The following is a 72,089-nucleotide window of genomic DNA, read 5'->3' on the forward strand; positions in this document are numbered from 1 at the left end:
TGAGCAAAATCTACAAACCCTAGAGGGAGGTGTTGTTGGGTCTAAATGGTCATTAACTCATTGGAATGATAAAGAAACTGGAAGTTCTAAGGGAGCAGAAGCTGTAAGATGGAGTACAAATGAGGATAAGCAGAGGTCATTAATTCATTTATACTAAACAAAGAAAAAGATGATTTGCAAAATATTTAGAGACTATAGCTCTGCTAAATCATTCAGAAAAAGTAAACACTACTATACCAATGGAAAAATTGCACAAAATAGGCAATTCCCAAAAGAAGATATGTAGTTAGCTAATAAACATGTGAAAGTGCACGCGACTTGCTGGTAACTGAAGAAATGTCAAACCACTGAGATTTACTTTTACAAAATTTTGTAAATAAAGATAAAAATATTGACCATGCTCCAAGTGTAATAGTACTCAAGAATGTGGGAAAATTGGGACTCCAACACACTTTTTGTGAGGCAATAAATTTTCAAGGAGTATGTGGTGGTACGAATATCAGCATACACACAAGTAAATAACACATGGAGCACATGTCAGGAAATTTTCATCTTCCTTGAAGCTGTGACTGACTCAGGCACTTGAATCAAATCCTTTTGTTTAAAAGCTTCAGTTACTTATTTTAAATGTACACACCGTAAGATAAAGAGAGAGAGGAGAGAGGAGAGAGAGAGAGAGAGAGAGAGAGAGAGAGAGAGAAATCTTCCATTCAATAATTTACTTCTCAAGCGCCAGTAACAACCTGCGCTGGACGGGGCTAAAGCCAGAAGCCTGGAACGCAATGTGGTTCTCCCACATGGGTGTCAGGGACCCCATGTTCTTGATTTGCTGTATTCTGCCTCTTAGAGTATTCCATAGCACGAGGCTTAATCAGAAGCAGAGCAGAGACTTGAACCCAGGCACTTTGATATGGGTGGTGGGATCCCTAGTGATATCTTCACCACTGCACCACAATGTGAGCCTTGAGACAACTTCTTTCATAGGATATATCTTCAGCAGTCATCAAAGAGATGAAACTAGTATATATTTATATGTATCCCCACAAGGAATATTTATACAGAAAATGAATTTCTTTCTGTATGTCTCAATTTTAACTTTTTTGAATTTTTAATGTTTATTTCTAGACTATTCTTTCCCCCACCCCTGATGTTCATGCATAGAAATGTCAGTGACATTCTCTTTCACGTGGGATAAAGATCAAAGACTGACTGGAGATTCCTCAGAAACCTGAATATAACCCTACCATTCAACCCAGCCATACCACTCCTTGGAATTTACCCAAAGGAAATCAAATTGGCAAACAAAAAAGCGGTCTGCACATTAATGTTTATTGCAGCTCAATTCACAATAGCTAAGACCTGGAATCAACCTAAATGCCCATCAACAGTAGACTGGATAAAGAAATTATGGGATATGTACTCTATAGAATACTATACAGCAGTAAAAAAAAATGAAATCCGGTCATTTGCAACAAAATGGAGGAATCTGGAACACATCATGCTGAGTGAAATATGCCAGTCCCAAAGGGACAAATATCCTATGTTCTCCCTGATCGGTGACAACTAACTGAGCACCAAAAAGGAAACATGTTGAAGTGAAATGGACACTATGAGAAACGGTGACGTGATCAGCCATTGCCCTGACTGTTGATGAACAACTTAATACATTATCCCTCTTAGTATTTTTTTGGCTGCTCTACTTAATACTATTGGTTTAATTCTGTAATCAATACACAGTTATTTTTAAGTGTTGAAACTTAAAAAAAGAAAAGATCAAAGACTGAAATCGTTCACACGGCTTATTGACTACCATGTCAGCCTTTTATACCATGTTGTCTTCGCTGTGCCTCTGCAACCAGAACTCCCCAAGTTCCTGCAATTCATGATTCTGTCTTCTCGACAGTGCTTGCTGTGTTCTCCATTGGATTGGCTATTACTCATCGATGGCTTCCTTGCTCTGCCCTGGCTTACTCAGGAAACTCTGAACTCGGTGACTAGGTAAAATCTCCAATTATGTGAACATTTGTAGCCTTGTGGTATGTTTCTCCTTCCCGGCACTAACCACGTTGGAACATTACGTCCTACTGTGTGGTTATTTGATTCATGTCTCCTTCACCCACCAGAGACTAAGATGCATAAGTGTAAGAATCATGTCTGGTTTCTCCTCCATTGTGGCAACGTATGAGTATCTCAGAAAATCTTGCTGAATGAGTGAATAAAACATTGATCTGTTTTCTACACATGGTGATTGGCTGAACAAGCCACAAATGTGGGCATCTCAAGTTTCTGAAAGAGGGTTGCATCTCCGTCCCACATGATCAGTGACTAAAGAGAGGAGACTCCAAGTGACTGGCTAATATCACTCTTACTAGCCCTAATCTGCCACTGTTTTAATGATCACAGAGATTTCTTAGCCACTGTCACCTTGCTTTCTCAGAATGCTTAAAGCTGCCCCTTTTCAGGTGACTGAGTTGCACCTAATGAAGGAAAAAGTAAAGTAGATTATGTGGTGCCCAGTTTAAATGAATGTGGCGAAGACTGTAGTTGTTCAGTCCAGATAACTCTAGGCTGACAGGGTTTGCAGAAAAAGCACAAACTGGCAACACCAACCAAGCATGGATTTTAGTTGAACCATGAACTGCTACAACAAAAAATCTAGTATTTGATGAAAAAAAAGGAAATAAATTTTTAAAGAAAAAAATGTTTTTGTGACTGCAGTTATCCATCAGTGTTTTTGAATATTAAAAAAATTGTGCTTATTGTATATTTCTCTCACTAGCTCCCCAGTAAGGTTGAGTCAACTAGAATTTTTGGTTTAAGATCCTCATTATTTTATTCCAAAGATAATTTTAAAATAGCAAAATATGTCTAGGAAAGTATCCAGTGACATAGTTTGCTGAGTATAATAAATATTGCATTTGACCAAAAGTCAGGAACTTGCATGATTTAGTTAACATACCACATATAGTATGCTGTGTGGTATCTATGGCCAGAGTATTGCTCTGAATCTAGCTAATCCGTTCTCCTAGAATGACACCCTGTGGCTGGTTATGCCAATAGCAGATTGTTCACTTGTCAGTCTCCTTGTCTTTTCTAAGGAATCAGTATCAAATACAAGTTATGTCCAAAAATACAGACAAAATCACTTCAATGTTGGGAATACGTGAAATAAGGCTAATATCAATAAAGAATTTTTTCGATATTTATAGCTCAGTCTATGAGTGAGCTATGAGTTACATCAATGTATGTAATAACACAATGCAACACTACAGTATGAAAGTGAGCAGGAATTTTTCTCTTATAATTCTTGACATCTCCTTGTGTTTGCAATGCAAGGCACACGTTAATCTCTATTGTCTTCATTGGTGCCTCAGGGCGAAACTTAAAATATTTAGTAGTCCCACTAGTACTTCTATTTTACAGTTATAGAAAACAAAGGTCAGTGAGAGTTGAAAGAATGCTTTGGGTCCTACGACTAGTAAAATGCTTGTGATGAGTTCCACATTTAAAAATCCATTGCTTTTCTCAAGGCAGGCTATTATAATGAGTCAACTGGTTATTATGAATCTAGACCTTGATCTAGATTTGACAATTTGAAATACCTTCATTGCTATACTGTTTTTTTGTTTGTTTGTTTGTTTGTTTGTTTTCTGGCTGCCAAAGAGATGGGATGTTGTCTTACTGGCATTTTCTCCTGTCTTATCTACCCACATAAATTCTTTGCATCTTCAAGACTTCATTTTGATCTTCATCACCTACCTCCCGTGCACCTTTATTCACTGTGAATGCCTGAGTCTCTGACCCTGTGCCCTGTGGATATTTGCTGCTTTATAACTTATGGGGCTTCACTGGCAGTGAGTGAGTGTGCACTCCAGCAATATCATATTGTTCTTGAACTCAAATAATTCTTGTCATTTACTTTTCAACCTTTTTATCTTTTCAGATGAACACTGAGAATGAGAACCCAACTGTTGTGTCTAGTCAACAGATGGCTCAACATAAGTCAGTGAATAGTAAATGCTTTGTTAACTTAATTCAAAATTATCCACAACAATGACTGAGATAATTATATTCCATCTATTTACACATGGGCTCACATTTAGTGTTGGTAAGTTCAACATAAAAATTGCTTTTGATTTTGAGTAACTTCTTTATAGATTAACTATATAATTACATCTCAGTATTATAACACAATAAAGTAAAATAAATGCTTATAATTCATTTCCCATGTTTAATGCATGTTATAGAAATTATATAATTGATTGTTACAGGATGTATTTATGTAATTAAATGTTTTTAATATATTAAACTGAAAAGAAGAAAATATCTTAAAAATCATCCTTTATTGGGTCTGGCGCTGTGGTTCAGGGAGTTAAAGCCCTGGCCTGAAGTGCAGGCATCCCATATGGGTGCTGGTTCTAGTCCCGGCTGTTTCTCTTCCGATCCAGCTCTCTGCTATGGCCCAGGAAAGCAGTAGAAGATGGCCCAAGTCTTTGGGCCCCTGCACCCATATGGGAGACCTAGAAGAGACTCCAGGGGCTCCTGGCTTTGGATTGGCACAGCTCCGTTCGTTGCGGGCAGTTGGGGAGTGAACCAGAGGATGGAAGACCTCTCTCTCTCTCTCTCTCTCTCTCTCTCTCTCTCTTTCTCTCTCTGTCTCTACCTCTCTTTCTGTGTCTTTCAAATAAATAAAATAAATCTTTTAAAAAATCATCCTTTATTGTCCCGTGCTTTATCACTGTAGTGTTTTAATTTTCATATAAGAAAGTCACATTTATTTACATTATTCTTGGGATTTGAGTGTTTGCCATGGGTCAGGGTGAACCAGCATTCTGCATAAGTTAGTCTACTTAGCTTCTGTCTGCTGTGCCTGACTTTGCAACTGGAAGACAAGGAGAATAGAGTGATAGAGTTGGCAGAAACAGAGATCAGATGGGTGAGGGTGTTGTATTCCTTTAAAACATTAACCAAAGGCAGGATCTGTCTTCCTATATCCTGAGATGCTATGAAAGCAAAGCCAGAACATCGTCCTTTCTGCTAAAAAGCGATCATTTGTAACCGAGTCCACGGCTGTATTATGCAGGTGTTAGAGATCATGAACATTTATTTCCTTCTTTGCTTTACAATTAAACATATTTCTTTCTAATAATATTTTGAATGCAAATCCAGCAACAGTATAAAGGATTTCCACATTGAACCAACTTCAGAGTTGGTCAAGTGTTTACTTTTCACAACTAATAAAACTTGTCCACAGCTCTGATAAGGCTATTGGGGAAAAAATGATCAGTATCACAACACACTGATAACAACATTGTCAAGAAAGGGACAAGATAGTAAGATAACAACTCTGTATGAGACTACCCCATCAGCTCTCAGATTTCACTAGGCTTTTGCTCTTTGTACTTTGTTCACAAATGTGAAACTAATACCAGAGCAATCCCTACTGAAACTGTAAAAAATAATTTCATTCACATTTGGTGATTCAAAGAATTCATGCTTAGAATCTGTACATCAGGGTCTTCAGTACTGGCTAAACTTCACACACATAATCCAGCATCAAATGTGGTCTCACAATCAATTTAGAAAAGTTTTCCAGGTAAAAAGCCTAGCAATGGAAATCATGATTTCCTGTGGTCTAAAGTTTAAAACTAGTAAACAAAGATTTGAGACCAGGACTAGATTCATGGCTAATCCTTATGGGACAGAAGAGCCAGATAACCCATCAGGCAGAGGAGGTATTTTCTTTAAATACTTGATTATGTAAGCTGTTGACAACCCTTGGAGCCCAATTAGGTTTGGAATTTCACCTTGGAGTGACTAGAGTTTAAGTTACCAACCATGCCCAACTACACTCACACTAATTTTATGAATCTCAGTTGCAGCCCAGTTATTGTGACGGTGAAAGCCACGCACCTGCTAGTAAAATAGGTATGAAATATGTTTTTTGACCATGGGGAAAATAATCTCATCGACCACAAGATTCAATTCACTGTAGCCTCATCATTTATAATATATGATGACATCCCTGCTCAGCTGCCAACCACTGATATTAATTATTGAGACTTGATTGGGGTTAACTGCTTTCGCTTAAGGTACTAGAATTCGCTAATTTCAGCTGTCTCTGTGATTCAGTGCTCCAAATACTTATTAGAAATGACAGGGAGTGCTGAATATGACTCTATGAGATCCAAGACATTTTATTAGATAGCCTCATCATGTCTAGTTTATCTACATACGGGATTTTATTAAATTTAAATTTGAGAAACTTCCTCCAATAATATGTCTGTGCTTATGTAAACACAATAAGCTTCCATTTTTGAAACCATAATTTTATCTATTACAGGATAAAGCATATGGCTTTTCTGCATGTTAGTATTTAGTTCAAAGACGATGACATGATTATTTTAAAAGTCACTATCATAATGATATTTTAATATGCTTCTTAAATGTCTTAATGACTTAAATATTCAAATAGTATAAAGCACTATATCATCCTTTTTTTTTTTACCATTTCCACATACCATATTTACATCCAGGAAGAAATACATATTTATATTTTGTAATCAATCAGATTGAATCAAATTCAGAAAGTAAAAATAAAAAGGTAAAATTTAAGCTACTTAAAAATTTTAAAAATTACCCAGTTACATAAGGAAGACAATATAGAATTATTAAATAGATTTATTTATTCATTTGAAGGGCAGAATTAGTGAGAGAGAGGAAAAGACAGAGAGAAAGAGGTATTTTATCCACTGGTTCACTACCCAGATGACTGCAGCAATAAGGGCTGGACTAGGTTTGGCTCATGGGTGCATAGACCCAAGCACTAGAGCCATCATTTGCGCCTTTCCCAGGTGCATTGGCAGTGAGCTTGGTAGGAAGTAGAGAAGCAGAGACTTAAACTGGTGACCATATGGGATACCGTTGTTGCAGGTAGCAGCTAAAACTCCAGTGCCACAATGATGGCACCAACTATATTTTTCTTATTTTTTCTTCTTCTTCTTATTTTTTTTTGACAGGCAGAGTGGACAGTGAGAGAGAGAGAGACAGAGAAAGGTCTTCCTTCCATTGGTTCACCCTCCAATGGCCGCTGTGGCCGGCATGCTGCAGACGGCACACCGTGCTGATCCGAAGGCTTCTGGTCTTCCTTGGGGTGCAGGGCCCAAGCACTTGGGCCATCCTCCACTGCACTCCCAGGCCACAGTAGAGAGCTGGCCTGGAAGAGGGGCAACCGGGACAGATCCGGCGCCCCAACCGGGACTAGAACCCGGTGTGCCAGTGCCGCAAGGCGGGGGATTAGCCTATTGAGCCGCAGCGCCAGCCCTATACAATTTTTTTACTCATTTTTTTTATTTAGTAAATATAAATTTCCAAAGTACAGTTTATGGGTTACATTGGCTTCCCCACCCCCATAATTTCCCTCCCACTCGCACCTCTCCCATCTCCACTCCCTCTCCCATTCCATTCACATCAAGATTCATTTTCAATTATCTTTATATACAGAAGATAGATTCAGTATATCTTAAATAAAGATTTCAACAGTTTGCACCCACACAGAAACACAAAGTGTAAAATACTGTTTCAGTACTAGTTATAGCATTACTTCACATTGGACAACACATTAAGGACAGATCCCACATGAGAAGTAAGTACACAGTGACTCTTGTTGTTGACTTAACAATTTGACACTCTTGTTTATGGCGTCAGTAATCTCCCTAGGCTCTAGTCATGAGTTGCCAAGGCTATGGAAGCCTTTTGGGTTCACCGACTTTGATCTTATTCTGACAGGGTCATAGTCACAGTGGAAGTTTTCTCCTCCCTTCAGAGAAAGGTACCTCCTTCTTTGAAGACCTGTTCTTTCCACTGGGATCTCACTCGCAGAGATCTTTCATTTAGGTCTTCTTCAATTTTTTTTTCCCCAGAGTGTCTTGGCTTTCGATGCGTAAAATACTCTCATGGGCTCTTCAACCATATCCAAATGCCTTAAGGGCTGATTCTGAGGCCAGAGAGCTATTTAGGACATCTGTCATTCTATGAGTCTGCTATGCATCCCACTTCCCATGTTGGATCATTCTCTCCCTTTTTGATTCTATCAGTTAGTATTAGCAGACACTAATCTTGTTTGTGTGATCCCTTTGACTCTTAGACCTGTAAGTGTGATCAATTGTGAACTGAAATTGATCACTTGGACTAGTGAGATGGCATTGGTACATGCCACCTTGATGGGATTGTATTGGAATCCCCTGGCACGTTTCTAACTCCACCATTTGGGGCAAGTCTGAGCATGTTCCCCTTTGGTGCTCAGTTAATTGTCGCGGATCAGGGAGAACATATGATATTTGTTCCTTCGGGACTGGTTTAATTCACTCAGCATAATGTTTTCCAGATTCCTCCATCTTGTTGCAAATGACCAGGTTTCATTGTTTTTGACTGCTGTATAGTATTCTATAGAGTACATGTTTCTTTATCCAATCTACTGTTGATGGGCATTTGGGTTGGTTCCAGGTCTTAGCTATTGTGAATTAACCTGCAATAAACATTAATGTGCAGACAGCTTTTCTGTTTGCCAATTTGATTTCCTTTGGGTAAATTCCAAGGAGTGGGATGGTAGGGTTATATTCAGGTTTCTGAGGAATCTCCAGACTGACTTCCATAGTGGCTTAACCATTTTGCATTCCCACCAACAGTGGGTTAGTGTCCCTTTTTCCCCACATCCTCACCAGCATCTGTTGTTGGTAGATTTCTGAATGTGAGCCATTCTAACCAGGGTGAGGTGAAACCTCATTGTGGTTTTGATTTGCATTTCCCTGATTGCTAGTGATCTTGAACATTTTTTCATGTGTCTGTTAGCCATTTGGATTTCCTCTTTTGAAAAATGTCTATTGAGGTCCTTGGCCCATCTCTTAAATTGTTTGTTTTGATGTTGTGGAGTTTCTTGATTTGTTTATAGATTCTGGTTATCAACCCATTATCTGTTGCATAGTTTGCAAAGATTTTTTCCCATTCTGTCGGCTGTCTCTTCACTTTCCTGACTGTATCTTTTGAAGTACAGAAACTTCTCAATTTGATGCAATCCCAAATGTTAATTTTGGTTTTGACTGCCTGTGCTTCTGGGGTCTTTTCCAAGAAGTCTTTGCCAGTACCTATATCTTGCAGGGTTTCTCCAATGCTCTCTAATAATTTGATGGTGTTGGGTCATAGATTTAAGTCTTTAATCCATGTTGAGTGAATTTTTGTGTAAGGTGAAAGGTAGGGGTCTTGCTTCATGCTTTTGCAAGTGGAAATCCAATTTTCCCAGCACCATTTATTGAATAGACTGTCCTTACTCCAGGGATTGGTTTTGGATCCTTGATCAAATATGAGTTGGCTGTAGATGTTTGGATTGATTTCTGGTGTTTCTATTGTGTTCCATTGGTCTATCCATCTGTTTCTGTACCAGTACCATGCTGTTTTGATAACAACTGCCCTGTAGTATGTCCTGAAATCTGGTATTGTGATGCCTCCGGCTTTGTTTTTATTGTACAAGATTGCCCTATACATTTTTAAATGTAAAGATTTGCTCTTTAAATACAAATTTTTAATTAAATCACATATTAAAAGCTTAGAGATGTCTAATCATATTTGGAAATATACAGTCTTGTTAGACATTATAGACTGAATTAATTCAAGTAAGTTTGTTTCAAATAAAACAAAAATTTTCAAAATGAATCATATGTGGCTAAAAAGCCTATGAGAGCATTTCAGGCATGGAAAGCAAAGACTCTGTGGCAAAAAATATCCTACATGAAGGATCTCTATGAGTGAGACCCTAGTGGATAGAAGGGGCCATCAAAGAAGGATGTTCTTTTCTCTGGAGGAAGGAGAGAACTTCCACGTTTCTTATGACCTTGTTCAAATGCTGACAGAGTTTGTGGTTATAAAAGGCTTCCATAGCCTTGGCAGCTCATGGTAAGAGCCTTGGGTGATCATGGACGTCTTATAAATAAAAGTGTTAATTGTCAAATTAACAACAGAAGTCACTGTGCACTTACTCCCCATGTAGGACCTCTATCCTCAATGAGTTGTACTATGAGAATTAACTGCAAAACTTGGCCTCAAGCAGTACTTTGTACATTGTGTCTGTGTGAGTACAAATTGTTGAAATCTTTACTTAGTGTAGAGTTTGTCTTCTGTATATAAAGTTAAATTAAAAATGAATCTTAATGAAGAAAATGATGGGAGAGGGAGTAGGAGGTGGGATAGGAGTAGGGTTTGGAGGGTGGGTATGGAGGGAAGAACCACTATATTCCTAAAGTTGTACCTATGAAATTTGCATTCATTAAACAAAAGCTTTAAAAAAGGAATTTAAGGTATATTTATACTATGGAATACTACTCAGCTGTAAAAAAAGAATGGAATCCTGTCTTTTGCAACAAAATGGATGCAACTGGAAACCATTATACTTAGCGAAAAAGCCAGTCCCAAAAAGACAAATGCCCTATGTTTTCCCTGATCTGTGGTAATTAATAGAGTACCTAAAATGTAATGTAGAGGAGGAAATTGACATTTTGAGATTCCATGGGTGTTCACAGCCCTTGCCTCTACTGTTGAGGAATGGTGCTTTTTGTCCTCATACTATTTGTTGAACTCTTAGTGTAGGGTTAATCTTACGAGTATAAAGTAAACTGAAAATAGATCTTTGTAAAAGTTAAGAGTGGGAATAGGAGAGATAAGAGAAAGAAAGTTGGGAGCAAGGGCAGGAGGGAGGGTAGGGTGGAAATTATCACTATGTTCCTAAATCTGTATATATGTAATGGATGTAATTTGTATACCTGAAATAAAATAAAAAAAAAGAATCCCACAAATTTGTTTTCTCAATGTTTTGTAAAAACCAAAACTTGTAATGTATATAAAAATTTGACTTCAATGTAATCATCAAATCTAACAAATCCAGAGTCCATAAAATAGACTACTCACACCATAGACAGTCATAAACTTTCACAAAACTATCTTTCTTTTCCAAGGTGACTAAAAACCCTATTTGCTTCCTTGGCAAAAGACATTGCTTCATTTAATGACACTTAGGAAAGGCATTAATTTTCCTTCGATACTGAATTCTTTAATTGATATCCCTGTTCTCTACTGCTAAATGAGTGTGCTTTGTGTTCTATTTTTGTACAAAGGGGCTAAAAAAAGCCCTGTTTGTATAGTATGCTAAGTTGATAACCTCTTTGTAGCAACCTTGGACCGTTAGCTCAAAAACTCACTGCTGCAAATTCAAATCTAGCCCAATAAACAGGATTTTAGCAATTTTGAGCCTGATGGTTTCTGTAATGTACAAAACAACCCCCAAAATCCAGTGGCCATAGATAAAGCAAACCCAGAAGCTTTATAAAGAACTTCTGGGCCCCTGGCAGTTCTCTGACTGATAGACTTTTCTCTTTTTTAAAATTTTTTTAAGGTATACATATTGCATGTATTCCATACATACAGGTTTAGGAACATAGTGATGCTTCCAACCTAAAGCCTTACTCAAACCCATGCTCCCACACTTTTTTCTCCTCCCTCTCTTATTTCCACTCTTAATTTTAACTACAATCATTTTCAATTTACTTTATACTCATAAGGTTAACCCCACACTAAGAGTTCTACAAATAGTATGAAGAAGAAAAAAAAAACACTGCTCCTCAACAGCAGCAAAAGAGAGCTGTAAGCAATCATCAAATATATAAATTTAACTGAAAAGTGATCCCTGTTAAATATAAGAGTGAGAATTAGAGAGAGAGGAGATGTACAGTTCAGCACATGCTCAATCGGACTTACCCCTAATGGTAGAATTAGAAATGTGCCAGGGGATTCCAATTCAATCCCATCAAGGTGGCATGTACCAATGCCATCTCACTAGTCAAAGGGATCAGTTTCAGTTCACAATTGATCCTAATGATAAGATTAAGTGTCAAAGGGATCACGTAAACAAAATTAGTGTCTGCTAATACTAACTGATAGAATTAAAAAGAAGAGAACAATCCAACACGGGAAGCAGAATACATATCAGACTCATAGAATGGCAGATGTCCTAAACAGCACTCTGCCTCAGAATCAGCCTTTAAGGCATTCGGATCTGGCTAAAAAGCCCATGAGAGTATTTTAGGCATGGAAAGCCAAGACACTGTGGAAAAAAAAAATGACCTTAGTGAAAGATCTCTGTGAGCGAGATCCCAATGGAAAGAATGGGCCATCAAAGAAAGAGGTACCTTTCTCTGAAGGGAGGAGAGAACTTCCACTTTGACTATGACCTTGTCTAAATAAGATTGGAGTTGGCAAACTCAAGAGGCTTCCATAGCCTTGGCAGCTCATGACAAGAGCCTCAGGTGATTACTGACATCATAAATAAGAGTGTCAATTGTTAAATCAACAACAGGAGTCACTGTGCACTTACTCCTCATGTAGGATCTTTGTCCTTAATGTGTTGTACTATGTGAATTAACGCTATAACTAGTACTCAAACAGTACTTTATACTTTGTGTTTATGTGTGGCTGCAAACTGTTGAAATCTTTACTTAGTATATACTGAATCAATCTTCTGTGTATAAAGATAATTGAAAATGAATCTTGATGAAGAATGGGATGGGAGAGGGAGTGGGAGATGGGATGATTGTGGACGGGAGCCGGGAGGTTATGGGGGAAAAAGCCACTATAATCCAAAAGCTGTACTTTGGAAATTTATATTTATTAAATAGAAGTTAAAAAATGCCAATTTCACTCTTATACATTAAATTTTAGGTGCTCTATTAGTTATCACAGATCAGGGAAAACATAGGGTATTTGTCTTTTGTGGACTGGCTTATTTCCAGTTTTGTTGCAAAAGACAGGGATTTCATTTTTGTTTGCCACTATATAATATTCCATAGTGTATATATGCTATAATTTCTTTATCCAGTCACCAGTTGATGGACATCTAGGTTGATTCTGTTTCTTAGCTATTATGAATTGAGCTGCAATGAATGTAAGGGTACAGATAACTCATATGTTGATTTCATTTTGTTTTGATAAATTCCCAAGAGTGGGATTGCTGGGTCATATATATCTATTTTCAGACTTTTGAGGTATCTGCATACTGTATTCTACAACGGCTACACCACTTTACATTCCCACCAAAAGTGAATTAATGTTCATTTTCCCCCAAATCCTCACCAGCATTTGTTGTTTGCTGGTTTCTGTATCTGGACCATTCTAATTGAGATGCGGTGAAACCACATTGTGATTTAGATTTGCATTTCCCTGATGGCTAGTGATCCTGAGCATTTTTCCTTGTGTCTATTGGCCATTTGAACATTCTCTCTAGAAAAATGCTTGACTAAAAATAATTGCTCCAAAAGAGTTGTGGCTTTAGCTGTCATTAACAATAGACAATAAAATGTTGTAAAAATAAACCTTATTTGTCTTCTATGAAAGTAAAAGCAAAAAGGTACAACATTCAACTCGTACTTGATTTCTGCGAGTTTTTATGAAAAATCCAGTTTTTTAAAAATTCATTTATTTGAAATAATTATAAATAGAGAGGGTGAGAGAGAGAGAGAGAGACAGGTCTTCCATCAATTGGTTCACTCTCCAAATGGCTGCAACAGCCAGTGATGGGCTACACTGAAGTAGAGAACCAGGAGCTTCTTCCAGGAATCCCACGTGGGTTGCAGGGACCAAACACTAGGGCCATCATCCACTGATTTTCCCAGGCCATTAGCAGGGAGGTGAATTGGGAGTGGAGCAGCTGGGACATGAACTGGAACACTTACAAGATGCCAGTGGTGCAGGCAAAAGCTTTATCCTCTATATCACAATGTCAGCCCCAGCAATTCAGTTTTTAAAAGATGTATGTTGTCATATTCCAGTTTAACTGTAAATATAAAGTCCTTTAATATCTGCAAGCTTCCATGTCCAATGTGTGCCTGTCATCCAATGATTAATATTAACTCTTTTGAATGCTAGAGTAACCTAATTAGAAGGTCCAACAAAGACAAATAGAGGTTTGTTACTGGAAAACCTTCCACTTTTTCATCATAATTCGTCAGATCTATCTTAATGGACAATGAAGTTCCTTGAAGGCCTGTATGGCTTTTTGTCTCCATACAGACCTGCCAACTTAAAGATTTTAAAATGCCATTTTCTGCATAACATCATATGAGTAAAATGAAATTACTCTTATTAATTGTATTGGCATGACTCATCTTCAGCCATTTTTGCAGCATTAAGCTTGTTATTGATTTATTCATTCATACAAAATTGATTAAGCAATTTGGATGGAGAGGACTGGGCTAAGCACTGGGAGTAAAAAATAATGAAAATGCAAAGGTCTCATAACCGAGTCAAGTAACAGACACATCAATCCTTGAGTAAAATGCATCATAAAAATTTATAAAATAGAAGCCTAAAGCTGTATGTTCTGTCAGTATCTTTGACACACCTTCTTCTTTTTAAAATAGAATATTATTTTTCAAATGTTTATTTTAATTTTATTTGAGAGAAAGATGGGGGAATATAGATAGATAAATGATAGATGGATGGATGGATGGATGGATGATGGATAGATGATAGATAGATAGAGAGAGAGATAGATAGATAGATAGATAGATAGATAGATAGATAGATAACTTGAAAGAGAAATATCTTCTGCCTGCTAGTACACTCCACAAATGCCAACAACAGCTAAGGCTATGTCTGTATGAAGCCAGGAGTGTGGAACTCCATCTGGGTCTCCCCTGTGGACAGCAAAAACCCAGCTAATTGAGCCATCACGGCTGCCTTCTGAAGTGTGCATTAGGAAGCCGGAATCAAAGGACAAGAAGTAGGCACTTGAAATTCTACCATTTGCAGCAAAATAGACACAACTGGGGATATCATGTTGAGTGAAATCAGCTGGACCCAAAAAGACAAATACCGCATGTCTTCCTTCATATGTGGGAGCTAAAATTTTTAAATATGAACCCAAAAAGAAAAAAGAAAAAGAGTAAGATATTTCTGTGTGTATCAGTATTGCTGCAAATATACTTTTGTAAAACTTTGTTTTATGCCTTTGTGAAACCAATGGTTAAGAATGTTATACTACTTTAGTTTTAATGATCTGAATAATTTAAAATTTACTATATGTGAGTGAAACTGTCATTTTTCCCTTTAGCTATTGTTAATGGCTGTTATCTTTATCCCAGTAACTTAGGATCTTTTTGCTTTTTTACTTAGTAAACTTCTTCTCTGTTGAAGTATTAAGCCTTTTCACTGTAATGTAAATTTAAAGCATGTTATCTGGAAAACTAAAAAAAGGAAAAAGGTAAGGGGAAGGAAGGAGTATGGGAGAGAGGGAGACAGGGAGGGGATATCATGATGTTCTTAGAATTTTATCTACAGGCCAGCGCTGTGGCCCACTTGGCTAATCCTCGGCCTGCATCGCCAGTACCCCGGGTTCTAGTCCCTGTTGGGGTGCCGGATTCTGTCCTGGGTGCTCCTCTTCCTGTCCAGCTCTCTGCTGTGGCCCGGGAGTGCAGTGGAGGATGGCCCAAATGCTTCGGCCCTGCACCCACATGGGAGACCAGGAGGAAGCACCTGGCTCCTGGCTTCGGATCGGCACAGCGTGCTGGCCGTAGAGGCCATTTGGGGGGTGAACCAACAGAAGGAAGACCTTTCTGTCTGTCTCTCTCTCTCACTGTCAAATCTGCCTGTCAAAAAAAAAAAAAAAAACTAAAAAAAAGAATTTTATCTGCAAATTACATTGAATCTGTTAAGAAACTAATTATAAATTTAAATAATAAATGTATATTTTGTGTAAGTATGTAAATAAATATGTAGCACATTCACAAACTCATTTTGTATGTTTACATATTAATATAGATATAGAAATACACACAATTAAAATTATTATGACCTTCTTGATGTATTATTCTCCTGAATTAATATATTGAGATAATATGCTCATCATATATGACATTACCTTTGATTCATTGTAAGGTTTTTAAACAATGAATTTTTCATATCAAATTGTTTTTGTTGCTCATGGTTGGAAGTAGTTATTGAAAATACTTTTTAAAAAATATTTAAAACTGAATTAACCCCTAGATTCTTTTTCAAGAAATTATGTGTGAATAATAAAAAAAATATGGAAAGCAAGCATCCCAAATCCATTTCAATAACTGTCAAACATCTGCCCCAATGTGTGCACACACACACACACACATATGTATACAATACATACACATACATACACACATACATATACACACATATACATACATGTGCACACAGACACACATGCACACACATACACACCTATACACACAAACACACATGCACACATATATAGACACGCACACATGCACACATATACACACACATACACTCTTCCTTCAAAATGCTTTTTATGACTATTTGTCATTAGGATCCTTGTGATAACTTTTGAGACCGCTTGGATGAAATCTTCATTAAGCAACAATGGAGTATTCCTGCTTTGTTGATAAGCAACAAACCACCAAATGAATTTTATTTTCATTTATATTCCCTTGAGATTATTATTTTTATTTCCTAATTTGAGAAACAGACAAATACAAATCCCAGCTACTGGTTCACACTCCAAATGCCTACAATGCCACAGTTGGGTCATACTGAAGCCAGAAACTGGGAACTCAATCCAGGTCTGCTATGTGGGTGGCAGGAACTCAGTTACCTGTGCTGGCGCTGTTGCTTTCCAGGGTCTGTAACTCCAGCCCCCAAACGTGGAGCATGGACAGCAGCTCAGCTGCTAGAGAAAATATCTAAATTTTTTAGTGAGGGATGTTTTCTGTTTTCATTCCCTTTTTCCCACAAATTTTTTAGTGAGGGATTTCCTGTATCCTCAGCTAAGTCTGCCTATAGGTGGTGCTTAAGATGGTGAAGTGTGTAAATGATACAAGGTCTAGAGTGTGAGGAATCCGAAGAAAGAACAGTTAATTTTGTTGCTATGGAAAATGAGACTGAGAATAGTCAAACAAGCTTACTAAAGTGACACCATTTAAGCAAGAGCTTTTCTAGAAGGAATTAGAAAGGAAAGCATTTCTGAGAAAATGGGGATTGGAATTGATTGTGCAGATTATAAATTGAAAGTTTTAGAAATCTCCATTTTTTTTTTTTTTTTTTGCTAATCACACTGTCTTATTTTCAGTTGACTCTCAAGCCTTCTTTGTATTTTAGATATATTTAGCTACAGCACTTTCTAAGTCCACCCTATAATTTGTCTCAGAATGCTCCCATTCTAGTCTGCAACACTCACTGTGTTTTTCACAGTGAACAAAAAATTGAAAAAAAAGTTTGTCAATTTTTTTTTTACCATTTATAATTCCCATGTAGTGGTTCAGCATTAAAAGTTTCCAGCTATTAGGAAAATTTCATTGTAGGAATTTTGGCATGTTCAGTGAACAAGAATGGATCCTGGAATGCCCTGTATTTTCTTCTAAGGTGGACTATATCATTGGGGTGTGTCTTCGATTCTTACTTCAAAGAAATACTATTTTGGCTTGGACTGAACAATATTTTAACAGTTGATCTATACAGGATGGTCTTCAGAGTTGTTACCACAAGCTAGGACACTTCCTTATTAGAAACCATCTAAGACCAAGAGAATATATTCCCACAAAAGAGTTGTTAAGCAAGGATTTACTCAGAGATGTTTGCACAGTGGAAAGAGCTTTGACGTGCCCAGGGCGTGTGCAACGGTTGGGAGTCCCCACAGAACACTGTACTTCCTAGGATTTCCTGCCTACATAAATTGAGAACTTTTTTATTTTTCTTGTTGTCATGGAAGATGGGAGAGGATTATGATGAATAAAAGGACAACTAAATACTGATGGATGTCAGGAAATTTCAGGTACCTCAGTGCCAAAGGGGAGGGCTGCCCCTGACTTCATATGTCTTGACTCTTTTTATTTTCTTTCGTTCTGCCCCCTTTCTTATATTACACTAAAGTAAAATGTTGCTTTCACCTTATTCATATTTTATCTTGGATTTGGTGAATATACACATGTGAATTATATATGCAAATTTAATATAATCTGAATGTATTTCAAAGTTAGTTGAAAATATAATTTAAAGGTAAGTTGGGACCAGCATTGTGGCACAGCAGGTTGAACCATTGCTCGCAAACCTAACAGGGTACTTCAAATAATTTGTGGAAAAAAGGGAATGAAAACAGAAAACAGTTCATTTTGATGCAAGGACAATTTTGAAATTCAAGTCTAGTTTTTTCATAGTACATTATCACATGAACTTTTTGGAGTACTGTCATATTTTTTTGTATGCTTAGCTCCCCTCATGCTACCAGTTTTGTGAATTATCACAAGAATGTTGTTTCTCTATTATTCCTCTCTTTCTCCTTCCCTGTCACTACCTTTATTCTGTTTCATCTCTTTTCTCAATTCTATTTTATGAATATCTTCATGTCATTCATGAACTAAAAGAACCAGTAGAATCAATAATCATAAGAAGCACATATCTCTTTGATACAATGAGATCATGTCCTTTGGGTGTGTATCCAGGAGTGGGATTGCTGGATCATATGGCAAGTCTATTTCTAGTTTTTAAAGGAAACCTCTGTACTGTTTTCCACAGTGGCTGCACTAATTCACATTTCCACCATCAGAGTAGAAGAATTTCCCTTTCTCCACATTCTTGCTAGCATTTGTTGTTTACTGTCCTTTGGATAACAGACATTCAGACAAGGATGAGGTAATATCACATTGTGGTTTTGATTTGCATTCCCCTGATGACTATTGATGTTGAGTATGCCTGCATCAGCATGTTTATAGCCACACTGTTGACAATAGCCAAAATATAGACTCAACTAAGTATCTATCATCAGATGAACTGATAAATAAAATGGGATATATTTGTATAACTATGTGTGTATATATATGCATATATGTTTAGACACACAATGGAGCATTATTCAGCTGTAAAAAATGAAATTTTTTTTGCACTCAAATGGTCGCAGCTGGAGTGCATCATGTTGAATCAAATGAGCTCTACAAAAAGCACTTGTTCTCCCTATATGTGGGAGCTAATATATATAGCTCTCTCTCTCTCTCTCTCTCTCTCTCTCTCTGTGTGTGTATATATATATATATATATATATATATATATATATATATATATAATGCTGACCCAAGTGTTTGGGCTCCTGCACCCACATGGAAGACATGGGAAAACTTTCTGGCTCCTGATTTTGGTCTGGCCCCGCCCTGGCCATTTTGAACATTTGAGGAGTGAACCAGAGGATAGAAGATCTCTCTCTCCCTCTTCCTCTCCCCTACCTCTCCCTCTCACTTTGTAATTCTGCCTTTCAAATAAAAGTAAATGATTTTTTTAAATTTATTTATTTGAAAGGCAAAGTTACAGAGGGAGAGAGAGAGAGAGACAGGTTTTCCGTTCATTGGTTCACACCTCAGACAGTCACAATGGCTGGAGCTGTTCCTATCTGAAGCCAGGAGCCTCATCCGGGTCTTCCACATGGGTTCAGGGCCCCAAGGACTTGGGCCATCTTCTACTGTTTTCCCAGGCCATAGCAGAGAGCTGGATCGGAGGTGGAGCAGCCAAGACTTGGACCGTCGCCCATATGGGATGCCAGCGCAGCAGGCTGAGGCTTTACCTGCTACTCCACAGTGTTGGCCCAAATAAATCTTTTAAAAAAGCAAATAATGTTTGTATCAGTTTTGCCACAAATATAGAATGTTATCAAATTTTGTTTTAAATGTTTGTCAAACAAATTAAGAACTACGTAATATTATAGTTTTAATGATATGTGACTATTTTAAAATTTCTCTATCTGATTGAAGTTGAACATCTTTTCATTTGATTATTGCTGAAGGTCCTTGCCTACAAGCCTGCTGGACTATGACCTCTTTCCACTTTTATTTGTTGAGGTTTTTATTTACTTGAGCATTATGACTTTGATTATGGTGTAAATTAAAAATGTTATCTCAAAATAATAAATGTAGTATTAAGATAAAAAATGAAGCAGTAAACTTTGAAATGGAAATTGAACATTTCCTCTAACATAAACACATAGACATTCATTAGGCCCTTCTTGATGCTATAGTGCTTATCTCTTTAACTGTACGTAATACACATACAATGAAGTCCTGTTGGACCAAAAAAGTATAGCTTCTTGTTTAGTTGTTGTTGGTCAACTTCATTTTATTATCATTGTATTCATCAACAGTTTTAGCACACAACTTAATTTCCACCTCAGATCAGACGAGCTGAACCTTGCTTATGGTTTCTTGCTTTTCCTCCCCATCACTTTATCTAAGAAAGCTCCAAACTCCTCCCTCCCTCCTCATCCCTGATGGAGTCAGGTGCTCCTTTTCCACAGCCGTCTATGTGCATTCAGTCAAGTGCGCGGTAGTGATTGATTTATGTGTCTGTGCCATGTTGCACTATGAGAGACTTGAAGGGCATGCACACCTCACTGTTGCATTGATACTTTGAGCAGTTGAATACACTCTGAGATACAATAGTCATAATAGTTTCAAGGTTACAGAGTTTGTAAGCAGCCGAATTAGGGTTTCAGTCCTTGTGATCTGGCTTCAGAGCTTGTTTTTATAATTTCCACCCTTTATTACTTCAGCATAGATGAATGGATTCAACTAAGCATGCAGCTATATTTTATGGGTACTTCAATGTTATTGGATTTGAGGACGCAAACTGCAATAATCGGCATTTTTAGTGATATAATATAGATGAATTATGATGGGTTGATATTTTTTGTGGAACTGTGGAAATCTAGGCACCTTTTAAAATATTTATGTTATGAGAAACTGATAAATTTAAAACAACAAATTTTTCTAGTGGAACTTATTTTATCCTTGAAAATAAAATGGCATGAAGTTATGATAATACATGCAGTATAAATAAAAATCAATCTTCTGGTTTGGCATGAATTATCACACAAGAGTACAAGGCACATAGCAATAAAAACACTCAGTAGGTTGGATACCTGTCAGTTATGACTACTATAGAAGAAATAATTTTTTGCAGGACCAGATATTTATTAGTAACCTCAAGTATAATTTATTGAATGCTTATCAAGTGCCATATTTGTTCTAAACACTTCATAAATACTCATATCATTTTCTACATTTTACATTTAGAGTAACTGAAGCTGAGAGTTATTTCAGTATCTTGCCTAAGGTCACAGGACTAAACTTGATAGCTAACAAATGAACGAACACTTAGGGCAGTTGACAGACTAAGAATTCTCAAAAATACTTACCTACTCTTAGATTCCACCCTGAGTTGATAATTGCTGTGTTAATGACAGCTTGATATTTTGAATGGATTTTCTGTGTTTAGAGATTTAGATCCTTTATCTGAATAAAATCTCAATTTACAAGTTCTATCTCATTTTTTCATGTCTCATTCCAGTTAATGCCATATTCTCTTATAAAGTGCATTTGAGACTTGGATTTTGAAGTGAACATTGTAAGGAAAAAAGACTTAAAAGTACCTTTTTGATGTTATTGGCATGCAGCAACAGATGCATTTGAATTCCAGGGGTGGCAGGTCAATTTCTGGGACAGAGTGGAAATGGTCCTGCAGCTGTGACCAAGTCTGGATCTTGGCATGCAATATTCTGTGGAGGCAGCTTCAGTCTTATCATCAAGTTAGTTCTTGGCTTGGTTTGGGTGTTGCCCTTGAAAGTTAAACCTTGAGTCCATCCCTGCATCCCTTCTTAAGATTATGTGAGAATCTGAATATGTTCTGAGGAAACTTTATTCCACTTAAAGTGCATAGAAAGACTTCAGTTGTTTCTAACTGAGAACCTGGGCAATGTTCATGCTTTAGAAAAACATACTCAACCCCTCAGAGCTAAAGAGTGTGTATGTGTGTGTGTATGTGTGTGTGTATATATATATATATATATATAGAAAGAGAGAGAGAGAGAGAGTCTTCATTTTTAAATAGATGTAGCAAATGGATTTTTCATTACATTTTAAATTTTAAATACTTCTCTGACATTAAAAAAGAAATCCTGTCTTTTGCAACAAAATGGATGCCATTGAAGACTGTTATGCTTTCTGAAATAAAACAGTCCCCAAAAAACAAATATCATATTATTTAGAATCAAAAACTAAAATAATAACAGTGGATAATTAGTAAATTTATCTTGAAATTCTTTTTCAGTTTTGTAGTGACATTGGGTTCCATGTGTGATTTTTCAGTTAACTTTATAACAAATTTTAAGTTATTATTTCTGGAAAGCACAGTGAGTTAGTGTATTTTGGCTGTTTTATTCTAGATCACAGACTGAGTAATTTATAAACAGCAGAGGTGTATTTCCGACTGTTCTGGAGGCTGAGAAGTCTGTAATTAAGATTTTAGTAGCATTGGTATCTGGTTATATCCCCGTCTCTGCTTCCAAGATGCACCTTGGTACCTGATTGTTCAGAGGGCACAGATACTGTCCTCACATGGTTGAAGGGATGGAATGACAGGGTAGTGCTGTCTTTCACATAAAGTCACATAACAGTGATTCATGAGGGTGACTCTTAGATTTATTCATTTATTTGAAAGGCAGAATTACACACACAGACACACACACACAGATTCACTCCCCAAAAGGTCACAATGGCTGGGGCTGGGGCAGGCATAAGCCAGGAGCCAGGATTCAGGAGCCTCTTCCGGGTCTCTCACGTGGGTACAGGGCCGAAGCACTTGGGCCATCTTCCAGTGCTTGCTGAGGTGTATCAGCTGGGAGCTGGAGTGGAAGTGGAGCAGCCAGGTCTAGAATGGGCACCCATATAGCATGGCAGTGTCACAAGTGGTGGATCTACCCACTATGCCACAGCACAGGCCCCAACACCTATCTTATCCTGATAGAGTCTGCAAAGATTCTATATGAAAAGAAGGTACATCCACAGGACCAGGGTTTAGGACTACAACATATCTCTGGTGCGCACAATTCAATCCAACAGACTCTTCAGGATGACGATCACATCAAGTGAAGTCCTTACTTTCCTAAAATGTTGATATTCCAAAGCTCCAAAAAAAAAAAAAAATTAAGAAACATCTGTCTCAATCTCCACAACTTCAGAATAATAAATTTTGTGCCAAATGGGAAAAATGACTGGGCAAATGTAACATGGTGAATTAACGGCAGAGGGAAAGTTAAAAGTATATTAATACTAGCATAGAATGCTTAAATGCTAGATACGGTTCTATAAAAGCAATATGGTTTTATACATACTTGATGGATTGTTGCAAATGTGCTTTTCCCCAACTCTGATGGTAATTCACAAGATATTTACTGCTTGCTTTTAAAGGTTACTGACATTAAATATCAAAATGTTTAAGTGACTTGCTTAAGGTTACATAGCTAGTAAATGACTAAACAGGCATTACAGACCCCATCTATGTGTTGCCAAAACTCATGCTATTTCCAGCACAGCATGAGACCACTCAATAAAAAAAAAGAAAACATTAAAAGCATTTGGAACACATAACACTATGAGCTTTAATTATTAGAACAGTAAATTTATATGGAAAATTTCTTTTCTCAGCAATATTGCTGTTGAACACTAGATAAATCTCTTTGAGTAGTTTCTCATTACTTCAATAAACTTAGTTGAAATACAATTCTTGAAACATTTTCATCTATATAACACTAAAATATTTACAATTATGAGTATAATTCTCAAGGATATTTACTTATCCAGAGTCCTTCACTATCTGCCTTTATTAATTAAAAGTTTTTTTTACCTTTTCTTTTAACTCCCTGCAAATTATGCAAAACATTACTAATTGTATGCTATATTCAGGGATACATGGAAGGGTGGTAGCAAAAGTAGATACTCAATTAATAATTCTTGGAGGAATTAATGAATGAGAAGCAGGAATTCCCAGAGTGACTAGCTATGCATTCACAAGACTTTTAAAGGATAAAATAGAAAAAATGAATCACCAGTAGTTTATTTGGCAGCTAGTTATTTCCTTTTTTTAAAAAAAAGATTTATTTATTTATTCGAAAGTCAGAGTTACACAGAGAGAGAAGGAGAGGCAGAGAGAGAGAGAGGTCTTCCATCCACTGGTTCACTCTCTAATTGGCCGCAACAGCTGGAGCTGTGCTGATCTGAAGCCAGGAGCCAGGAGCTTCCTCCAGGTCTCCCATATGGGTGTAGGGGCCCAGGGAATTGGGCCATCTTCCACTGTTTTCCCAGGCCATAGCAGAGAGCTGGATGGGAAGTGGAGCAGCCAGGACTTGAACCGGTGCCCATATGGGATACTGGAACTGTAGGCAATGGCTTTACTTGCTACGCCACAGCGCTGGCCCCAAAACAATCATTTTTAATTTCATTTTCCATGGACTTTTCTAGTACTCTTCTATTTACAAAAGTTATTACTAACAACTTTCTAATACATTTAATATTTTGGTCCTTTCAGACAACATTTCATTTTGTTAAAGATTTTTATATATTTACTTATTTGAGAGGCAGAGTTACAGAGAGAGAGAGAGAGGGAGAGACAGAGAGAAATGTCTCCCATCTGCTGGTTCAGTCCCCAAATGTCTGCAATGGCCAGACTGGCCAATCCAAAACTGGGAACCAGGAACTTCTTCCAGGTCTCCCACACGGGTGCAGGGGGCCAAGCACTTGGACCATCTTCTACTGCTTTCCCAGGCCATAGCAGAGAGCTGGATGGGTAGAGGAAAAGCCAGGACATCAACCAGTGCCCATAGGGGCTGCCGGCACTGCAGGCAGCGTTTTTACTCGCTGTGCCACAGCTCTGGCCCCATAGTTATTTCCTTTCAATATTACCTCCTAGCAGTGAAGATCAATCAATGCACAAGACAAATAAAATGTTTGACTTTATAAAGTTACATTTATTAGTAGGGTTAAACAATGGAAGCAAAAAGAAAGAAAGGAAAAAGAGAAAGAGAGAGAGAGAGAAAGGAAGATGAAAATAGACACTGCAGAATGTAGAGAAGAAGAAAATAAGCCAGAGTAAAATCAGATGAAGTTACTTGGAAAAGAGAAAAGCAGTATTTAATAGGAAGGCTGATGAAAGCGTAAAATCTGAGCTGAAAGCTGAATGATGAGTGATTCCAGCCTGGGAAAATCAGAGAGCAGAGTTGTCTACACAAGAGGAAATAGGTGAGAACAAACTCCTAAGGAAGCTGGCTTTGGCTGAAGAAAGAGAGATGAAGAAGTAGCAGATTATATGAGATCAGTGAGGATTTATTCTAAGTGCAATGGGAAGTGCTATAGACCTCTGCCAAAATAATGGGCAAAATCTTAACATCCAGTGTGATGGCACTTGGAGATGGGGTTTCTGGGAGGTCACAAGGGTAGCAACCCCATGAATACGATCAGTGCCTTTGAAAGACTGACCAGAGAGAACTTTCCTGTGCACCTGCAACTATGTGAAAACACAGCAAAAGGGCACCACATGTCAACTGAGAAGGGAGCTCCTACTAGACATCAAATCTCCCCATACTTTGAGCTTGCACTCCCCAGCTTTCAGGACTGTAAAAAATACATTTCTGTGGTTTATCAACCTCACAGTTGATGGTATAGACTGAGTATACCTGATCTGAAGAACTTGAAACCAGAGGTGTTTGATCTGAGTTTGGAAATGGGATGCGATCTCAACAAGAAATTCCTTTTCATTTCATATTTACCTTATACACATAGACTGAAGGTAATTTTGTGTAATATTTTTAATGTCCATGCGTTTAGTCTGTGACCCAACACGTGGGGTCAGATATGGACTTTTTCACTTGTGGTGTCATGTTGGCACTCCAAGAACGCTTTGGGTTTTGGAATTTCAGAGTAGGAAAGCTAAACCTGGATTTTCTTACAGCCTTTTTGGGTGAAGAAGATAATAATGCAGGCTAATATATTGTCAACTTTCAATTTCAAATGATTGGCTACTTTATATAATAGAGTAGCTTATTCTGATTTAACTTTAACAGATTATTTTAGCCTCTATTGGAAAAACTGATTGTTTACAGACAATTGCGCAAATAAGGGAGTCTTCTCCCATAGTCTAATAATAGTGATGTGAATTAAAGTGGAGGGTGCAATTGATGTGAACTAAAATAAGGAGGTTAACATTATATTTGGGAGATAAGGTTTCAAAGATCTGTTGTTTTATTTCACACCAAGGAAAGTAAAGGAAAAAGAGCTGATTTTTCTCTTTGGGGATTTTACAGCTAAGCTCTAAGATAGGAATCAAGTAGCAGGATCAGGAATTGAAATTTTGTGGAATCATGAACATTATTTTGGACATAGTAGTTTTGAAATTTCTGTCAATTATTCAACTATCAGCACTGAATAATTTATAATCATAGTAATAATCATAGTGACTAATATTACAGATCACTCAATACATGCCACATACTGTTCCATGTTTCTGAGTAAAATAATTCTTTACCTCACAAACATCCACTGGAGTATATATGATTAGTTACTTCCAATACAGACAACAGAGCACACACAGAGGTTGATAACTTGCTAAAGTTCACACTGTAAAAAATACATTAGACATTTAGCTACCAAGGCTTTGTTTCTTCTCTGTTCACAGACATGGAGAAGAGATACAAAATGAATTTAGAATTGTTAGAACATCAACAAAGTAAATTAAAAAAAGAAGTATGATCCACAATTGAATCTGGGACATTGAATTCATAGAAGTCAGTCAAAGTTGGAGAAATCAGTACCTGTGAGGCAAAGGGACTACAGCAAGATAGAGGAAAACCAGTGACTGATTTCAAGAGCAAGAGAGGTTAAATTCTTTGGAGGCTGTTGAAATGCTGAGACAGGTGACAAGAGAGGCCGTTATGTCTGAAAAGGCAGAAGTTGTTGAAAATCATGACAAGGGAAGTTTTAGTGCTGAGAGCAGAGCTTAGTTGGAGAGTGGTGAGAAAAAAATGGGATATGAGGATCTGAGCAGTGAGTGTAGAAAACCTTATAACACTTACTTATTTAGGAACATGGAGGCACCACAGTACCTGCTAAGAAGGGGCAATGGGCATGCATTAGTTTTTTAGGGCTTCTATATGAAATCGCCATAAACTTTGTAGGTTAAAACAAGAGAAACCCATTTCATTTTTATACTTGATAATGCCGGGAGTCTGAAATCAAGGTGTCTGTTTTGCTCCTTCCAAAGGTTCTGAAGAAGGATCTTTCCTTGCCTAGTCCAGTTTCTGATGGCTGCAAGCATTTCTTGGCTTGTGGTCACTTAACTCCAATATCTGCCTCTATCTCTACATGGACTTCTATGTGTCTCCATGACAGAACTGGATTTTAAAAAAATGCTATATACTGTGTACTGGAACTTTGCTGAAAGAGTAGATTACAGAAGCACTCAGCAGTAAATATATAAGTAAAAGACCACTCTGTGAGGATGTGCTACTGAAATAAATATGATTATAAATTGCAGCATGCACAATGTGTTGGGAAGATTCAGTGAATTTTGAAGCAATGTATATGCAATAAGGCACTCAAATCTTGAACTCTAATGGTAGCTGCAGGAATTAAAAACAGTGATTGATTTAACAAGCAATTTGAGCAAAGGATCCTCAAAATTTAGATACATGAATAGTGGTCTAACTGTAATTTTATGGGCAGGTGTTGTGGCTGAGTGGTTTAAGCTGCCACTTGGGATGCTTACATCCCATACATGAATGTTATTTCCCATCCAACTCTCTACTAATGAACCTGTGAAACAGCAGATTTTGGCTCAAGTACTTGAGTTCCTGTCCCTTAAGTGGGAGACCCGGGTGGAGCTCCTGGTCCCTGAATTCAGCCTCACCCTGACCTGGCTATTGTGGCCTTTTGGGGGACTAACCAGTGAAGGAAGATATCTTTTTCTCTGTGTGGACCTCTCTTTGTGTAGTTGTACTATGCAAACATAAATACATACATATATATATATGCATTTTTAAAAAGTTAGCTCAAATAGAAAAAAAAGGCAATTATAAAAGGAAAAACATTACTTAGAATATTTGTAAGAATCAAGAGTTAACAACACTCATGTACCACATAAGAAACACAACACACATGGGCATATACATGCAAGATCAAGGTTACTGAGCTTATAGTTATTCTACTCGTGGGGGAAAATTCAGTTTTCTCAAGTGCTTATCCTATCCTAAAAGACTTCGGGATTTTTTTTTTTTTTCATTTTCAATTATCTTTATATACAGAAGTTTGATTTAGCATATATTAAGTAAAGATTTCATCAGTTTGCATCCACACAGAACATAAAGTGTAAAATACTGTTTGAGTACTAGTTATAGCATTACTTCACATTGGACAACACATTAAGGACAGAGATCCCACATAAGGAGTAAGTACACAGTGACTCCTGTTGTTGACTTAACAATTTAACACTCTTGTTTATGGCGTCAGAAATCTCCCTAGGCTCTAGTCATGAGTTTCCAAGGCTGTGGAAGCCTCTTGAGTTCACTGACTTTGATCTTATTCTGACAGGGTCATAGTCAAAGTGGAAGTTCTCTCCTCCCTTCAGAGAAAGGTACCTCCTTCTTTGATGGCCCGTTCTTTCTACTGGGATCTCACTCACAGAGACCTTGACCTTTCATTTAGGTCTTTTTTTTTTTGTTCCCAGAGTGTCTTGGCTTTCCATGCCTAAAATACTCTCATGGGCTCTTCAGCCATATCTGAATGCCTTAAGGGCTGATTCTGAGGCCCGAGTGCTGTTTAGGACATCTGCCATTCTACCAGTCTGCTATGCATCCCACTTCCCATGTTGGATCATTCTCTCCCTTTTTTATTCTATCAATTAGTATTCACAGACACTAGTCTTATTTGTGTTATCCCTTTGGGATATTTTAAATACCAACACTACACAAATCAGTGATAAAGTCATTTATAGCTAAGGAATCAGTAACATGCAGGTGATATGCAAGTTTTCCTTTATTTTAGTGACAGAAGCCAGGCCTGGTTTATTTTTTGTTCCTTTGTTTTTCCATCTGATGTGTGCATGTGTGTTTTGATTATTTGTTGTGATATGCATAGTTACTCAAAATCAAAGCATAGCATTGCGTCCACAGATGTCAAAGCAAATCTTCCCCAGTAAAGACTGTCAATTCCTCTGGATCTTTTTCAACTATTGCAGTTTCTAAGATTTAAAAATCAAATTTTTTGCCAGAATTTGTTGCAAAAACAGCAATAACCAATCGGCAGCACTGGGCATATGTACCACAGGGCAATACTAGTTAACATTAATCTGAGGAACTGATTAATGGAATAAGTGCACTGGTTAATATCACCCATTGCTGCCTAATCCAGCAGGCTTCCTTTTTCCAACCTAGTAGTAGTAGATATTTGAAGTTGTGACTCCTGGTCCAGCATTCTCTTTTTGAGTGAACTTGAGTGACTAACCTAAATAAGGAAAACAAAATAAAAAAGTCGTTTTGGACAGTCATGTGCTACAAAGGAAAGAGAAAGGAAAGGAAAGAGAAAGCCAATGAAATTCTCCTGAGGATTGTTTCTTTGAGGTTACAGTGTGTCAAGTATGAGAGCCTTGTGGAGGGAGCTCCAAGTGGAAAGTTTGGACCTAAGGCAACATTTTTGATTAGCATTCAAATGGGGGGTGAGGGATGACATCAATGAGAACAATTCAAGTGTCTGAGAAAGTTGTGGAAAGAAAAACAGAAGACCTTAGATTGAACCTTGGGCATTATCACAGCTAGATGTTGAGACGCTAGCTGGAGGCTATTACTGAAAGCAACAGAGGAGGAAAGAGTCCATGTGTAGACAAAGGAGGAAAATGCTTCCTAAGTGTGTCATTTCATGACTTTGTTGAGAGTATTCACAATTGTTATTTGGTAGACAATTTTCAGGGAGCATTATCACAAATTTTAAATAATTCTCTATTTTAAAAATCATGCATGGTTTGTTAAAATGACTGAGAAAAAAACATATTGATTACATAAATGATAAATGATTGACACATGTCAAATTTTGTAGCTGCATTGTTTGCTACTATAAGGTTTGGATATATATACTCATGTGCTTATGTGTTTGGTAGTTTCAGTGTAAAGGTGCCTATCAATGTGTCTATCTTTTATGACAGATGTTCACATTTTCTTGGATTTCTGACAGTTTGGCATATAGTTTCATTTTATAAGATATAATAAGCTTTTAATTAAGTCTGAAAAACATTGGAGAGTTAAAATTGATTCTTACTTTTACAATATATTGATCCAATTTTTATAGCAAGCAAATAAAACCACAAACATATGTAAATGTATCTTTAATCTTAGCTTTAGTTCTGATCTCCTCCAACTTGCTTAGAGGTAATCACTGCTGTTATGCATGTGTTGGAAGCCCTACTGGAGCTTTATCATTTACATATTAGTTATGTTGAGACTATATGTTCTAAAACAGAACATTATGCAAAATATTATTAGTTAGCAAAAAATGCATGCTAGTACATCCATTATAATGTTGTCTATATAAAATAAACCTACGCATAAATAACACTTCTCATATTCAACAAGTTGCCATTACTACTTCCTCTTCCTTCTTCCCTTCCTTCTTCTTCCTCTTTTCCATAACTGCTTTTTCGGTGATAAATGTTATCTATAGTTCAGGTTTAGCCCTTTCTTCTGCATTTCTGACCCATATTTCCAGCTCCTTGGTAAATATTCTAATCCAGTGCTCCACAGATACGTTAAATGCAGTATGAACATGGGGTTTTTCCTTCCCACATTTACCTTCTCCATCTTCTGCTTTTCCTGATTTGATTGATACACTACAGTTTGCATAGGCATCCTCAGTCCCCTTTACTTACTTATACTCCCTAAACCACTTAGCATAAATTTCTATCACATCTACTTCTGCCTGTTTTTGCCTGTTGCTTTCAGACTGCTGTACTTTTCATTTTGACTGTTGCAATATCTTTGCACTACTCTATCGACATATCTTCTGGTGGGTACCAAACATTGTTGGGCATAAGAATAGTCCAGAGATGTGGCTGGCACTGTGGCATAGTAGGCTAAGCCTCTATCTGCAGCACTGGCATCCCAAATGGACGCCAGTTCATGTCCTGGCTGCTCCTCTTCCAATTCAGCTTTCTATGATGCCCTGGGAAAGCAGTGGAAGATGGCCCAAGTACACCTCTGCATGGAAGACCTGGAAGAAGAAGCTCCTGGACCCTGGTTTTGGATTGGTTGCTGCCATTGGGGAGAGAACCAGCAGATGGAAAACCTTTCTCTCTGACTCTCCCTCCCTCTGTTTGAAACTCTACCTCTCAAAATAAATAAATAATGAAATCTTTTAACAAATCTTTCAAAAAGTAAAATCTATTTTTAAAAGAACTATGACCGATTTCTACATGTTTATTAATTAGAAAGCTAGGATTTGGGAAGAGAGGTAACCATCTAACTCACCACAATATAACAGAGTTAACTAAAAATTGTCATCCTTTCAACAGAAATCATTCAGATACTAGACCACATCAGTACTGTGCATTCAGATTAGTTTTCCATCCACTGGGGTACTCAGGGATTATAGGTGTAATTTTAAAAATTCTGTTTCTTTTGGGGTTATTGAAGGGTTAAATGACTTACAGGACGTCATTTTAGAAAAACGAAATGCCTATATGAAATCTTAAGAATTGATGTGCCATTTACTGCTATATTCTAATATGTAAATCTTTCTAACATTACATTATGACAAGAACAATTTTCTTGATATGTAGCTGATCCTTGTATAAATTTATAACAAGAAATACACCATTGCCAATGGAAAGAAATGGATTATAGGTGTGGAAAATTTATGAAAGATTTCAAGACTTATACTATTCTGTGAGGATTATGGTGATATGTGACTATTCAGGGTAAAGACTTTTTCTGGTGGGCACAGTTAAGCTAATAAAAGAGATTTACTTTTTAAATAAGACCACTTGTTCTAAAATAGTGCTACCCTTGTTGAGGATTATTCCTTAAAAATACCTCCTTACAAATGTCTTCAAAATAAGAAAATCTGATCAGTTATATTGATAGAATATGTTCCCTTTTCTATTATTTTTTTCTGTTCATCTGCTTGATTTTTCTAATCATTCCATTTATGTAATCCATTTTTTACACTTTTATATGCCTGAAGTTCTCTAAATATAAACTAACCTGAGCAGGAGGGATTGGAGGCCAATGCCAAGCTCATCAGGAAGAAATCTGACTGGCTAAAGTCCCTGTGAAAGCTGACTTACAGTGTGTTGTGAATTGACAATATTTGTCTCCATGGTAAATATTTAAATTATTTAAATTAAATTTATAAATATGTATTAATCAGGGTTCTCTAGAGAAATAGAACTAATATCAATATCTATTTATTTAACTATCTGTGCATCCATCCAACTAGGAGAAGGAGAGGGTGGGGAGGAGAGGGACACAGAGAGAGAGAGAGAGAGAGAGAGAGAGAGAGGGAGGGAGATGTTAAGGAACTGACTCTAGAAATTGTGGGGCTGGGAATGCAAAATATGTACAGCAGGCTGGAAATTGATAATGCTGTAGGCGAGGAGAGAATCTAATCCTTTAGCACACTTGAGGCTCTATTGACTCTCCTGCACCATACTCCCAAATCTTTTCTTTCCCTTTCTTGTCCTTCTCTCTTTCCCTCCCTCCCTCTTTAGCTCCCTCCTTTTTTCTTTCCTTCCCCTCTTCTTTCCCATGTCTGACTTCTCTTATACAACCTTCTCTTCTGTGATTTTAAAGGTAGAATGGAGATACCAAGTAGCGCATTAGGATTTGGTGGACCTGGATTTTCCCCACTAAAAATTACCTGTATGGCCAGTGCCACGGCTCACTTGCTAATCCTCTGCCTGCGGCTCTGGCACCCTGGGTTCTAGTCCCGGTCGGGGCGCTAGATTCTGTCCCGGTTGCTCCTCTTCCAGTCCAGCTCTCTGCTGTGGCCCGGGAGTGCAGTGGAGGATGGCCCAAGTGCTTGGGCCCTGCACCCGCATGGGAGACCAGGAGGAGGCACCTGCTCCTGGCTTCGGATTGGCACAGCGCGTTGGCCGTAGCAGCCATTTGGGGGGTGAACCAACGGAAGGAAGACCTTTCTCTCTGTCTCTGTCTCTCTCTTTCATGGTCTAACTCTACCTGTCAAAATAAAAATTACCTGTAGGATTATGGTCTAATAATCTAATCTCATCTATAGTGAGTTGATTTACCCATTGAAGGAGAAAGATTTGAATCTTTCTATTCTATGGATTTGCTGAATGTCATTGAGTAAAGACAGAAATTCCTTCAAGGAAGCTGAAGATGGTTAGGGGAGGTAAATATGAAAAGAAATGTAACTCACATATCTCTTGAGGAAAGTCTATATTCGAAAATCAAATTAAATGGATCCAAGGGCCCTATATCCGTCTCCTGAGAAATCTGTTGTCTTTTGTACTCCTCACAACGCCTGTGAGAGCTGTCAGCACTGTCAGTCCTGCATCAGGCTTAGGACTGAGTCTATTCCTTCTGAACATTTGATTTAACTCAAGTCTAATCTCCCACTTCTAGTCTCTTTTCTTTGTTCTGAGGAAGACACGGAACTCTACCTCTTTCATTTGGGAGAGGCAGCAAAGTAGAGGTTGATGGTGATGCTCTTCATGCACAGGACTGAATTCTGATCTGACACTAGCTATGTACATTAGACAAGTAGTTTAACCTCAGTTTTCTCATTAGAAAAGTGAGATAAATTGTTCAGGTTCTTAGAATTTTCTAAGGAATATAAGAAATCATTTAGAGAAATACTTAACAGATAGTTTTGTGTATTGTAAATATTCAATATATTGTTTCCCAACATTTTAAAAAGTCACTAACTCAGGATATACTGTGTGCATCACATATACTGCAGAGGCCTGAAAGTGCTGGGGAATCTATCACATTGCAACAGAACAAATCACTGACCATTAGGTAGTATTGTTGTCTGGGAGCACAGCTGTTGACACTTTTTGATAAAGAAGAAGTCCATATACATTTTTAAAGATTTACTTATTATTTGAAAGACAAAGGCAGAGAGAGAGAGAGAGAGAGAGAGAGAGAGAGAGAGATCTTCCATCACCTGGTTCACTCACCAGACGGCCGCAGCAACCAGAGCTGCACTGATCCAAAGCCAGGAAACAGGAGCTTCCTCTGGGTCTTCCACTTGGTTGCAGGAGCCCAAGCACTTGGGCCATCTTCCACTGCTTTCCTAGGCCACAGCAGAGAGCTGCATCAGAAGAGAGTTGCTGGGTCCGGTCATATACATTTTTATTCTCTACTGAGTAATGAACAAAATTATTGAACAGTTATTTGGTTGTACCCAGTTTCAGATGTTTAAAACTTAAAGTAAGAGATTCCAGATAGTCTTTTGTTCACAGCCAGGCATGGAAAGGCCTCACATAAGACAGCATGGTGTGATACATCAGATCAGCTACGCTCTTCTTCTTCTGTTATCTCAATTGTCAGTTGTATAATTGGATATTATAGACACATCACAGTTGGAGTTGTAGTAACTGACCAACTCTAGCAAGAAAGTACCTTATTAATGAATTTTAGGGTTGAGCTTTGTGGTGATGTGAAAAGCAAAGTACATTTTTGTTACGTCTATTACTGTTTTTAAATTTTAAATTTTCAACAGCTCTTTCCCTCCCTGTGCCAAGGTGGATTGCTCTGATAGCCTCATCCAGCATATTCCATAATTTAAGTATTCTAATAATTGCTATTAGCATCACCTTTAACATCATGTGGATGATTAAATACAGTATTAGTTAGTAACAGTCGCCAGAGTGGTAGCAGGAGTTTACATATGTGAAAGGAGTACATGATAATTTAATACATAATAACTAATGAAGACTTGCAAACTTCTCACTTCCTTTGATAAGGAGGAAGCCTTGCTATTTAGGCATCCTGGGTTTCTTACAATATTAATAGGAGTAGTTAAAAGATGAGAAATCATTAAGTGAGGTTTTTCAGTGGGAAAAGAGAAGAGCATATTTATGAACTCAGATGGGAAGGATGTTAGAGTGTCAAGTACCTGCCAGAGCTGAGTTTAAAATGTGACGGGAGACATTGATTGGAGAGAGAAAGAAAAGTTATTAATAAAGACATTGTGTTGCATTTTATCTCTTTTTCCCTGTTAGGAGAATTCTAAGGACAATGAAAATTGCCTTTTTTTAAACTTTATTTTGCTTGCAGTACTATTTAATATACATTTATATATATATATATTTATTTTTATAATTATAGAGGGAGGAAGGGAGAGAGAGAGAGAGAGAGTGAGAAAGATATTGTCCATCAGCTGGTTCATGCCCCCAAATAAATGCAACGGCCAGTGCTGAGCCAGACCAAAGCCAAGGAGCTTGGATCTCAGTTCTGGTCACCCACTTGGATGGTAGATACCCAACTACTTAGGCCATCATCTGCTGCCTGCCAGGGTGTACAGTAGCAGGAAACTAGAATCAGATGCTGAGCTGGACCTCAAACTCAAGCACTCTGATATGGGATGCAGGCATCCCAATATTTTAAAGTCAAAATTGCGGTCAGAGGAACATGCACACACACACACACACACACACACAGAGAGAGAGAGAGAGAGAGAGAGACTGGAGAAAGTGATATCTTCCATATGCTGGATTCACCCTCCAGACGGACTTAAATAGCAAGGGCTGGGCCAGGAGCCAGAAGGTACTTCCTGGTCTCACATGTGGGTGGCAAGGACCCAAACACTTGGGCCATCTTCTCTGACTTTTCCAGGTCATTATTAGGGATCTGAGTTAGAAGTGGAGCAACCAGGATAGGAACCAGCGACCATATGGGCTTCAAGTTTTTCAGGCAGTAGCCTTACCTGCTATGCCACAACACCAGCTCCCCAAGTGGTGTCTTGATACTATGCCAAATGTCCTCCTCAGGTGAAGTACATTTTCAATGGGACTACATAGCTGAAACTGGTTTCTATGCAAGATTATATGATTATCTACTGCATATGTACATATTATGTATTTTTCTAATAGTTATTTTGTATTTCCTCATCTAATATTATAAATAAAGTTATGACATATATTAGTTTCCTATTAGTGCAGGAACAAACTATCACAAATTGAGTCATTTACATGATAAAACTTCATCATCTTATCATGCCAGGGATCAGAAGTCCAAAATAGGTCTTACTGGCTACAATCTGAGTGGACAGAAATCTGTTCCCTCTGGACCCCAAAGGGGAGAATCCATCTGTTTTCTTTTCAAATTCTACCAACTGGCTGCATTCCTGGGATAACAGCTTCTTGGTCTACCTTGGAAGACCATCACTCCCACCCCAGCTCCATCATCACATCTCCTCTCAGACTTTGACTTTCTTGACTCCCTTGTATAACAATGCTTGTGGTTACATCAGACCTCCTGGATAATCCCTCCATCTTTCAGATTGCTAACTCAATCACAACTGCAAAGTCTTTTCTGCCATCCACAGAAATATATGCACAGATTCTAGTGATTAGAACACGAACATTTTGCGTGAGAAGGAGCATTCTCTTATCTACTACAAATGATAACACTACTTTATTTACTGATGTATTTGTAGTATAAGTATTTCAAGAAGCGGATTCCCTATTCTTAAGTTCTCTAATGTGTTTTACTTTTCAGTGAGCTTGGATATCTTTACCATATATCTTTTTATATCACGAAATTACCTTTGTTCTGATCTAGGAAAGATTTGTTCTGCTATTTTTTGTCTTCTCCCACCCATTCTATTTCTGTTACAAACTTTAATTCCTGTTACTTTCAGTTATATATTCATATCTTATCCCATCATTTATCTGTATCTTTACCTTTCTTCTAGGATCTCTAGGTGTTTCCATGTGTCTCCTCATGGCTCCCCCAGCACTTCTCTGCTCCAAAATCGGTCCTCACTCTCTCACGTCATGGAGAACAGGAGTGAGAGCAGGTTGTATACTGCTCTGGCTCCCTCCTCCCATCCTTCCAAAGCCCACTATGCCTCTCTCCTGACCCAAGCATTCATTCTTTTCACTCAAGTTCAGAAGCAATGAGGCTGCTAAATCCCAGATTAGGGTCCCTTTGGGCTTCTCTGTACTCAGACTTTTGTAAATAGCTTTTTGAAAAATATACATTCCTTGAACTATTTCACAAGCATTTTTTTCTTGTTGGACTCTCTCTTGCACCTTCTAATTTGCTACTACTCATTTCTAAGGTATACAATTTGGTACTCATAGCTTTCAGCTGAGGTTTATTCACCAACAAGTCTTAGACTTTTCTCAATCTAATCTAAGACCAACAAGCCTAAGACTTTTCTTCAAATGTTGTATCATAGTTTCAGAGCTACTTGGACTTCCTTAATCAAGAAAACTAATTAAAATGTTCTCAAACCCTTGTGTTTGTGCTGTAGACATTATTTTAATGTTCCAAATGAAATTATTATTAAAAAACAAGTTTTTTTTGCCTTTTTAATGATTTTTCTAGTTTCTTATGTTCACAGTGAAAAGTGTACGCTTTTCTCATATCAAATATTGGAATAGATTCTGATCAAAATTAGGAATCTGCTAACCCCAGATGAAGACTATTTGAAGCAGTTTAAATTCCGTATTTATCAAAATTGACAATTTAATGGTTAGAGGATAATTTAATGGTTAGGAGGACAGAGATGAATTTGTTGTTAATATTGTCTCTTTTTTGTCAGAAGGAATCATTAAAAATCTTTCACAGAGTCCTCCAAAGACAGTCACAAATGGGCATCTGATTTTTACTTGGAAGTGGCCCTTATTTCAAAAGTGGGTTGAAAACAGTTATCCTCCTCGAATTTTTCCAGCTTGGGACAGTTTCTGTCACAGGAGCATGTTCCAGAAAGGTGGCCAGAATGAGCTTTTCCTCCCACTGCTGGCATGGGCTGTCCTAGGCTCTCACCACTGTCTCCTGTCCATTAGTGGATGGTAGACTCAATTGGAAAGTATTTGTTAACCTCAACATTTCAGTTTGATTCTTATTATTGCTACCCAGTGTTACTGTGCTGTGTTTACATAATGGGATATGATTAATTGCTTTTGAAATTCACTTATGTAACTGTTACACTGATAAAATATGTCCTGTATGATGGAATCAGAAAATTTGATGTTTGGCTTCTATGATCTGTTCAAAACTTTTCCATTTTTTTCCTTCTCTTTGGATAAAATATCAGATGAGCCCTATGCATTTGCAGGTCATTTTCAAGAAATGAAATTTCCCACAGTTTTTGGAATTCGCTAAAATCTCAGTTAGGAATTAAAGTGTTGATTCCATATACTAGTCTAAACTCCCTAATTCCTGTAACAGTTTGCCCTAACTGTGTTATGTATTTGTTGGTGTTATTCAAGTATTTTGGTAACATCATCAGTGTCCTTACTTACCTAGTAAGACAATCACACTTTGAAAGTAGTTTACTTAATATACAGGATATACTAATTCTGGCTTGGAGAATTTTATTATCATCAACAACAACTTTAATTTGGCATCTCTAAAACTCTATTACATCCTAGATTCAAACTCTTTAAATTATTTTCCTTTGCTTATTTGAGGATAAAACCTCTTGAAAAAAAAATAAGCAATGTGGGTTGTTTTTCTGTAAATATTTCTGTTAGCACTCCCTTGGATAAGTTATAAAAATTCCACTAACATTGCTAATGTTAATGGTAAGGGATAATTTATTATTTCCCTAGTGAGCCCTTAGCTTTGTTTCTATTCTATGTTGTAGTTCATCTCTCTATTAGGTTCTTCCCTAAATTTTCACCTTTGACAACTCCTCATGTGTGTATTTAGTACCTCATTTCTCTCCTTGCTTTCACTCTTTCCTGGAAGATTTGAAAAAAATATAATAGAGAAAATGGAATAAATGCACTATATTAAGTCTCTCCCCATTTTCCATTTCTCTCCGTGAATCTCATCCCTTAGGGTTCACTGTGCTTGTACCAAAATGAAAGACCTGGAGAAGAATCCAGCAGCCGTTCCATAAAGAGGAAGATGTAAGGGCATCATATAAGATTTACACAGCTACAGGAAGCTTTTCCCAGTGACACCGTCACTTCTTGCTTTATAAAGTTTGATTATGTACTTCAAGACTATATTGAATTTGATTTGCCTATTGAGGCAATGCAGTATTTAATCAGCCTCTGTTTCCTGATTATTCCCCTGCTTCCTTGTGAAGCCTCCCACATGTGTTCATGGAAGACTCTCACATCTGTTAGAGACATTAATGCATTTCACCCTTGTAAGTTGTCCTTTCTGACTGCTCCTCTATTCAGGTATTAGAGTTCTTTATTATGTGGTGACCTTGGCTACTGTAAATTTATGTTAGTTCAAATCGTGTCTTTTTTTTTTTTTTTTTTTTTTTTTTTTTAGACAAAGTGCATGCACCTTGTCTTCAGCTTTCAAGAAGGCTGTCATATAACACCAGGGGAAGCTGGCAACTTTATGTGAAACACATGGTGAGTCCCCGGCATTCACCCATCAGTGCCTGGAATGCAAAGCGATTTAAACAAGGGGGGAAAATATGCTTTAGTGGGAGAAACAAAACACAATAGGGAGAATAAAAATAGGAGAAGTGAAGCCCAAAGGATAGTGCCTCAAAGCTTCGAACACTGAGTGGTAAGAGTAGTTCCACTTCCCATGAAAGTTAGTCTCTGCAAGCTGAGACGAAGACGTGTGGAAGTGGGCTGAAGTCTTCCGTGGAAAATCTGGAGCAGCTGAGAGAATATACAAGACAGCAAACGCTCCCTCCCCTGCCCACCACAGCGATGAATCAGGCAAGGCTACCTGTGGAAAGGTAAATTCAGAGTCAGATTATGACTTTTGGAGACAAAATTTGAATGTCACAATCTAATATAGCTGAAAGAATACAGAACTTTTTCAGTCAAAAATCCAAAAGATAAATTTAAAAAAAGCACAAACTGAGATATTCATTATGGCTTTATATTAAACATATATTCATCCTAGAATATCTTTCAATTCTACTGTCAATGTAACATTTTCTCAAATTGAGAAAAATGTTAAATGTGAAAAAATATCTAGTTTTTCATTTAATAAACTTAAAGAATTGACCCTTTTCAGACTATTTTGTTATCAAATGATTTAGAAATTTTTTTCTTTTTCTGGATTCAAACAATTACATACTTCTAAAACTTGGAGAACTTACAAGTTGTATAAAGAAGAGTAAAAGAAGTCACTGGGGCAGGTGTTTGGACTAGTGAATAAGAAGTCAGTGAGGATGCCCGCAGCATCCTGTTTTGAGTTCCCGTTTAGCTCAAATTCTAACTGCCTTCGATTGTGCACCCTGGAAGGCAATAGGTGATGGCTCAAGTATTTGGGTCCCTGCTCCCCACATCAGAGATATGGTTTGATTTCCTGGGTCTATTTGCGGGGGGAGGAGGGGACCAGAGAAGGAAGTTTTTGTCTTTCTCTCTGCCTGTCTCATTCAACAATACATTTTAATTCTGATCTTCCCACTTGTATTTATTGGAATCACTTTCTACATATAAATTTATAGCCTATGCTGCCATTTATATCCTATGCTGTCATTTATGCATTTTTCTATGCCCTTAAATGTTCAGTTTATTATAATAACTGCATACATTTTATCATATGGGTATTGATGGAACAGGGACATAAGCCTCAGCCATTCTAGCTCATTTTCCGTAAGAGAGACTTATCCCTTGTCCCTGAATCTCAATTCAGACTCTCAGCCTATTGTTCCCACCCTCCCCTCTCCCAATTCTTCCCCAGGTTCAGAAGTTGGCCGGCAAAACTTGAAAGACCTATATGGAGCAATTCACCTCCATCTACTGCCCTCCACCCCTAGACCTGGTAATATATATTAAAAAAAAAAAGCCCAGTCTATGTGCATACTAGCTGTTGGCTGATCTCTGCATATTTATTTTCTTTGAATTAATTCGGCCTGGCTATGAATTCATACCCTGCATCCTCTCTGTTCTTTGACCCTTCTTTCTTACAGGTATATTATCATGTGAGTATGTATGTTTATTTCTGTATGTATAACATCCACCATCATTTAACTCATGAAATTTTTTTAAGTTATGTAAATAATTGAGTAAACTTTTTATATAAAAGTGTTACCCTAAATGAAATAAATAAATTACCTAGGAGAGATATCTAATAGTGTCCAAAATGTGTTGATATTTATAAAGTGATTTTTGGCCTTAAAATAAACCTTTCACCCATGATACGCTCCCATTAGTGGATGAGACTGCCTGCCTCACTTTAATTTTATAAGCAATTAGATATATAGGCCATAGTACTAGAGAAGATCAGGAAAGAAACGTCTTTGGTAATTCAGAAAGCCAGCTAAATTGAGAACCAGAAAAATATAATAAGTATGTTCGAAAATGTGCATCTATAAATTAATTTGTCTCTCTTTTGTTGTTGAGTCATATAACATTTCTGATTAATATGTTGCTGGCATCGTTTTTGCATAATTCACATTTACATTGCATCTCTATGATTTTCAATTTTTAAAATATTTATGTATTCTTTATTTGAGAGGTAGAACCACAGAGAAAGAGGTAGAGACAGAGAAAAATCAAGATCTTTCATCTTCTGGTTCACTCCCCAAACACCACAAAAGCCAAAGTTGTAGCAGACTGAAGCCAGGAGCCAGAGGCTCCATCCTGGTCTACACATCTGTGTCAAGAGCCCGATCACTTGTGCCATCATCTGCTGCCTTTCCAGGTACACTATCAGGAAGCCAGGAATTGAAGGTGCACTCTGAAATGAGATGCCGGGGCCCAAGGGAGAGCTTTACCCACTCTGCCACAATGCGAGTCCCCATCGCCCCCCCCCCCCTTTTTAAGTGAAGCAAGAAGCAAGAATATCTGTAATGAAATCGGAGGCAGAGTCCTTCTCATTTGTAGGAACACATTTCACTGTTTCTTTGTACTGTCTTCTCTCAGTCTAATTTGACATGTTTTTGGAATTTTGTATACTTTCAAAGCACAACCCCTAATTTTTTGGAGACAGCACCTTTCTTTTCTCAATTTTAATTTATTGGATGGGGTATTTCTTATTTAGATACTTCCAACAGTAAAGCGTAAAACTGGACATAATCACCTGTTTTTTTTAAATCATACTGGAGAAGACAGAGCAAAGGACCCAACGTTCTGCAGACACTTGAGTATTCTCCATTCACATCATCATTGTCCTGTTCCCCACCTACTTCCAGCGGCATGTTGTCCATTGAATAGAGATAACATCTTGAATTCTGAGAATTTAGATAAACTTTCCAAGAGAAAAACATTAGAAAGTATCAGAATTGAGATTAGATGTGGGCTGGCACCGCAGCTCAATAAGCTAATCCTCCACCTAGCGGCACCGGCACACTGGGTTCTAGTCCCGGTCGGGGTGCCGGATTCTGTCCTGGTTGCCCCTCTTCCAGGCCAGCTCTCTGCTGTGACCCGGGAGTGCAGTGGAGGATGGCCCAAGTGCTTGGGCCCTGCACCCCATGGGAGACCAGGAGAAGCACCTGGCTCCTGCCTTCGGATCAGCGCGGTGCGCCGGCCACGGTGGCCATTAGAGGGTGAACCAACGGCAAAGGAAGACCTTTCTCTCTGTCTCTCTCTCTCTCACTGTCCACTCTGGCTGTCCAAAAAAAAAAAGAAAAAAGAAAAAAAGAGATTAGATGTGATGTTTTTCTGAAGTATTGGAAATGGACTTTCAATTCTCAATGATGTCCCCACATCAGTTTATTGAAATTCCTATCAAGGAATTCTGACTGAAGTCATCACCTTTTTTTCATATAGACTTTTGAAGAAGAGAATCTTAAGAAAAAATAAAAGGTCATAAAAGGTCTGATTTGCTTTTCTTCATAAGAGGTTCACCTTATAAAATGTTTCTTGGAAGTCACCTCAGATTTGCTAAATGCTGAGATAGGAAATTTGTACAAGGGGCACCTGCTTATGCTCCATCCCAATTCACCTATTTTCACGTTTCCTCATTAGCTTCATTATTTGTTTTCTCTCTGTATCTATCAGTAGATTCATGCGATACAAATCTTTTCAAATTCTTTTGTGGTAGAAGTTGCAATATGACCTTTACCACTCAATTTCTTCTCTGTGTGTGGGAGTAGAAATATTCCATTATATAACTGTAGCACTTTAACCAACTTTATACATTCACACTGAAGTAAATTTAAATAGTGTATTGCAGACGGCTCAGCGGCTCAATAGGCTAATACTCCGCCTGCAGCGCCGGCACACGGGGTTCTAGTCCTGGTCGGGGCACCGGATTCTGTCCCGGTTGTTCCTCTTCCAGTCCAGCTCTCTGCTGTGGCCTGGGAGTGTAGTGGAGTATGGCCCAAGTGCTTGGGCCCTGCACCCGCATGGGAGACCAGGGGAAGCACCTGGCTCCTGTCATCGGATCAGCGCGGTGTGCCGGCCGCAGCGCGCCAGCCGCAGCGGCCATTGTGGGGTGAACCAAACGGAAAAGGAAGACCTTTCTCTCTGTCTCTTTCTCTCACTGTCCACTCTGCCTGTCAAAAAAAAAAAAAATAGTGTATTGCCTATATTCTAATGTTTTAGTTGGCCTAACAATGCTTTGTATATTGTTCTTCTCCTTCCAGTGTGAAATAGATTCTAAGATCTCTGTAGATTTAGATTTTATGTCTCTTCCCCACTATTTAATTTGGAATATTTCTATTAATGTTTGTCTTTTCTGACATTGAAATCATTGAAGAATATAGTCTTTCCACACTTGATTTTAATACATCATTCCATATTTTCCAAGACCTTATCATTATTGGACTGGGACCATACATTCAGATATGTGCCTTAAAATGCCATAGAGCTACTGTTAATTTTGATTACTCTATGAAAGTAGTGCCTGATTACTGTGTAATTATTAGTGCTTTTCTTTGCTCTTTCAACTGCAACTAATAAGCAGTCTTTGAACCACATTGGAAGTCCAAGAAAATAAATTCTCATAAAAATTTTCAATTAGATTTATCATCTACTAATAATGTTTCCTGATCTGATGTTATTATAATGATTACGAAATAATTAATTAATCTTAGCGCCATTTCCATATTACCATTCACCCCTTAGCATTCTATGTTAAGAAGATGTCCTTTCTCAGCTGTCATCTATCCACTTACATGTGCATTTTATAGACATGGATATAGGAATTTAATATTCTTTCAGAAATTAAAAAATTATCATTATTCTTAACTACTTTTGTTTTTAAATTGTTTCAGATTAGACTAATAGTAGCAAATGAATATTCACTTTGTGTCTTTGTGATGTATGTGTTTTAAATTGTTCTCTATTCTTTCAAATAACAGAATGCCCCAGGCCCATCTTGTATCTACCCTGGCCCATTCTGTTTCTCAGAATATCCCTGGTTCATGGTGGATTAAGGTATTAGAGAATAAGCCCTGGACACTTGCTTTGCTCACTGATGCTGAGATGTCTTTACTTCTTAGTCCTTCAACAACCGAAGCCAAAGAGTCACGCATATATAAACAGTAATAAACACATAAAACAACACTCATATACATACATGCATAAACATGCATATTTGCACATATACACCTATTTTAGAAATCTTGATTTCATATCCATACCTCTAATTCTAGTCCATTTTCCTTGCCTTTCTTCATTCCATATTCATTGGACCATTTATTTTATTAACAGATTGTTTTGTGGTATTTTGAAAGCTGCAAATGGTATAACAATATTTTATTCATAATAATATAAATGCATATAGCATGTGTATACATAATGTTATGTCTATTATAACTATATAATAAAAAATTAACAGGAGACAGGTAAGAAAAATTTGTATAAAGTCATATTGCAGTTAGATGTTATTTTTTAAACACACATTTGTTTGTATTTGTTTGAAAGGCAGAGTGATAGAGAGAGAAGTGGGACAAACAGAGAGACATCTTCCATCCACAGGTTCACTCCTCATCTGGCTTTAACGGCCTGACATGGTCCAGTCCAAGGGAGCCTAGAACACCGCCCTGATCTCCCACTTGGGTGGCAAGTACACAAGCACGTAGATCATCTTCCACTGCCTCTCCAGGCACATCAGCAGGGAGTTGGACCAAAGTGGAACAATAAGGTCCCCGATTGGTCCTCTGAGGTGGAAGGCTGTCAACACAGGCAGTGGGTCAACCCACTGCACCACAACTCTGTCCCTGACATCTTTACTATTAGCATCAATTCAAGAATATATTTTCATGCTATTAGCTAATTTATTTGAGTATTTACACAAGTAACGGAATACCTGCCTTTTCAAGGCTGACCAACAGGTAACATGTGGTCTGTGACCCTGCTTCATTCACCAGTACAAAGATCCTGTTCTTCTAAAGGAGTTCTTGGCCTCATTGGCGCTTGGCAGATGACTTTAATATTTTTTTTTGTGGGACAACAAAGCTTATTTTATTGCTCTCTAAGAATTGTTGTGAGGTCATAATTATTGCTCATAAAGGTAGTTGAGACTAAGTATTGCTCCTGTGGTAGGGGAAATGAAGTAATCAAATGTATATAATAGATTTAATCTTAGAGAAATTCTGTCTGACAGACACTAGTAAGTCACAAACATTGGGTATTAAAAAATCATGTAAAATTTGTTGTGATATACTGGTATTATTTGATTTAAGCTATAAAATATCATAGTTTGCAACACATAGACATTTTATATGTTTCAAACATCATTAATAGTTATTATGTTCAAGTTCTCTGGGAAAATTAAGGGTGAGTAAAAATTAAACCATTTCTTAGTCTCCCTTGAATCCAGTTGGCACATTCTATGACGTCTATGTACCAAAAAAAAATCCCTCAGTAAAGCTGTAAAGAGATAGTGCTATAGGGCCAGAGTATAATGCTGTCAAGAGGCATAAACCGTTTTCTTATTATCATTGGATAAAAGAATATCAGGTTCTCAAGCAGAAAGTGACGAAAACAAATGAGAGTACTTAAAAGCTAACAATGGAAGCAGACAGAAGGGAGCTTCACTTACTTTATGTGTCTATTTCAGAAGAGGAATAGATATATGAATATTCACAGATTTCAACATCTTTTGGCTCCAAAGGACACATCTTTTAATTCCATTTTCCAAGAAATTTTGAAGGATACTTGTCCATATTAATATATGTTAAAGAAATTACTCTAGTCCCTTATAAAGAAGGATTTTTGAAATGAGATAAAGTAGAACATGATGATCCATAGGACAATATTTCAGTCAAGTCTGGTTTGCAATCTTGATTTTTCACGGGGAATAAGACCATACCTCATTTCATGATCTTCTTCATGTTCACAAATCCCATAGAAAATAATATAGGGGCTGGTGCTGTGGTGCAGCAGGTTAAAGCCCCAGCCTGCAGAGCTGGCATCCCATTTGGGCGCCAGTTCCAGTCCCGGCTGCTCCTCTTCCAGTCCAGCTCTCTGCTATGGCCTGAGAAAGCAGTGGAAGATGGCTCAAGTCTTTGGGCCCCTGCACCCATTTGGGAGACCTGGAACAAACTCCTGGCTCCTGGCTTCAGATCAGCGCAGCTCAGGCCATTGTGGCCAATTGGAGAGTGAACCAGCGGATGGAAGACTTTTCTCTCTGGCTCTACCTCTATCTGTAATTCTGTCTTTCAAATAAATAAAATAATTATTTCTAAAAAAGAAAATAATATATAATATGTAGAAATAATATATATTAAAAATACTCTGACACAAAATGTGTGTGTATATATGTACATATAAAATATGCATATATATTACAGGTGTATTTACAAATATATATAAAACCTTTATAAATGTATAACAGATTTGCTTGTGACCTACATTCCATTATGAAAGTCTGATAAAAGAGATTAATAATTCATTGAATTTGTAAGCAATCAATTTACCACTTATTCCCTGATATCTAATAAAATTTAAGGGACTGATTTTTCAATTTAAAATGCCCGATTTATATCAAAAAATGGCATCCATTTATTCAAAGAAAAAAATCCTGAAGTTAATTTGAAAAAATGTTAATTATTTCCAGAAAAAATAAAACCCAATTTAAAACAGATTTGCCTGTGATCAGAAATGTTTATTTTAATGGAAGATCTTCAAAACTTTCTGTTTAGGAATGAACCACTCCATTTTAAATAATACAAACCATAAATTTGTAAACTGCTGCAATCTTGCTCAAGATTACCTCTTAGAACTAGAGATATGTGGTAAGAGGAAATATAACTTTTAGTGCTCTTGGTGTCAATATAATTTTATGTGTTAGCTTGACAGGGCAGCTGAGTGCCCAGACATCTGGTCAAGCATGGCTCTGGGTGTGTCTGTGGGAGTATTTTTGGATGATATTATGGATTAAAAAGGACTCAACTCCCAAACTTGGACAGATGTTTAAAGCTGCAGCTTTATGGTAATGGTAATGGTAGACTAGGGTGGAGACCTGATCTAATTATGGACTGGGGGAGGCCTTCACATCTTTGGAGACTTGAAAGGTTGTCTCATGAGACAGAGGGTTGTTGAAGTTGAGTTCAGCCTGCTTTCTCTGACTGCTTCCGGGTTTACCACACAGCCCTTCCTGCACACATGCTATACATCACCAGCCTACTGAATAACATGGTGACGGATCGATCTTGAACGGTGAACCATCCAGTTGTGAGCCAAAATAAACCTTTTCCCTCCTGAGAAGCTTCTCGAAGCTATGCATTCAAGGCCACGGAAAGTGACTGTAACAGACAAGATCAACACTTGTGTCCTGAGGCCAGTAAAGCAGACTGACCTCTCAAATATGGATGGGCTCCTCAGATCAGTGGCAGAGCTGAAGCCTAGAGAGCTCCTTCTGCCTGACTGTGTAAACTTGAACCTGGGTCTTCTCCTGCCTTTGGACGTGAATAGAAACATTGTCTCATTCACACCTACCATCTTTCAGATTGGAATGTGCGTTACAGTTCTAATGGAATTTTGGATTCAGACTGGAGTTTGTGTCAGTGGCTCTCCTTGTTCTCAGGCCTTTGGACTTGGCCTGAAACTTCATCACTGACCTTCCTTAGTCTTTAGTTTGCTAGTATCTACAACTGCATGAAATGAGTTTTTATAACAAATTCTCCTACTCACTCTCCAACACACACACACACACATACACACACACACACACACTGTGATTCTATTTCCCTGCGGAATTCTAAGACATATGGATTACAAATTTTATTTTTATTATTTTTTCTCATCCATGTGTTGTTTGTACAGAAACTCAAATGCATAATGAGTATTGGCAGCACTATTTTCTCAGCAAGATATCTTACTTATTGTTAGTAGATAAGAAAGTTAAGTAATTAAGCTTAGCTTTAGTAATTAAGAATACTTTCTGGTAAATTGTTTTAGAATGAAATATATAGTTGTCATTCAGTATCCATGAAAGGTTGACCTCAAGATCTTAATCCATGGGTAGAAAAATATGAGGATGCTCAACTCTCTTATATAAAGAAGTGTGATAATTTCATATGATGTATATTTTCCCATATGCTTTAAATTATCTTTAGATCGCTTATAATGCCTCCCAAAATGAAGATGCTATGCAAGTAGTTTTTATACTGTATTGGTTAGGGAGCAATGACAAGAAAAAAAACTGTGCATGTTCAGGGCAGACTTTTTTCTGGTATTTTTTATTCACGGTTGATTGATTCTGCAGACATGAAACTCATAGATGCAGAGGGCCAACTATAGTTAACCAAGATAGTTTTAAACCTGAAATGCTGATCTTTCTCCTCCTATTGGCCTTATGTCTACCCCACCTGTTATTCTCCTGGTATATTGGCGATAACTTTAAGTACTTGGGTAAAATAAATCTTGGTCTTCAGCTCTCACCAGGACATTTGAACATTCTTGTACAATAACTTCTCATAGTATAAGAAAAAGTATAGTGGGCAAAGGGCCCAGGAAGCAAAGGAGTGATGGGATCCTGGAACCAGAGGCTGGAGTAGTGTCCTTTGAGGATGAAGGAAGGGACCATGAGCTGAGGGATGTCGGTGGCTTCTAGAGATGGGAAATTCAAGGAAGTGGATTCTTTTTGAAGCCCCCAGAAGGAACACCTGTGCTGGATGGTGGGCATGCACTCTCTCTCGTAGTCCTACAAGGCAGATAACAGGTATAAAATACAAAAGTTTATTTTACTGATGAAAGATCTGAGTTACAGGCTTGCTAAAATTTACACAGATGACGAGTGTAGATTTGGGCAGTCTGATTTCAAATCCTACATGCTTTTAGATATTTTTGGCACCATTCAATCCACATGTACCATTGGAGAAACAGAGTTCTCATGCCCTTCAAGAATGTGTCTGGTGTTATGTAGTTATAAACAAGATTTCAGCTTGTAATCAAGATAGTCCCATTCCAGGACTCACTCATCTAAAGCACAACATTGAATCTCCCTTTTCCATTGTTTTACTTTATTAGGAATAATTAATGACAAAATTGAGTTGTAATGCTAAGACACATTTTATGCTGGTTAGGTTTGATCATTCTGAACAGAAAATGAGCAAATATTTCAGCCACATCTTATAAGATACTGAAATAGGAGCACATATTGAAATATATATGAAGACAATTATGAAAAATTTAAAATTTTCTATTTTTTTTTCAAAGATTTACTTATTTATTCTAAAGTCAGAATTACAGAGACAGAGAAATCTTTTATCTGCTGGTTCACTCTCCAGATGGCCACAATGGCCAGGCCATAGCCAGGTGCCACGAGCTTCACCCAGGTCTGCCACATGGGTGGCAAAGCCCCAAACACTTGGGCCATCTTCCATTGCTTTGCCCAGGTGCACTGGTAGGGAGCTGGAATTGAAGTAGAACAGCAGGGACATGAACCAGCATCCATACGGGATGCCAGCATCACAGATAGCTGTTTTACCTGCTGCGCCATAGCGCCAGCCCCTCTAATTTTTTCCACACCGGCAATTTTAATCACATCTTTAAATGTAAGTGGTATTATCACAGCTTTAGAATTCTTGTTCCTGCATTACTTTATCCAGGTGGTTATATGGGGTGGGTGGGAAGGTGATTGATTTATGTTTCTGGAAATTTAAAGTCGTAGAGGAACTATATCCCATTGAACGTATTTGCTGATGTATCAGTACTGCATAGCACTTCCAGTTTTCCCATGGGAATGGCTCTGAGAAGGTGCAAGATAGCAACAGCAAGCTGGAGAATCTACCTTTGAATGGGTTTCTTTCATAAAAACTGATGACCATCTTAAGCAGTGTTCCCAGCCACCTGGCTCACTTATCAGCTGCTGGTCAAGTCCAGTGTTTAGAACAGGGAAGGTTACATTGCATTAGTTTTGTTTGTTTGTTTGTTTGTTTGTTTTGACAGGCAGAGTGGATAGTGTGAGAGAGAGACAGAGAGAAAGGTCTTCCTTTGCTGTTGGTTCACCCTCCAATGGCCGCCGCGGCCAGCGCACCACGCTGATCCAATGGCAGGAGCCAGGTACTTATCCTGGTCACCCATGGGGTGCATGGCCCAAGCGCTTGGGCCATCCTCCACTGCACTCCTGGGCCACAGCAGAGAGCTGGCCTGGAAGAGGGGCAACCAGGACAAAATCCGGCTCCCCAACCGAGCCTAGAACCCGGTGTGCTGGCGCCGCAAGGCAGAGGATTAGCCTACTGAGCCGCGGCACAGGCCACATTGTATTAGTTTTTCATTACTTTGGTTAATCCTCTGCCTGTGGTGCCAGCATCCCATATGGGCGCTGGGTTCTAGTCCCGGCTGCCCCTCTTCCAGTCCAGCTCTCTGCTGTGGCCCGGGAAGGCAGTGGAGGATGGCCCAGGTGATTTGGCGCCTGCACCTGTGTGGGAGACTGGGAGGAAGTACCTGGCTCCTGGCTTTGGATCGGTGCAGCGCCAGCTGTAGCGGCCATTTGGGGGGTGAACCAACGGAAGGAAGACCTTTCTCCCTGTCTCTCACACTAACTCCACCTGTCAAATAAGTTTAAAAAAAAAAAAAAGAGTTTTCATTACTTTAACTATAATACCTTAGAGGAGATTTTTTGGGAGAAGGAAAGTGTTTATTTTGACTTATGCTTTGGAAGTTCAAGCTCAGGATGAGGATGAGGCAGCCTCAAGAGCCTGGCCTCCGTCAGGGGCTGGCAATAGTGGGGTCTGTTGGGAGGAACTATTGTAGGGAGAACCAAGAGGCAGCAAGAGCTAGTTACAGGCCGACCTAAATAACTCATCCTCTGGAGAGAGCCATCCCTCAGTGATCAAAGACTTCCTACTGGAGCCACCTCTCTGGTGCTGCCATTACAAGTCCCCACACTTCAACCATCAGCGCTTACAGTAAGACTTCAGAGTACAAACATCTGCATGAGTTCGGGACCCACATCCCACTCAATCCATAGCATGCATGAAGTGTGACATGGAGGGAAACATGTTTAGAAGAATGCCCATTGTCTTGGATTCTACACTGCTTCGGCAATGAAAGCAATCCAGAAGTCTATTGAAGATCCTGCCTCTTCTGACTCTGATCTCGTTATCTGTGGTTAAAGTACTTTACCACTGCAACCAACTTCTCTCTCCTTGTTTCTCCTTTTCTTATTTTCACTGCAATGCCAGGTTGAAATGCAAAGTTAACAATAATATCTTTTTGAGGCATTTTGTAAAGATGTATTTATTTGAAGGGCAGAGCGGCAGAGACAGGGAGAGAGAGACAGAAACAGAGACAGAGACAGAACATTCTTCCCACTGGTTCACTCACCCAGCACCCAGAACAGCCAGGGCTGGACTTGCTACAAGTCCAGAGCCCAGAACTCTGTGTAGGTCTCCCATACAGGTGGCAGGGACTCAGTGTTTGGTTCATCACCTGCTTCCTTCCCAGGCACATTAGCAGGAGCTGGATCAGAAATACAGGAGCTGGAGCAGACCCTATAAAAAGATAATGTGAGGGCTGTTACGTGTTCCTTCAACAGATACTTAATTAAGTTGTTAATGGTAACTTTTGTTGTAAACTCCTAACTTATAATGAAGAAAATTACTTCAAAGTGCCAGAGTATCCTACTCCTTTTCATTTGCAGTGAAGTGTATCAAATTGTCATTTAATAGCCACTTGGTCAACTGACATGATAATAATACTATAAAAATTAAAGCAAAAGGGTTAAAATTAATTCGAGAATGTAGAGTATGTTGGATATAATAGACATGTATTACAGACCCATGATTCACAATTGCTCTTACAATACCATTATGTTTTTGCCAAATTATGGTTGATTTATACTACTATTACTAAGAATGACATTTTGTCTCTCAGTTTTCATTGTGTTATTTCTAATAGTACTGAGTACTATTTCCAAAATGTGTTAGTTCTATTATTCTTAGAGAAATAAAATGACACATTTTGATGTGATATTTTTATAATTCCACATCTTTGTGTCTAAGATATCAGCCTCACATTTTTCCTTCTCATTATTGGGCTTATTTATATATTGCTTAAAACTTTATGATTTCTACTACTGTTGACTGATTTATTACTAAATGTCTAAGGCAGCTTTATCAATAATTTGATCTTTACTTGCTTTTCTAGTTTCCTATAATGCCATACACTATTAGAAACTCTTGGAAGCTTGTATTTCTATACACTGGAGGCTTACCTGACATAACATAGAGCATATTAAACTGGAGCAATGGTTTTATTGCAAAAGCAGATTTAACTCTTAGGCTATATATTAATTATACATAGGTATTTCAGCTGAGTAAGAAAGAGTTCTCAATTATTCTATGCACATTTTAACTTCATTTTCATTTTAGAAGTCAGATACAGATCAAAATACTTTTTGAGAGAAAGCATGTACATTTTAATTTTGGAAGATTTTTTTAACAAATCCACTAAAAATTAAAACTGACCTGCAACTAAAAATCATATGCAGAAAAATAGTACTTCTTTTTGTAGCATGAATATCAGTTCCTAAGAATTGACATTAACAATCATTTTAAGCAAAAATGAAAACAAAAAATTCATAAAGCCAAAAATCTTATTTGAATTCAATCCATTTTATAGTTATATATAATTTTATATTTAGATCAATTAAGACAGACCTTGAATATTAATATTTTAATCATGTTACTCATAAAAGTAAAATGCAGAGGAAATCATTTTAGGAAGTTAAGAATTTGTAATAATTGGGAATTTCTTTAAAATATCAGATAAATTATACAACAGATTGTTCATCCTGTATATATATACCCAAGTATTCATCAAGAAATCAAATATCTTAGCAGAAAAGTTCCCATAGCAACAGGAAGAGGGGCCAAGGCTGTGGCAGAGCTGGTAAAGCCACTGCTTACAGTGTCAGCACCCCATATGGGCTCCAGTTCGAGTCCCAGTTGCTCCACTTCCAGTCCAGCTCTCTGCTATTGACTGGGAAAGCAGTAGAAGATGGTCCAAGTCCTTGGCCTTTGCACCTGAGTGCCCTTTTCTATCTATAAGATGTTTTAATTGTCAGTCTTTACTGGCATTTTCCTCTGTAACTTTATCTTCTTGCTAATCTGCCTTCATTGCATACTTCATCTTAACTTAATACATGGTCACATGATTATCTCCATAAATGCTGCAAAATGTATGACAAAGCTTAATATGCATTTATGATGAAGACTGTAAAGAGCATAGGACAGGAGGGATACTTTCTTACAGCTCTAATATGTGTGTGTATGTATGTGTGTGTGTGTGTGTGTGTGTGAATTCTAAAGCCAGCCTTTTATCTGATGACGGAAAATTAGAACTATTTCCACTAAGATTAAGTCCAAAGAAGGTAGGCACGTTATCTTCACTATTTGACATGTGGTAGGATTAGCTAGGATTATTAAATAAAAGTGTATTAAGCCTGCGCCGCGGCTCACTAGGCTAATCCTCCGCCTTGTGGTGCTGGCACACCGGGTTCTAGTCCCGGTCGGGGCGCCGGATTCTGTCCAGGTTGCCCCTCTTCCAGGCCAGCTCTCTGGTGTGGCCCGGGAGTGCAGTGGAGGATGGCCCAAGTGCTTGGGCCATGCACCCCATGGGAGACCAGGAGAAGTACCTGGCTCCTGCCTTCGGATCAGCGCAGTGCGCTGGCCGCGGCGGCCATTGGAGGGTGAACCAACGGCAAAGGAAGACCTTTCTCTCTGTCTCTCTCTCTCACTGTCCACTCTGCCTGTCAAAAAAAAAAAAAAAAGTGTATTAGAGGGCCGCTGCATTGGTGTAGCGGGTAAAGCCCAGTTTTTTTTTTTTTTTTTTTTAACAAATCACAAACTTCACAGTTTAATACTGGGGGAGGGGACGAGAACAACAAACAAATAATACATCTCTCAATCTCACTAATAAAATGTGGCAAGATCTTACTACGGGGGTGGGGGGCCAGATCAAGGCTAAATAAAGCTTTAACTCCATAGGGATTACTGCGGCGGCAGCTGGGAGCGATCCTGCGGCAAATCACCTCGGCCTGGTTAGCCACAGCTCCTCCCCACAGCACTGCGAGTCTGGCATGGAGAGTCGGGGAGAGACAGAACACAACGAATCCCAAATAACAAGGAAAAGAACAACTGTAGTACCCATAGCGAGAAACCACAAGGGCTTCAGGAACTGGTTTTCCCTAAACAGACCTAGGGGCCAGCGGCTGCGACCTGCACTCCCCTCCACGGTAAATGGAAGTCCGCTCGCGAACTGGCTCGTGCCTCCCCGTTAGGGGTCAAAGCCAGCGCTGCCTCCCTTCTTGGCCTTCTGCACGCCGAGACGGTGCTTTCCATCCTCTAAGCATGTCCACCTTCCTCAGGGCCCCTGCCACCAGCCCGACCCCGTGACCAAGGGGGAGAGGGACGCGTGTGCCTTCGCGTGCAGGGATACAGGCACAGGAGGGCGCCTGGAACCAGGAAGGGCTGGGGAGGGGCGGGCAGGAGGCAGCACAGGGGGCCGTGGCCTCCGGTCGGCTACAGTAAGACTGGTTGCTTTTGCCTGCAGATGCCAGTTCGAGTCCCGGCTGCCACTACTGATACAACTCTCTGCTATGGCCTGGGAAAGTACCTGCACCCACATGGGAGACCTGGAAGAAGCTCTTGGTTCCTGTTTTTGGATTGGCGTAGCTCCAGCCATTGTGGCCATCTGGGGAGTAAGCCAGCAGATTGAAGACCTCAATCTCTCTCTCTCTCTGTCTCTCTCTCTGTAATTCTGCCTTTCAAATAGATAAATAAATAAATCTTTTTTTTTTAAGTATGCTGGAGGCATAAGAATGGGTAAAAAAGGTATAAATCTATTTGCAGACAATATGATAGTATACCTAGGAACCCCAGCCAATCAATGATAAATCCAACTGGAATCAATAATGAATTGAATGAGTTAGTAAACATAAAATTGACACACAAAAATCAATAGCATTTATATAGATAAGTAATAGACATTGAGAGAACATAGTAACAGTCAGGATCCCAAATTAAGGTTACAGCAAAGACACACATGAGTAAATCTTAAGAAATATGCCAAATTTACATGAGGAAATTTCTTAAAATATTTTTTAATTTTTTAAATTTATTTAACATGTAGCGTTAAAGACAGTGAGAGAGAAAGACAGAGAGAAAGGTCTTCCTTCTGTTGGTTCACTCCCCAAATGGTCTCCCATGTGGGTTCAGGGCCCAAGGTCTTGGGCCATCCTCCACTGCCTTCCCGGGCCACAGCAGAGAGCTGGACTGGAAGAGGAGCAACCGGGACTAGAACCCAGTGCCCATATGGGATGCCAGCGCCACAGGTGGAGGATTAACCAAGTGAGCCACGGCATCGTGCCCGGAAAGTGTCTTTTTAAAAACTCTTAAAAAACATATCAGCAGACAAATAAAATTGTTAGAGTAGAAAAGCCTCAGTTAAACTTAAATACATATGAAAAATTGATATTTGACAAATTATCATCTGATTCAATGGAGTAATGGTTTCTTCATTAAATGGTGGTAGGACCAGGTAGCCATTAAGAAAAAGTTCAAATTAAAATCTGTGTCTCACCCCGTAATAGCAATCAAATGTAAATGAATTATGTATCTAAATGCAAAAAAATGAAGTCATGGATGTATTAGAAAAACTGGCAAGTTAATTTCTAATCTCACTGTAGGAAAAGGCTTTAAAAAATGATTATTCATTTGGGAGGCAAAGTTACAGAGAGAGATTGAGAGAAAATCATCCTCTGGTTGATTCCCCAAATGGCTACAATGGCCAGGGCTGAGCCAGGCCCATGCGAGAAGCCAGGAGCTTCATCTGGGACTCCCATATGGGTGGCAGAGGCACAGGCACCTAGGCCATCTTCAACTGCTTTTCCAGGTGAATCAGCAGGGAGCTGGATCAAAAGTGAAGCAGTGGCCGGCACCACGGCTCACTAGGCTAATCCTCCGCCTGCAGCGCCGGTACCCCAGGTTCTAGTCCCGGTCAGGGTGCCAGATTCTGTCCCGGTTGCTCCTCTTCCAGTCCAGCTCTCTGCTGTGGCCCAGGAAGGCAGCAGAGGATGGCCCAAGTGCTTGGGCCCTGCACCCACATGGGAGACCAGGAGGAAGCACCTGCCTCCTGGCTTCAGATCAGCACAGCGCGCATAGAGGCCACTTAGGGGGTAAACTAACGGAAAAAGGAAGACCTTTCTCTCTCTCTCTCTCTCTCTCTCTCTCTCTCTCTCTCTCGCTGTCTAACTCTGCCTGTCAAAAAACAAACAAACAAAAAAACAAAACAACAACAACAACAACAACAACAAACAAAGTGGAGCAGTGGGACAAATGCCCATATGGTAGATTAACCATATACAACTTACTATACAACAACACCGGTCCCGGGAAAAAGGCTTTTTCGCTGAGACTTAAAGCTAAGGCAATTAAGTAAAAGATCTAAATTTAGCAATATAATAAATGCAAGACAAAAATATACTAAAAATCATATAACTGATTAACTCATATAAACTATTTGAAACACAAGTAAAGGTCAAATTACCTTTAAAAATAAAGAGACAAAGAACCAAAAACCGATTTGAAAAATGAGAAAAACACATGACTAGACAGTTTTCAAAGCAATGAAACATTATTTTCAAATATATCAAAAAATCTGAAATACTTATAATTTGAGAAGTAATAAAATAAAGCTAAAATATTATTTAGAGCCTTCCTGATATGAGAATATTACCCATTGCATAATATTTAATTATGTACATACGTATATATATTATATTCTTTCAGTTAGTGGAGAAAAATGAGCTCTCAGTTTGCTAACTGATAAAATGATAACATCAGTTTACCTAATTGATAAAATTTATCTGTAAGAAAATGTTTATATTTAATAAAGTATCTTTGCACTGAGCTTTCAACCTAGAAATTCTAATGAATAGATACTGGACACTTATCTCTAACAATAAGAAAACATATATTTGAAGGTTTTTCATTTGCAGTACGATTTGCCATACAGCTGAGCATTTGTGCAAAATGTATGTAGCGAACCCAAGGATGATAACTAAGGTGATTCTTTATCTGCGGAGGGTGGGTAAGAAATTGTTGGAAAGTAGAAGAAAATGAGAGTTATCTTGAGGAGAGAATCGCACTCCCGTAAGTCCATCTGCATGTGTGTCTCTGATTCTTAAACATACAATAATGCTTAATAAATATGTCAACTATTCAAAAAGTAGATCAAAAACTGATATGTGGCAAGAGCCCAAATGGATCAGAAACATTAACAAATGAAACTGAATAAATTACAAATGAATAATGTAAGTACACTGAAGTTTTACAAAGCAAAGAAATAATCTGGTAACTTAGAAAACATTGATTATTTACTGTAAGCTAAAGAAAAAATTGTGCATAACTGCTCTAATCTAGTAATTAAATATGTTTCTTACAGAGCTTTGGGTAAGAAATTCATAAACTATAGTGTTCATATTAGATTTGATAAAAATAAGTAATTATATTGCATATCATTAGAGCTGAAAGAAATTGCATACAAGAAAAGAGGAAGCCTAAGACAAACACCATGGTGTTAAATTGGCATCACAGTTATTTGTATGAACTCAGTTTTAATAGATAGATGATTAATGAATTGATCAATGGATGGATGATAGAAAAATACAGATATCAATATATGACTTGTTACCTTATATTTATGAAGATATTTCAAAAAGATTGTGGATACATGGAATTTAAGGAGTAAGCTTGTTTTTACAAAAAATCTGCACACAACTCTTTTGAGGTCCAAGTATAGCTTTTTCATTTTGCATATTTTCAGTGAACAATTTGAAGACCTCTTTTATGCATGGATATCAAAAAGTGTTCGCATAAAATAAGCTTATATTGAATTTTACATAATTTGTTTGAATTATCCTCATACATATATTCCATAACTCTGTTGGCTGAAAAGGGACTAAGTAATGACATTCCGTAGCAATAAGCACACCCAGAACTCAGATCTTGGAAGTCCTTAACAAAGGACAGGGGCTTGTCCAGAGGTCAAGGAGGCCACCGGGAAGGAGTACCAGAAGCCAAAGCTGGAAGAATTTGAAAAAAAAAAAAATGCCAATGATCATGTTGGATTGTAACACATAATTAAATATTCAGGGGTCCATTTCAATATAAAGAAGTTATTGAATAATTACATACATGGATGATAAGGGGTTTTTCTTCTTCATAAGAGAATGTTAATTAATAAATATAGAAGGAAAGGTGGAAATAGTAAATCGGCAGCAAAACACCACTGTAACAACAGTTGTGGCAGATGAAATTGCAAATTAAAATCAGGAAATAGCACCTCATACCTGTTAAAATGTCCACTATAAAAACAAGTGTTAGTGAAGATATGGAGAAAGTGAAACCCTGTGCACTCTTTGTGGGAGGGTAATTAGTGCAGCCATAATGGAAAGCATTATAGAGTTTCCTCAGAAAAAAAATAGGATTACCATATTCCAATAATCACATTTTTCTCTCTATATCCAAAGGAAATGACATCTGTATGTTAAAGAGTTGTGTGCACTTGTTGCAACATTATCCACAACAGTCAAGATACAAAAGCAACTAAGTCTGTTAGCAGGTAGGTAGGTTGAAAATATATGGTTCTCTCTCTCTCTCATGGAATATTTTTGAAACACACACACATACACAAAAGGAATCTTAGCATTTGAGACAAGACCCATGTTCACTGAAATAAGCCAGATACATTTAAAAAAAAATCCTGTATGATGTCATTTATATGTGGAATCTAGAAAGTCATAAGGCATAAGAAAGTCCTAAGGCCCCGAATTAGTAAAAGTAAGCAGTAGTGCTGTAGTTGCCAGGGCCTGGGGAGAGGGGAATTAGAAGCGGAGATATTGGTCAAAGAGATGAATAGGCTCTGGAGAACTATTATAGTGTGGTGACTACAGATATAATAATGTACTGTATACCTGAAAATCACTAAGAGTAGATCTAAAAGTTCTCACCAGACACAGAAATAACTGTGAGATGATGGGTATGTTAATTAGCTTAATTATGGTAATCATTTCAAAATTTATACAATGCAAATATCAGAACATGCCATTGTGCATTGTAAATATACAATATTTATTAATCATATCTCAGTAAAGATGACTAGGAAAAGGATCTATAAATCAGTGAGAATGTTAATTAAACATTATAGTCAAGTTTAGTGCTGTCCAAAAGAAATGTAATTTGGGCACATACACTAATTTAAATTCCTGTAAGTCATACGAAAGAAAGAGTAAAAAAACACTCCCAAAGTATAAATCCAAAGCTAAATCTCCACCCCCCAGCTATGAAGACAGAATGAATGCCAAGCTGGTACCATTTGCAATACAAAAATGGGAGAACAGATTTGAGAAGTGTTTCAGTGTTCAAAAAGAACCCAAGGAGTCTTCCCAGATTTTAACACTGGAAGGGCTCTTAGAGGTTGCCATAGAGTGGAAGACACAGGATTTTTATGGAGAAAAATGTAAGGCATTAAAACTATAAAAAGACATTTATCTTTGATGCTTACCATACTTAGTGCTGTGTGTCTTACATCAGTTTTGGGCTTTCTCTGCTTTCTGTCTTTTCCACCAGAAAGTTCTTGCCAGAAATCTTCCAGAGGTGTGGAATATGGACAAAAACACTCCACAGTGATTTGCTTTACTACATGAAAGAATTTTATTGTTCTCTCGTATTTTTAATTTCAGAGATGGAGAATAATTCAGATGTTAAACTAGAGAAGTTTATGAACATTGTTCATTAGTTCTAACTTGGTAAAGGCAAGTACAAATTATTGGTATGTAAAGGCATGTTACCCACTTTATTCCCCCTCAGAATGCAGAGTTAAATGGTGTTACCAATTGTTAATCATATCAAGACAGTATCAAAACATTTCATTAAGATATCTCATTTTGAAATGATTTTCATAGGACTTTGACTACTTTTAAGTATTGTTTATATTTCTAAAGCCATAACGCAAAAAATATTTGTCATTTATTTATCTTTCCTCTCAGTGATTCTTTTTCTCTTTCTTTGGTAAGTCTCACAGACACATGTATATTGCATTTTCTTCTCAAACCTCATGCACAAAGCCCTTTCTTGTGTGTTTGAGTGTAGAGACATCTATCTGTATCTATATGAAGATCTATTATTATTGCCTCAATTGCTCTGCTATCTCTTCAACATTTCGATTGCTAAGCAACCATTGGTTTACTTTAGAAGTAGTATAGGAAATAAAGATATGAAGAGACTTTAATCCAAGTTTATTTCATGCTGTCAAAATATAGGAGTATCCAAATAACACTAGTAGGGAGGAAACTGTACCAAATTCTCAGAAAGCATGCTCATTATTTACACAGTTCTAACTGAACAAGATATTGCATTGGACTTAGTCTCATCCAGTAAAGGGCTTATTAAATCCTGACAATTAATGTCTCTTTCTTTGAGCTTGCTAAACTCATGTGTACTCATGTGATCCATCAAACTTCCAGTTCAGGAAGACAAGATCTCTCCTTCTGGATCATAATTGGGACATTTCTTTCTTTTGTATTTCAAATGAACTAATATTTAAATTATTTGAGAGGTGGGGCTGAAAGAGACAGAGACAACACGACAGAGACAAAGAGAGTGATATTCCATCTACTGGTTCGCTTTTCAGATTTCTGGTATCCAATCCTGGCCTCCATTGAGTATGACAATTTACCAGGGTGTTCATTAGCAGGAAACTGGACTCAGGAGCAAAGTGGAGACTTGAACTCAGGGACTCTCTTATGGGATGGGAATGTTCCTAAAGGTGTCTTAATTGCTGGGCCAAGTCCCTACCTCTGGGCTATTTCTTCTAAAAAAGCAAAGAAACAAAAACTTCAGATTAATGACATAATCTTAATTCCTATCTTGAATACTTCCCATATTGTATTCTTGGCATACATATGTTGATGAAAGTTCAGTAATAACGTCTGTATGTCTACTGTGAAGCTAGTTTCCTCTTGGTCTTAGATCATTAATTTCTCATATTTCACAATAAGAAAAACAAAGTCAGGTGCTTTCCTGGATATTAGAGAACATAGTATCCATAGTGCACTTCCCAGATGTGTATCTTTAATAAGTTACCATTGAATTAAAAGACAAATAACATCTATTTTCCCAGCTCACAGCATAACAGTTGTAATGCTAATCTTACTCCATGGAGTAGCATAAATTGATTCTATATAACACAATTTTTCAGTGTGTGGGCTAATCCAATTTATGCCACAGTGACAAATAATTTCAAAATCTTAGTGGGTTTCAAAAATATGAGCTTAATTATCATGGGTGTTAAATAATGGTTAAAGCACCTGTCCCCCTAATTCCCTTCTCTCCACCTAAGTACTTAGGCTAGGTGAGTGGTTACCATCCAGGACAGCCTTGCTTGTGCACCACAGCAACAAAACAGCAAGAGTTCTTAGTAATATAACCCATTTTTTCTAATATTTCATGGCCAAAAATGACTCTCTGCCCAAGCCTGACATCTCCTAAGGATAAACACAGTATGAGAGAGCATATTTTCACAACAATACAATGTATTATAATACCTTCATAAAAATATTTACTTTTTTTTCCTATCATATAAAATGTACTCAACCCCTACCCCTGGAGCTCACCCAAAATATCTAAGTCCAGGATATTGTGATGATCTCAAACTGTCTCCAGGTGTATCCTCCTTAACTGTAAACCTATGAATTATAAAGACAGATTGGCTGCCCCCCTCCATCCCTCTATGCACACATAAACAAGGGTTTCCCAAATCCAGAAAACCACAGTAAGCACTGCTTTTCAGAAAGGAGAGCACTGAAGGCATAGAAGACAATTCTTTAACTGCACTGGAAATTGAGAGTCCTGGCCTAAGCGAGTTGGGGTTCTGTTCCTTGATTGGGCTTCATTTCTGCTGAGAGCAGCTCCAAATCCATCTACATCATTAACTGTACCACCGGAAAGATAGTGCTCACCTGTGGGAGGAGCACCCCAATGTCCATGTTAAACCTTGGACAACTTTGGTGCATGCACATGTTTCTTTTGATAATGAAACTTTCTCAAAAAGCTACATTTTTATCAATACGATTTCAGTCACTACTATGAGAACCAATAACCACAGTCACATGTGTTTGCAACCTATATTTCTATTATAGGTCTATTAAGTTCCTCAAGCTATAGATAATACAATGTGTTGGTTTTCCACCTCTATGTGATGATAATCTGTTTCTTTTCTGCTCACCATTTCTCTTTGATATCCTGTAACTAAAATGCCGAATGAAAGACTTCAACACTAATCACATATTTTGCATTAGCGAGTATAGGAATAGCAAAGAGAGAAAATATGGCAAATAGATACAAATATATATTAGACATTTTTAAAAGTTCATGAAAAATACATAAAACCATACATGTATTTCAAAATAGTTTTGTGTGAAACTGGGCTTACCTTTCAATTCTCTGTCATTCTATTTATGTCTCTCTGCCTTTCAAATAAAATGAAAAGGAATGAAAATTTCAGTTCTAAAAGTTGATTAATTTAGGTCTTGCTTCTTGGGATTTGTGTATTTTACCATTTACTTTTACCACTGGGTTTGCAAGTCCTGTTTGGTGCACTGAGAATTCTCTGATTTCTAGAAAGTAGTCACAATAGAAAATCTTGAATGTTTGTTGGAAATATTGAGAGGTTAAGTCTAGGAGCTAACATTTTGAGTGAAGCCTTTTGTGTGTTCGTGTGTCTTATTTTTCATTGAGTAGAGTAGCAACATAAATTTCCAGAAAGTGTCTTAAAATAACACCTCTGTGAAATGAATCATGAGTCAAGAATAAAGAAAACACAACACTGCAAATGTAGTAGTTTAGTAGTCCAAACCATTGTCATTATTATTATCCCCTGCTACAACCATTTTCTATCACCACCAAGCTCCCTTGATGGGCAGCAGGCATCACCAGCCCCTCAGGACTTTCCTGCCAATTCAGTCTCGAGTCCCTCCCCTATTTTCTTATGCTACTTAGCAAGCAATGTTTTTCTTTCTTCATTCAAAAATAATGGTAGATTAGATTTTTCCGAAGGTGGTTTACTACAGGTTTGAACAAGTGCAAGTGGAGAGTCTTTAAGGTCAGTGACTTAGTGAACACACGCATCTTTTTTCCTTCATAAATGAAATGCATTAGTGATAGAGAAACTAATTTATAAATAACAATCTATATAAAAAGAAATAATTATATAAAATAATTATAAATAAATATAAATAAAAATAAATATATAAAGGAAATAATTATATAAAAAGAAATAATTAAAGAAGGTAATGGTCACCTATGCTATAGAAGTCCACATCCAGACATCTATACTGACTTATTCTGTGACCTAGAGCAAGTTGCTTACAGTTTTTATTTATTTATTTTTAAAGTCAAAGTTAACAGAGAGAGAAGCAGTGACAGAAAGAAAGTGAGATCTTCCATCCACTGGTACACCCTCCAAATGGCCACAATGGCCAGTGGTGGGCCAGGTCAAAGCCAGGAGGTTCAACTGGGTCTTCCAGGTGGGTGGCAGGGGCCCAAATACTTGAGTCATCTTCTGCTGCTGTTCACAGACCATTACCAGGAAGCTGGATCAGAAGTGGAGCAGTCGGGACATGAACCAGCGTCCATATGGGATTTCTAAAAGAGCTCAGAAAAATGACTTCACATAACCTGAGTCTTTTAAGGAAATAAATTGGTTGCCTGAGGACTTATTAGTACTCTTGTAATTACAAAACTGTATTCTCTGGATCAGACATCTCAATGTGTTCAAGGAAGAACAATAGGAATTATTATTAAATGAGTGCATGAAGAAATATTTAAAAAGTGGGATAAGGTGTCCTAGAAAATTGAATTAGAATGTGCAGTGGTTTAAGGGCATCACGCAAGGCCTCCTTCTGTGCTTTTTTGGGCCAGAGCTGATCCACCAAAGCTCCATAGGCTCAAAGGAAATTGAGCATCAGATAACATTAGTTGTGACTACCCATGTGCCACCATCTCTAGGATTGGAATGAAGCTTATCTTCTGAGTTCGGCACTGTGTGGACATAGACTAGTTAATGTGCAAGTCATTTTCTATTTCTATTGTGTGGATGAAGGGCTGGAGGAATGTAAAGGTTAAGGATCTGGGCAAGGTTTAGGGTTGACTTAGTTTATTGGGCTATTCAATTTTATCAGAGAGATTACAAAATAAATTTCCCCTATCTCTCTATGGTACGATTATGGCACAGAATGATTGTTTTGAAAATGTTTCCTTCCATGAAAGAAGTGCTGATTGTTTTGTTGCTGTCATGTACCGTGCATCTTTAAATCTCCTTGAGACTCAAATAAACTTAATTTACAGGTCTTTTCATTTTTTTTAAATTGAAATAGTTCAACTATTTGTCTTCTTTGATCCTCAGTAATCTTCCAGCCATTCATCTTTATGACCTTCTTGGGCTCCCTTTGCTCTGGCTTGTGGAATTCCAAAGTGACACCTCCCCATCTCGGGAACATTCTATCTATGACCAGAGGGCTGCTTCTCAAGTTGTTCAAACAATGTCTGAACCCTTTATTTCAAGATCCAGTTAAAATTCTTCTCTTTAAAGATCCCCTTAGGGAACAGATACTCTGTTCAGGACTTGTTTATTTAATTACTTTCCTATCAATCTCTTGATTTGTTTGACTTCTGTTTCCAACCTCTCTTTCTAGGGGCTATGGATAGGGAAGGAATTACACCATTGATGGTACTTATCTTATCAAGCAGTCTTTTCTCACATTCCTAATGTGTCAATTTTCTTACTTAGGAAGTTAAACCAGAAAAAAATACTATTTTTCTACTTCTGCTAATTAGTTTCTATTTTTTAAATGGTATCACATACCAAGGCTTCTATAATATGATTATTATCTTGGCATGGGCAAGGTGATGATGGGAGAGGAAAGCCTTGGGAAATAAAGGAGGATGGTCAAACGTTAAAAATCTTCAGAGAAGAAAAGAGAAGTAAGGCAAAGGTGAAGTGTTTTAATCACTTTCCTACGCAGTGGCCTTAATGAAAAATTAATCATAGTAGCACTAATGATAGCTACCCCAAAGCTGAGCAGAGCAACACTGAAAACTTAACCCCAGAATTATTGTCATTAATTCATAGTGTTACCAATTAATATATGTAGAGAGCATGAGGTACATAGAACAGTAATTATTTTTTCAGGAAAATCCATCAATGGATGCTAACTTTTGCAGATAGAAATATAAATAAAAGAAAAGACAAGATGTTTCCATTGTATCAAAGTATTATAGAATTATAGAGAAAAAAATAGATTTCTGCAGTCACAAAACCTGGCAAATATTACCTTAATCACCTTTACAGTCAAGACTTACCAGTAACAAGACACAGAAATAGCATGTAACTTGTAATATGATGTCCTGAGAGTACAATTCATTTCTGATGCATTTTTACCAAAAACGTATAACTTGAACTTATACATGAAGAAATATAAGCTAAATACAAATTGGGGAACAATATACAAAATTACTTGTCAATTCCATTCCCAAGTATCAAAGTCATGAAATGCAAGGAGGTGCAAATATTATCACCAATGAGAAATGCATTAAGGAGACCTGGTAACTAAATTCAACATGTAATCTTGGATTACACCTTGAACCAGAAAAAGAGCATGAGTGGAATAAGTAACAAAAATTTAAAAGGCATGCAGATTAGTTCATATCTTATCACTGTTAATTTCCTGGGTATTGTCTGTACTATGGTTTTATAATATATTAATATTTGGGGAAGGACAGTAAAGGATGTAAGGGAATTAATTGTAATTTTTCAATTAAAATTTATCTATTTGAGAGAGAGAGAGAGAGAACTCTCATCATTCCCTGATTCACTCCTCAAATGCTCACAATGGCCGGGACTGGTCCAATTGGGAGGCAGGAGCCAACTCGAAACCTCACCTGTTTCAATTAAGTGTGCAAATTAGCAAAAAGCAGGAACTTGGAATGGTGCTGGAAATAAACCCTGGCACTCTCTATTGGATTCAGTTGTTCCAACTGACCTTCTAACTGGCAAGCCAAATATCTAGTATTTTTGAAGCTTTTTGTAAGTCTGAAACTATTTAAAAATAATTTTTTAAAAAACCCAGAATAATGAAGAAATAGTCTTTGTAAGCATACATGATCTCTAGTTGAGAATTTGAAAGTTTAAAGATTAATTCAGCATCTCCACATAAAACCGTCAGAAAAAGCCCCTTTTTATTTTATTACTCACAAAGTAAATAGATGCCCAGTCATCAAAGAATGACCTCTTTTGGTGTATATTTAACTAAAGAAGATTATGTAGTTTATGGAGTATTTGTGGAGCTATAATGGTCTTGGATGGCACTTGGTCAGCCTGCTGTGTTTATTTTAAGGTTATTTTGTTTTCTGCATTTAACACCAAATGAGATGCTTGGAATTTTATTTTCATCACAGAAGAAAATAAAAGATTGAATTCTTTTTAATTAACAGCAAATGTGGAAGTAATAACTTGTACCTTTATTCTCTTCCTAAAATAGAAAACACACACACACCACAAACATACAGTTCATGGTATTCAGGCTACATTATGACAGCTGCGGAACTAGGATTTTTCATTTAAACTGACTCAAAAGGAAAGCGCCAAGCTATTTTTACTCATGAAAACACTGTAAGTCGTTGGAAAAGTTAGTAGTTATTTCCAGAGCATGAAATTTAAGTTTTAATTACCATGCAGTTATTAGTTTTTTATACATACCACAGAGTTATGAATACTCTCAGAGATATTTCTTAACTGTTTTTGTTTGTCTTTACAGTTTGGGAAAAAACATTCAGATTTCAGAAGGGTAACAAAAATTAGTGAAAATGTTGTTATCCAGAGTGGCAAATTTAAGATGGCCACTCATTTACTGACACTCCCCTCATCACCAAGTGATGGCTTGATCTTACCTCTTGCATCTGAAAAGATGCCAGACCAATTTCAAGCCCTGAACCTTAAGATTCTTGCAAATTCCACTTCCCTTTTTCACAAAGTACTTTGTATGTCTAATCTACCGTGTAACTACCTACTATGGAGATGCTGTGGAGCCGCTGTGAAAATACATGTAGATGGATCAACTCAGCACAACCTTGAAATCACACCTGCCAAAGTACCTTGTTGGACACTCCAGACTAGCCCAGCTGCCAACTGGATATCACCTAGCGACCCTGGAACCAGCCCTGGAGCAGAAGAATCACTCAGCTGAGCCCTACTCAAAATATTATCCCAAAGACGTTGAACAAAAGGATCATTGCTTAAAACCTTAAATCTGCAGCAGGTTGTCATGCAGGAACAGGAAACGAAGTACAGGGACGGAAGGAATGCTATTAGTGGGTGAGATAGGCTGGAGCTAACCATCCATTCTCACAACAACCTTAAAATCTGATCTTCATTCCCTCGAGGAAATAGGTCCAGCTTAATGGTATTCATTCTTTCTAGGATTTCTTGAAGGTCCGTGTAGCCAAGTGACAAAAAACTGCCAATATCTCTAAGTTGAAATACCGCTTCAACAGTGTGGAACATAAATTTAAACTGCGTTTCCCTTTTTTCTTTTTATCAGGAATGTGGATGTGACATTTTGTGCAACAGCCATCATCTAGGACCCTGAGGGGCAGAACGTCATCCTCAAGGTGTTGGTGCTTGATGCTGTGGGATCATGTACTTTCATGATTTTAAGAAGCAAGTGAACTTCTTTTTTGAGAGGAAAGAGTTTATCAGTCAGTATTTCTTTGAAGTTTTTGATATATCAAGGTGAGACTAATGCATACAGTGGGTAATTAAACAAACTAGGAGAATGGGGAAAACAATCATATTTTTCTAAGGAATTTTTAACCAGGTGGAAATATTACACTGGTTGACTGATGGGACTCTTGTATTTAATCATCATAGAAGAGAATCCCACATGGACCCACCTCTACCATTAGCCAAAATCCACATTCCAATATATAGTTGCTTAGCCATTTGACTCTCCTCAAATCATGCTCCTTCCTTTGTTGGTCCTGCATTTCCCTGTGGCTGAGGTAAAGTGGCTTCTCTCTATTGAGCCATCTTTCATTCTTCTATTTCCTATTTTTTTAATTAAACATTTCATCATATGAAAATGTAAAGAACACTGTAACAAACAATAATATATTCAGCTCAACCATAGAAATAAAAATCAAATGCTTCTGAAACATCAAGTATACTCTCAATAGCATTACACTCCTTCTTTTCCTGTGGAGAGTATTATGAATTTGATGTTTATCACTCCTATTTGTGTTAGTATAACTAGTTCTAGTTGTATCATTCTTAGCACATAGTTGTCGTTGCTACAGTTTAAAATTTTATTAAAATGTTGTCATGTTTTATGAATCCTACTTTATATTTTTAAAATTTCAATTTGCTTTATAATCACAGGTTTAATGCACCTCTAACCATAATATGCAATAAGTAAAAAGTAGAAACACCACAGTGTCACAGGAATATAGACAAGGGCTAAAAGCTATAAACATAAACTGCCCATTTCATTGTTATGCATGTTTGTATTCTATATTAACTACCACATGTAAGAGAAAACATTATATGACATTACTGAGATTATCCATAGATACTTGCAGATGTAATTAATTTATTTCAGTATTCTATAGTATTTCATTGCACAAATATTCTGAACATATTATTTAATTATGTTGCCAATGAACAATGAGCTTGTTTGTACAATGGTTGCTAGTTCATACAATAAAAACCTTCTTGGATAAGTCTCTTTGTGTGTGAATCTATGTTCACTTACTATTCGACCAATCCTATCAATTCCTCAACTCTAAAGTTTCCATTCATGTTCTGTATTTTTTCTCTTGGTTTCTGGAGCAGGCTTAAGGAATAGTGGAAAACATAATTTTTAGGATTTCTCCCTTTTAGTGCTGAATTTGGTAGAAATGGAAAATCCAATTCATGAAAAAGCCCAGGAAATTTGATACTTGAAATAAAAGTCTTAAAGCTGGATTTGTGTGGAAAATTCACTGTACCATTTTACCTTATCCTGGTTTAGATTCTCTAAAAAGGAGAAGCGCAACAGGCCATGGGTTGCCATGACTTGTGTCTCTTTTGTTAGAAATGATGCCTTCTAATTGCTCAGTACCGTGGAATCAATTTAATTTTCCCAAGAAATTATATAGATTGGCCCTTCCTCTTCTTGCTGTTTGTGTTTTCAAAAGAACTGACAGGTGACTAAGAAATATCAACGTAATCTTTAGGAACATTTGAAGACAGAAAGACATTTCTCCCTTCGTGAATGACATGAATGAACGCACATCTTTAGAGTGTGTGGAAATCCACCAAGGATCCAGGTGACATTAACACATATTTAGTTTCGCTGGTAAAATACGATGAGGTCTGTTTTCACTGGCTTTATGCTTCCACAGTCATCATTTTAGGAAATATAGTTGCTTTGGCAGCTTGCACTGAATGGCGTTCTTCCACCAAGCATGTGTTCCTTTGTACTCTCTGTAGTGAAGGATGAGTACCACGTGCTGTTTCTGTGAGGATGGGATGAAAGATTTTATGCCAGCAAAACGCCGCAACAAGGGGGAGGATTGTTACCAGGCGTTTTCAAGATTCACTGTCATTTATTGAACATGAGATCTTAATTTTTTTTTTTTTTTTTTGACAGGCAGAATTAGACAGTGCGAGAGACAGAGAGAAAGGTCTTCCTTTATCCGTTGGTTCACCCCCCAAATGGCCACCACAGCCAGCGAGCTGCGCCAAGCCGAAGCCAGGAGCCAGGTGCTTCCCCCTGGTCTCCCATGCGGGTGCAGGGCCCAACCACTTGCCATCCCGGGCCACAGCAGAGAGCTGGACTGGAAGAGGAGCAACCGGGACAGAATCCAGCGCCACAACCAGGACTAGAACCCCGGGTGCCGGCGCCGCAGGCAGAGGATTAGCCTAGTGAGCCGCGGCGCTGGCCAATGAGATCTTAATTTTTAAAAATCCAAAATTCAGTTGACATCTGATTGTGCAACACCTGAATATCCCTTGAAGAAAAAGAAGTCTTGGAGAGAGCTAGATGGGTCATATGGTTTCTACTAGTCCTCAAGATAAGACACATATTTTTGAAATCAATGTTTGCTTTTTTTTTCCATAATTCACATTTCCAGGAATTTTGAAGGCCCTTCCACTCTCTGATGGATTTCAAACTGTATTGTACTAAAAGGAACTTATCTTTTACTTCTAATTTTTCATAAGCTGTTTGAAGTCCCAGAGAAAAGAAGAAAGAACCAAATTTTTAAGATCTTCTTTGCTTGATTTTTAGTCCAGAGTTCCTGATATCTTTGAATATTGCAACTGTACGTTATTTTACTTATTCCTTAAATTTAGCACTGGCTGTAGAACAACAGATGGCAGCAAGAGGAAAGAATTTACTTAATCCTGATTCATAGTTCCTTAAGACACACTAATACATTCAAGACTGAGTCAGTCCTTCCCCATAGTTTTAATTTCTTTTAAACGGCCCATAAATGTCTTCCTTAAAAAACTACAACAATAAAATCTGAAGGTGAAAGAATACATCAAGTGAGAGTAGTTCTCCTCATATTCATTTGGGCATTTTAAACTTTTCTTCCTAATGGAGTTTAGCCTACAAATAGGGAAATAACATTTGAAATGACAGGACAAAAAGGCTATAGAGGAGCACAGGTGCCCAAAACTAAAATTATACATACAAATACACATGCACAATGCCAACTTGTACCCCAATGGGACAACTTTTAACCTTATTCTTTCATTCTTCCTCTTTTTTTTTTAATTGAGAGAGAAGAGAGAAAGAGAGAGAGAGAGAGAGAGAATGCATGCATGTGTGAGAGAAAGCATTTCAATCCATTCATTCGTTCCCAAGAAGCCCACAACAGTCAAGGCTGCCCCAAGCCTCAGTCTCTCACATGGATGACGGGGACCCAGATGGCTGTGCCATCAGCTGCTCCCTCCCAGCATGCCAGTTATCCAGAAATTGGAATTGAGGAAAATAGCCAACGATTGAACCCATTATGGACAATGATAGCTCAATGAGTGTCCTAATCGCTACGGTAAATGCTTGCGCTGGCACAGTTTGTAATATAACGCTCATTCTCTGTGTATTATGTTCTTGCACCACTTTCTCTCTTTTCTGCATATTTTAAAGGTTTTTATTTATGTATTTGAGAGTCAGAGTTACAGAGGGAGAGACAGAGAGAAAGGCCTTCCACCAGCTGGTTCACTCCCGAAATGGCTACAATGGCCAGAGCTGGGCCTATCCAAAGCCAGAAGCCAGGAGCTTCTTCTGGGTATCCAAGGTGGGAGCAGGGGCCCAAGCACCTGGGCCAACTTCTGCTGCTTTCCCAGACCATACCAGAGAGCTGGATTGGAAGTAGAGCAGTCAGGACGCGAACTGGCTCCCGTACAGAATACCAGCGCTGCAGGCAGAGGCTTAGCCTACCATGCTACAGTGCCAGTCCCCAGCCCCTGCATACATTCCAGATGATCTCCTTGTTCATCAATTCAACTAAAAATAACTGTTTTGAATATGAATTTTCAAGTAACACACAGTCTTCCTGTGTTGAATCACAGTGTTGGGA

This window comes from Oryctolagus cuniculus, chromosome 8, assembly GCF_964237555.1.
Source record: "Oryctolagus cuniculus chromosome 8, mOryCun1.1, whole genome shotgun sequence".
Lineage (NCBI taxonomy): Eukaryota > Metazoa > Chordata > Mammalia > Lagomorpha > Leporidae > Oryctolagus > Oryctolagus cuniculus.